At 40.1% G+C, this 72,089-nt stretch overlaps 1 pseudogene across 1 annotated transcript; it reads left to right on the top strand.

Annotated features, from left to right (window-relative positions):
* Window positions 1–26,203: 26,203 nt before the first annotated feature.
* Window positions 26,204–30,621, top strand: LOC147633812 (pentatricopeptide repeat-containing protein At2g33680-like; annotated as a pseudogene). The gene is made up of 2 exons (XR_015266931.1): window positions 26,204–26,505; window positions 26,630–30,621. The product of XR_015266931.1 is annotated as a pentatricopeptide repeat-containing protein At2g33680-like (transcript).
* Window positions 30,622–72,089: the final 41,468 nt, after the last annotated feature.

Here is a 72,089-nt window from a genome sequence, read left to right on the forward strand (position 1 = left end):
AACCCAATCTTGGAAATTCCACTATGTCAAGTGCATGTGTGCACATTACATGCAAGACTGAGGATTTTGGATAAGCTATTGATGCTCCACATAAACTATGTCTGGAACATGGAGCCCGAAGATCGACGAGAAGAGTCAATACGTGCACTAGAGGGTGTACTTTCCTCTATGGGATTACATGCTGGAGCAGTGGTCTTGACAAAGGACAGAAAATCAAACCCTACACAAGACAACCCTAATAAAATTTGCATGGGTGGATCAAAGGCAAGACACTTGCTATCAAACCACTTGGGTTCTCATAGCCACACTGACTTTGAAATTTGGAAGAAGATATGTGATGTCACAACATATCGAGGAAATGATGCCAGGCTTGGCTTAAAACGTGCACATGTATGGGAGGTGTGTAATAAAATGGTCGATCTTCTAGAGCGACCTCACCTGGATGACCATGGTATTGAGGCACTTAAACAAGCCACTTGTAGATTCACAGAAGAAATGGTCGAGGCATGGGGAGAAACACACATTACTCACTACATGGTAATGTTGTATTTATATTGTCCTTGTAGTATGTTCTTCATACTGTTTGTTGACTTTTTGTAATTTTCTATGCAGCATATATTGTACGCACATGGGCCATACTTTCTCGATAGATATGGCTCTTTAGCACTTTGGAGCAATCAAGGCATGGAGAAATCACATTACCAGGCAAAGGCCGTGTATTTTAAGGGCACTCGCCATGGTGGTGGCAAAGTCAAGAGTAATGCACTCCATGAAATGTTCAACTGGTTCTATCGCGTTCTGGTTGGCAAAAAAAGGCAGAAAAGTCGCGGTAATTTGTCTCTTAGGCGTCAAATAATGAAAACTGTTAATGCAAGAAGAACTGAAGGATACAACAAATCAAATGCTAGGGAGAGACTACGGCAGTGGGTAGTAAGCAAGCATCGGTGTGGTTCCTCATGGGCTTAAACTCTCTGATTATAATCTTTTTGTGTTTTTAAATTTTCTAAAAGTTTTAAAAAATTATATTTATAGACATATTTAAGTCATTTTTCATTTATAGCCACCACATTTCAATTTCTTCTTTGTGCTCTACTCTCTCTTGCCCTCCCACTATCTCTTGCACTCGTACATACCTAGGCCATGCCAGAAGAACAGGAGCAAGACTTGCGGTTTTTCGATCAACTCGGCCCACTACTTGCTACAGCAAAAAGGACAAGTCTACCTATCGTAACAGAGCAAGAGGCAAAGGAGATGAGAGAAGAAGAGCGCAGGAAGGAGGCCGAAGAAGCACAACGCAGGAAGGAAGCTGAAGAAGCAGGGCCTAGTAGAGAAGCAGAAGAAGAGCGGCATCAAAAAGAAGCCGAGGAAGGTCAAGGGCAGCCACCGGAGATTGTTATTGAGGCCGACACCCTAGAACAGCTAGAGGTTATCTTACAGAACAGGGAGGTCGAGCTCTTGTCCTACGGCATCACGAAAGATACCATTGACAAAGAGTTTGCTCTTGTGAGGGCAGCTTGGGAGACAGAAATGCAAAAGAGACAGCAGCCCAAAGAGGACGCAAGGAGGGCAAGCCAAGCACAGCCACAGGCAGCCACAACATCCAGGCGGCCAATCAAGAAGTGTGGTAAAAGAATGGAGGGCAAGTTTCGGGACCAACAAGAAGAGGAAGAGCGTGCACAAAAGAAAAAGAAGTTCAGGTCTGAACGACCACCGTGGGAGAATCAAAGACCACCACCGCCTCCACCAGTTACAAAGAAGAAGAGAAAATGGAGGCCAGGGACAGTCGCGCTACGAGAGATTAGGAAATATCAGAAAAGCACAGATCTTCTCATCCCCAAGGCACCATTCTCTTGACTGGTGAGAGAAACAATGGAAAAATATTCTGACAGGGTTGACCGCATACAGAGCACAGCTCTTGAAGCTCTTCAAGAAGCTGCTGAAGATATTGTAGTTTCTGTTTTTGAAGACTCAGTGCTGGCTATGGTACATGCCAAGAGAGTTACTTTGAAGCCTGTAGATATGTCCCTAGCCCTACGTCTACGTTTAGAGCGTAGCCTTCTACCTCAATAGGCTAACCCATTTTGTAATTCTCCCTACAAAATTTTGTAATGTTCCCAAATTCCTTTGTAGCTTTTTCACACATTAATGAAAACTTTGAGTTGTGTTACATTCTTTGTTGAGTCCATTTTTTTTGTATGCTCAGTGCCAATGAACATTTCATTTAAAAATTATAAAAGCACTATACACACAGGAAAAAACACACACAAACACACACACACACACACACACACAGGTCGGCTTGAGTCTTCGCTAGTGGGGCTGACGATGAGGTGTATGGTCTCGTAGGGTTTTGCCTAGCATGTAGAGGCTGGAAGGCCGAATTCTAGATTATCAACAGTATAAAGGAAAAGAATAAGAGAGCCGGTTTGGCTTGTATGGAATTGATTCTTGTATAAACTTTTTTTAATAAATCTTGTCTTTGGCATTATTGTACTGTGGAAAGAGTTTGTTTTAACAAACCTTGTGAAAAAAAGGGCCTTAATTAAGGAACATGTTTATTTATGTCAAACAGGGTGGTAGGATTAATTAGAAACCAAATTGATGCGTGAGTAGGGTGGAAAGTGGGATGATTGAATGCCCCGACGGCACCATCCTACGGATGGGTGGACCCGATTAGTTGGGTAGCTTTCAACAGATTAAGTGAAAGCCCTACGGTAGATAAATAGGTTCTTGGGCAACTCTATTCTAGAAGACTAGGCCAGCAGCTGTGCCTTGCATGGATGAGGGAAAAAGGATTGTCTCTAGGAATCAAGATTAGTAGTTGCCCAAATTATGATCAATTACCCTATGGGTGATTTGATTTTTAGAAGACCACGCTCCCCCTGCGAGATAGGACTAGGTCTTACCTACAAATCGTATCCTTGAATTTTTGCATGGTCAAGGTGTCGACGAGTAGGAAATTTTCTCCAAGTTAAGACTTAGTAGACTATCTTAAGTGTTTCCCCTATTTTGGAAGGGGGGAACCTTACACTTTCTCTCTATTCTCTCTTTGAAGAGGGATTGTCTTTGTTATCCTCCCTTGTGTATGTGAAGTTGGATTGTATATGTTGCACCCACTTATCTATTATAAACTTCTCTAAGAATTACATTGTTTTAAGCTGAGTCTATCTAGAGTAGGGTCACATGTGATAATGGATGTTGAAGGAGAATAAATGTAGTAAGGTAGTATTATGTTGTTGTTGAAGTTAAGAAAAATAGTATTTGTTATTTTGTGTTTCGAAGGAGTTTCGAAGGAGATTGAAGATGGTTAGGAGCTGTGCATACTTGAGTTTGAACCAAGTTTGTCGGCTTTGAATTTTGGATGCAACACGCATGACTTGCCATTAATCGGTCATAGTGGACAAGGGCTTGCATTCGAAAACAAAATGTTGCTAATCTAATGGATTGCTTTAACATAAGTGGAATTGAGACATTTGGAAGGGTTGATAATAAGGAGCATAGAGAACTCTATGGAGAAATCCACTTACATTCAAGTAATAGAGCAATTGCCAATGCTAGGGTTCTTCAAGAACCTATCAACGAACATCAGAATGCTGAGACACATAGAGATATGGCACGAGGCCCTTTTTCATTTGATTTAAATGAGTTTCTTATGGATGACAATTTTCATTCTGTAGAGCCTATGTCGTTGGTGATGTAAAAAATATTAAATCTGAATGCCACTCTATAAGGCGGGTGTTTTCTTTGCCTTGGAATGTTAAGCACCCAGCAACTATGGTGGTATATTATGGAGATTATACTCTTCACTCATTAGGAGCCCTTTCTTATAAGTACAATAATTTGAAAATGTGAGGCATCAAGAAAGCTTGGACAATATGTGGGCAATGTAAGGTTCCCCTCTTCCAAAATAGGGGAAACACATAAGATAGTCTACTAAGTCTTAACTTGGAGAAAATTTCCTACTCGTCGACACCTTGACCATGCAGAGATTCAAGGATACGATTTGTAGGTGTAAGACCTAGTCCTATCTCACAAGGGGAGCGTGGTCTTCTAAAAATCAAATCACCCATAGGGTAATTGATCATAATTTGGGCAACTGCTAATCTTGATTCCTAGAGTCAACGCTTTTTTCCTCATCCATGCAAGGCACAACCGTTGGCCTAGTCTTCTAGAATAGAGTTGCCCGAGAATCTATTTATCTAACGTAGGGCTTTCACTTAATCTGTTGGAAATCTACCCGACTAATTGGGTCCACCCGTCCATAGGATGGTGCCATTGGGGCATTCAATCCTCCCACTTTCCACCCTACTCACGCGTCAATTTATTTTCTAATTAATCTTACCACACTGTTTCACATAAATAAACATGTTTCTTAATTAAGACCCTTTCACAAGGTTCGTTAAAACAGCCTCTTTTCACAATATAATAATGCCAAAGATAAGATTTATAGAAAAAAAAGTTTATACAAGAATCAATTCCATACAAGCCAAACCGGCTCTCTTATTCTTTTCCTTTATACTATCGATAATCTAGAATTCGGCCTTCCAGCCTCTACATGTTGGGCAAAACCCTACGAGACCATACACCTCATCGTCGACCGCTAGAGCGAGGACTCAAGCCGGCCTGTCATCCCCTTAGGCTCCGTCGCTTGATCTTCCCGCCCCTCAGAGGGATGTCTACGCAATAGGGTAGGCTTGTTCACCGCACTAGCATGGGCCCTCAGAACTAGGCATCATCATAATCACATGTCCACCCTCACGGGGTGGAAATCCAATTCCCAGTGACATAGGAGGGGATTACCCAAGGCTCTGACTCCTGGGCTTGCTACTACCTCTGCCTATGACTATGCAAGTCTAGAGCGGAGTTAGCGAAGTAGGGGAGAAGATGTACCTGCAGATTAGCAATAAAACCAGCAAACATACCCATAGCAATGAAACCAGCAAACATATCCATAGAAATCAAGAAAAAAAATATTTTCTTTTCAATAATTAATTATACTATTTTTATAATAATTTTTATCTTAATTAAACTTTAATTAGTAAATCAATTAAATAGATCACTACTAGCAATTAATCGAGAAGCCCGGGCCATACCTCAACCCCCAAGAATATTATATATTTAAAAAATTAAAAATATATATACCTTATAGAAATTATGTAAAAATTTATCGTTTATCGTTGCCTTTGCTCGTTAACAAGAGCTTTAGAACTTGAAATAGGAGAATGGAGAGTCTCCTAATACCTTCTTGTAGAAATGGAATTATTCGACCATCCCTGAGCTTAATGTCCTCTCACTCGTACTCGGACTATTCTCTCTTTGAAGGACTATGGCAAAGTAGCCTTCTCTCTCATAGAGCTACGGCATACTATTCTTCCTTTAAAAGAAAACTATGGAGTTGTGGTCTCTTCCTCCGAAATACCATAGCAATCTAGCCTTCTCTTCTAAGAGATTAGATAAGAATGAAGGGATATATACATCCTTTAAAATAAAACTATGGAGTTGTGGTCTCTTCCTCCGAAATACCATAGCAATCTAGCCGTCTTCTAAGAGATTAGATAAGAATGAAGGGATATATACATCTCAAGGTCTAGGATTACCTTGAGGCTTCTTGCTACCTTCTTACAGTTTTCCTATATAGAGACCCTTACAAAACCAGAAAATTGTTTTGGTCATAGCTCTGTGATAAAAACTCTGAATATGGTTATATAACTAGTCAAAAAAATCGGAAGGCATCTAGTCTACAAGCCATTAGGGGTAGAATAGACGGAAGCATCTGTATATAGCCGCAAATGTGCCATCTTTAGAAATGCGTTGCTTTTTCATATTTTTAGTGTGGATGGACTCTAAATGTGTAAAAGTACTCTAAATATGATCTCCTATCACATAAATTCAAATTTCTATTTTTGGAGATACTTATCTCTTAATAGAACTATTCTTGTCTTCTTATTTCTTTTAGTATTTTTGGAGCTATATATTTTACTCTCTCACTTTCCTAATGTTTCTAGCCTCATTGTCTCACTCTTCTCTAAGTGCACTCTCTTTCCTCCTTGCAATCTATATTAAAAGAGACACATACATGGCTTGGGAGGGACCTTACAGAGGCAAACACTATTATGAAAGTGAGAAGGTCTCTTTACTACCTTTGGAAAATCCACCCCCTACAATGGTTGAGTTGTTACTTGGTAATGATAATGCAAGTAAAGAATACAGAAAGAATATACACTCTTATAATAATGCCTTGGCATTCGTTTCGCTGGGTGCTCACTTGGATGGTCAATTCACTAGGGGGAGAGGAGTATTCAATTTTTGAATCCATGGTATCACCTATCATCGTGTTGGTTCTGTAATACTTGATGAAACACGAGATGTGGCTCCTCGACTTACCCGGCTTTATGTGTATGATACAGAACATGAATTAGAGAATAGACTTCATGGGATGTCCTCTTTAAAAATCATAACATTCTTGAAAGGCTGCAAACAATGATGTATGGACATAATCCGTACGCCCGTGCACTTAGTTCAATGAGAGAAATTATGCTGTCAAGTCCACATTTAGATTTGAGAATGGTTATCACTAAAGCGCGATCAACCTCAAGGCAATACTTGGTTCCTATAGGAAGTGAGGTAGCAGCTATCATGCCGAGTCAAGGAGATGATTTTCATGTGGGGCATAGAGACATTGAAATAATGTCGTTCACATGTGCTATAAAAAAATATCTAACTTGCGTAACTCATATATGCCTCTGTTGTATGTTCTTCTATTTCTTCGAGGAGAGGATGGTTGGCATGTTGGAATTCCACTCAATGGTAGGAATAGAGAAGGTTCAAATGAGGAGACAAAGACCGTAACTCAACAACAATATTATGCATATAGACTACAGTTAAGGAAAGATACAAATGCATGCCTTTTACGCTGTGGTGGTCTTTTGCAATAGTACATTGTTGATGCATATAGTAGCATGGAAGAATCCAGAGTAGTATGGATACGCAATAACCAAAAAGAATTGTGTGCTGAAGTATGCCAAGGTCTTGCAGATATGATAAATTTAAGCGATGGGGTTAATAGAGTCTCTACAGGCATTGCTGGATGCAGGGTAGTATTGCCATCTACATATAACTGGACACAGGGTAGTACTGCCATCTACATATATTGGGGGCCTAGATATATGCATCAATTGTACCAAGATTCAATGGCTATTGTTAGGAAGATGGTTAAACCTGACCTATTTATTATCTTTACTTACAATCCCAAGCGAGATGAAATAACCAATGCTTTATTGCCAAGTCAGGTTTCCCAAGATCGACCCGACTTGACTGCACATGTATTTTATGAGAAGCATAAGGACATGATTCACTTATTGGTTAAAAATCAATATTTGGAAGGATATCAAGATTTATTTATGTTATTGAATTTTAAAAAAGAAGCTTGCCACATGCACATATATTATTGATATTGTAAAGTGGATGTAAACCGATTGAGATCCCTCACTACTATGATATGTTGATATGTGCTGAACTTCCTGACAAGGTGATGTTTCTTGAGTTGCATAGCATAATTAGTCTTGTAATGTCCATGGACCATGTGGTGAACTAAATATGCGCTCTCCTTGCATGGTTTATGGGAGTTGCAAACATCGATACCCTCAATAGAATATGTCATGTAGCTAGTTAAAAGAACCGGAAGGTATCTGGTTTATAAGCCATCACGGCCGGGTAGAATAGGCAAAAACGTATGTATATGGCCGCAAATGTGCCATCTTTAGAAACGAGTTGCTTTTTCATATTTTTAGTGTGCATGGACTCTATATATGTAAAAGTACTTTAAATATGACCTCCTAAATTCAAAATTCTATTTTTGGAGATATTTATCTCTTAATAGATCTATTCGTATCTTCTTATTTCTTTTCAGATTTTTGAAACTAATATTTTTACTCTATCACTTTCTTAATGTTTCTAGCCATATAGTCTCTCTTGAAGTGCACTCTCTTTCTTCTTGAAACCTATATTAAAAGATAATCGTTACATGGCTTGGGAGGGATATTACATGAATGGACATTTGTATCCATGTTTTAAGGCTGTATGTGAAGCCAGAGGGATGTTAAAGAGTGATGAGGAGTGGTACATGTGTCTCCCAGAAGCTGCAATTCAGAATACAGGATTCCAATTGCATCAATTATTTGTCATTATAATGGTTTTTTGTGAGCCTATATACCCCAGACAGCTTTGGGACAAATTCTCCACCGAACTTTCAGAAGATTTTTCCATTCCTTGTAGAGAGGGTATGTCATCATTCTATAGCAAAGAATCAGGCTTTGTTGCACATGCAAGATCTTTTACAACAATATGGAAAATGACTATCTGATTTTGAAGGGTTGTCTATTCCTGATAGATCAAGTGTTGTCACTGTTAACAATGGTTTGGTGATGGAAGAGATGATGGTTGATTCTAATCAGCAGGCTGATTTGTCTATTTCCATGGAAAGGGGTCTTAATAGTTGTCAATCAAGAGCACTTGATACTATCCTTGCAGCTGTTTCTTTGAACCAGGGTTGTGTTTTTTTCCTTGATGGACCAGGTGGATCAGGAAAAACGTATCTTTTCAATGCCTTGCTATCTCGATTGCATGGAGAGAAACAAGTTGCCTTGGCATGTGCATCGTCTGAGTAGTTGCACTCTTACTCTCAAATGGTCGTACAGCTCACTCACGTTTCAAAATCCCATTGGTGCTCAATGCTTCTAGTACATGTGGAATCAAAGCTAATAGCCCATTGTGAGCTGAGGTGTTGAAGCTTACAAGGTTAATCATTTGGGGACGAGGCTCCAATGATACATCGATACGCATATGAAGCACTGGATAGGACATTGAAAGACATTATGCAAAGTGATACAATGTTTGGTGGAAAAGTTATGATCTTTGGTGGTGACTTTAGGCAAATCTTACTGGTTGTGCCAAAGGGATCGCGTGAGGATATTGTTGATGCAACATTTTACCGGTCACATATTTGGAGATATGTGAATGTTTTAAAGCGCACCCAAAACATGCAGGTTAGACAGAGTGCTTATAATTGTATAGAACATGAATTTGTCAAATGGACATTACAAATTGGAGATGGCTCTATAGGCTAGCCAAACAATGAAGGCAGAGTGGTAATTCCACCATAAATGTTGATCCATGGCAACTCTGTTTTGAGTTTGGTAGAATGGGTATACAAAGATCTTCAGAGAGTGGAGGATTATGCATGCTTCTTCAAAGACCGTGCTATTCTTGCACCACGAAATCTAGAGGTTGATGAGATCAATGAACTAGCCTTGAGTGCGTTGCCCGTTCTAGAAAGAGAATACCTCAATGCAAATTCAGTTGTTTCTTCCGAGAATGACGTAATATTGTATCCAATTAAGTACTTGAATAGTTTGAACTTAGGTGGTGGTTACCCTCCTCACCACTTGTTTCAAAGATTAATGCTCCTATCATGCTGCTCCGCAATTCAAACCCTTGACGGGGACTTTGTAATGGTATCAGATTGATATGCAAGCAATTTAACTCAAAGGTAATAGAAGTAGAAATCATTACAGGTACAAACATTGGAGACATGGTCTTTATTCCCAGGATAACATTTATACCTACTATGCTTCAACTACCTTTTGACATGAGAAGGAGACAATTTCTTATCAAGTTAGTTTTTGGTATGCCAATAAATAAGTCCGTCACGTGTTAGATCATCCGATGCAGTGAAAGTGTGTGTAAAGCATATTGTGGAATACGAAAGCAGCACAAAAGATTCAAACAAAGTATTCACAACTAATGTTGTCTACAAGGAGGTTTTGAAAATGACATGCAGAAGAATGTAAATGTAAATGGCAGCCTTCAAATGTTAGAGATTACATTTAAACATAACTCTGTACAATGAAGTAAGCATTTGAATGGAGAATGTTTGCAAAGATGTGACATGTGTAATCTTTGTTTGCTTCTACATTGCTTTTATATACAGTGCCATTATTTTATTCCTTGCTTGGCTCAAGCTACTGATCACACACACACACACACACACACACACACATATACATAGAGAGAGAGAGAGAGAGCTATATTTGATATCAGGGGTATATTGCTTAGGATGGATGTTGCAAGGAGATTGTTTTTGTTTGTTTATGGTGATGGACAAGATATTGAAGGTAATGTTTTTAGACGGTTGCTATAATATAGGTATTATTGTTTTCCAAAACCTGTTTAATATTCATGGCTGAATTGTAGACCACCCTCCATTTTGGGAAGGATAAGAAACATCTCCAATTATCGAGCTATTAGAGAGCACCGATGTTTTACGGTATATATAGAAACTTCCTTTTTATGTAGCTTTTGCGTTTTGGTGGATAAATTTATATTGTTATTGATACATTCTTTTTGCAACAGGGAATATCTTTATTTTTTAGAACCCAGATTATTGTTAGGATTGTATGGTCGAGACACTTACAAACGAAAGCTTTGGGCTCTTTGGAATTTACAATCTAAGATTGCGGAAGATTGCGGATCAACTTCATGTAGGTGTAATGTTTGTGGACTATGAAAAGCCTGATAAGTTAGATTTGCGGTACATAGGCATTGGACAATACATAATTTTTTGATTTGCTGTTTACAAGCCTATTCAAACCCCGTTCGCCTCAAATATTAATCCACCAAATGAGTTTTGTAAGGTTTTATCCTTATCCTTCTTTTTTTCCTTAAGAATTATATCTCAATAGCTAATGTTTTTATCTTGAATATATTTTGCTAGATGGAGGTGAGGAGTATAGGCTTCCAAGGAGAGAGAATCCAGTTGTCCAAAAATTGTTTTGAAGGCATGTTCAGGTGTGTTAAGATTGTCAACATTTTATTGGATTGGAATGCTAGATGTATATTTATATGCCAAGTTTGGCGCTTTAGGAGCTTCTATATGGATATATACGGCAAGCATGATGTGTTTATATAGAAGGTTAGCAAGTTGTGGACCATGAAGTCCAAATATAAGGCTTATCTCTACTCAGCCTCATAGGACATGCATTTTTTTTAAATATATGGAATTGGCTAAAATTAGGAAGTGCGACACAACATACACACCCATGTGTGCCACCGCTTGCGCAATGGGTGCTTGGACCCATGCCCTTGGGACTCTTGGGAAAAAATCTCTCTCCATTTGTACTAATTGGAGGTCGACAAGGACGAGACATCTATTTTATGCATGCAAGATTACTCTTGCTCGTCTCAAGGATGGGTCATGCCATTAATTGTCTATAGTAGAGGAAAGAACTGCCATCGTTCGTCAGAGGGAGAGAGCAATTGTTGCCATCATCTGCCATGTTTTCAAACATTATCTCTTTTTCGTGTGGTTGAAAATCACACAAAAGGTTTTAAAACCTTAGCCATCCCTTAAATAAGACGTTGTCCACATGGGCACCATTGAAGCCATCATCAACAAAGTTTTTTGCATCTGTTCATCATAGCAATCATTGGCAAGATCAGCACTACGCTTATCGAACAAAAATAAAAAAATTTCATAAACTTTACAAAATTAATGAAGCCAAGAACATTGTCCATCCCATCGTCATAAAAGAAAATCTCAAATATGTTGTAAGCAGCCAAATGAGCACGCAATCAAAAACCCTCACTACCCTAACCTAAATCATATGTTGTAAAAGCCACCAAATGAGTAGGTAAATTAATGTAAATCACTCGACCACCAACAAAGAGTAGCCAAAGTAACACCTTGGGGGAGTGAAAATCAACTTGACCACCTCTAAAATAACCTCTGAGCTAGAGAGTAACCAAGCTAAAGAGCCTTTGAGTTACCTAGCCAAGTTAGAAATGAGGAGGGGGGGTGAAAATATGTTGTAAAATCAACATCCAACCACCTTGAGTAGCAAAAATATTTGGCACCAAGGATGGGTGTTAAGACATGTGGTTTGACAAAGAGCACAATGAAAAGATAAGGAGTGAGTTGAGTAAGCCAAACAAGAACAAAGTCAAGCAAGAAGCCACATGAGCAAAGGGGTTTATCCCACATTGATGTACAAGCCCAAGGGTGCACCTCCTTATATAAAAGGGGAGAATTTCAAGCAATGAATCATATCACTTGCACACACCTCAAGCCTCTTTAGGAGTACAAGTCTTAATCTTGTAACCTAATTATGCTTGAGTCTATTACAAATACTTCATCATCATGAGTTCACTTAGGTATCATCCACCTTAGATTAGTTTTGTTAATTGTGTTGTCATTAGAGTAGGATTAGAATATAATTAGGTAGTTGATTGTCATAAGGGGAGCTCAATCCATGATTTTCAACATGTTCAGCCTTTTATAACCTTAGAAAGATCTAGAGAAATCAAGCATGAATGTGCTAGATCATCCACACAAACCTCCTTGGAAACATCTGGAGAATTTGGCGTTCAAAATTTGTTCCTAAAGTATGCCACCCTTGCATTCATTAAGGTTCGCACTCCTCGAAATTTGTTCGCCACCCACATAAACAAATTAATTTATTCGTTATGAAATTGATTCTCAACACGTTCAACCTTTTATAACCTTGGGAAGATCTAGAGAAACCGAGCACGAACGTGCTAGATCGTCCACGCAAACCTCCTTGGAAACATCTAGAGAATTTGGCATTTGAAATTCGTTCCTAAAGTATGCCACCCTTGCATTCATTAAGGTTCACACTCTTCAAAATTTGTTCGCCACCCACACAAACAAATTAATTTATTCATTATGAAATTGGACACCCATATTTGCTAAAGAGACTAGTAATAGTGGTTGAACCATTTTTAACTTTGGATGACCCAGTGTGAAAACTAGTCACTTGTATGTAAGTAATTTTAACACTAAGGAATACACATTTATTTCCTTGCAATACTTGTGAGCTCCTCTCCTCTCTCCTCTCTACTCTTTCTTGCTTGTGTGCTATTGGATTCTTGCATGTGATATGGAATGCTTACATCAATAGGTGTGCTTTTAGGTTGCTCCCCCTCATTAGCTTCTTCTTCAGCCACTTTTGTGAGAGAGAATGATCACACATGCCATTCTCTTTTGGATTCCATGTAGGCATAAAGAGCTCTTCCTTTACCCCTATAGCCAATAAAGCATTTCGGTGTGACAACAGGGATGAGCTAGCGTACCCACATAGAGAAGTTGCATTGCAACTCAAAGAGCAAGACCCAATGACACATGATTTTGTAAGGCTAAGGTAAACACCTTACTTGAATACCTTGCATTATAGTTGCATTACGGCTCAAAGGAACATGATTTTTCAAGGCTAAGGTAAACACTTGACTTGAACATATTGCCTAAAAGTTGCATCTTCTCTTTTTTTGATTATCTTTCCTTAATATAATTTGCAAGAAAGCCCTCTCAATAACAAAAGTTAAGAAAGGGATAAAAAAGGGCTATTATGCATATTAGTAGAAAAGATAAAAAGACATAGTTTGAAATCATGCTTAAGTCTTCAATAGTTGGCCTAAATGGGGATGGTTAGGGATGATCATAAGGATTAATATGTATCATAATATCAGGTCAAGAATAGTCTTAAACTTGCCAAAGCCATCTCGTAACATGCCTTTATTCAACCCAAGTGACATCACTTATTTAAAAGGATACCTCTAGTTTGCTCTTTACAATGTTTTCATTTACATGTAACCAATGTTTCATTTACATGTAACCAAGTTATAATTATTTTCCATTGATTCTCTGATTGAAAATTATAGTCTCTTAAACTTGCCAAAGCAATCTCCTAACATGTCTCTATTCAATTCACGTGACATCACTTGTTGAAAAGGATACCTCTAGTTATGCTCTTTCATTTGCATGTAATCAAAGGTTAACTATTCCCCATTGATTCTGAAATTTTCAAAGATATAATCCTATTGACCAATTAACTCAACAAAATATTCTACTCAATCCCCTTAATCACCTCCAAAAAGTGGCACTTAGAAGTGTTCTATGAGTCATGAAATATGAGCCATTGAAAGTCTCTTCAAAGTTTCCCTTCATTCTCTGTCGAGTTCCATATAAGAATATTCAAAAGCTCACAATTTGACATATGTCAATGAAGATTCAAAACCCTAGCATACTTATCCAATAAAGAAAAACAATATGATTCCCAAAATCTTATATAGGCAAGAATAGGTTCACACTCTACCTTCAACACTAGTGAGAGAGAATGAAGGAGATCTCTCACATGGGCTTTTTGCCTTCTCTTGGTACTTATGTGTTGGTGCCTATTGTCCTTCCCTAGTGGTTTGATCCCCAAGCCCATAGGTTGCCTTGAAACTTAAATGCAGTGGCCAATTCTCCCCCCAAAATTTTGTATAAATTTTAAAGTAGAGTTTCCTCCTCATGAGCCAAAAATTCAACCAATTAATCCCCAATTCCATATTCTTAAAATAGAGCATTAGATCTAGTTACTTTTTCCTTGTATCACCAAGTTCTTGAGGTTATTAACCTTCTCACCATTAAAATTGTGAGGCTAACCACCATGACCTCTTACATGCACCATTAAAATATGAGGTTAACTACCACCTCTGACATGCACCATTAAAATGTGAGGTTATTACCTAAGTTCATGCATACCACTAATAATTAATCACCACCTCTCTTACATGCCCCATTAAAATGTGAGGTTAGCACCTAAGTTCATGCATAACACTAATAATAATACACCACACCTGTTACATGCCCCATTAAAATGTGAGGTTAGCACCTAAGTTCATGAACAACATTAATAATTAAACTTTACATGATTAAATAATTGAAGCTTTATCCACACACAAGAGAAGGTTCACATACTTACATTCTTTTGTCCATATCTTCCCGAGCTTTGTGTTTGATTCCATATGGCATGCTAGAATCCAACCAAGGTTGTGCACACTTAACACTGTAAATTTCCAAATTTCCAAACACTATAAAAATTATATATATGTGTGTAAATCTATTTAAGTGTGTGTGTGTGTGTGAGAGAGAGAGAGAGAGAGAGAGAGAGAGAGAGAGAGAGAGAGAGAGAGAGAGTTTCTATGTGAGAGAGTGTGTGTGAAGAGAGAGAGTGAGAGAGAGAGAGAGAGAGAGAGAGTTTCTATGTGAGAGAGTGTGTGTGAAGAGAGAGAGTGTGAGAGAGAGAGAGAGAGAGTTTCTATGTGAGAGAGTGTGTGTGAAGAGAGAGAGTGTGTGTGTGTGTGTGTGTGTGTGTGTGTGTGTGTGAGAGAGAGAGAGAGAGAGAGAGAGAGAGAGAGAGAGAGAGAGAGAGAGTTTCTATGTGAGAGAGTGTGTGTGAAGAGAGAGAGTGTGTGTGTGTGTGTGTGTGTGTGCATGAGAGAGAGAGAGAGAGAGGCTGAGAATTTCTATGTAGGAGATATTTTGTGTGGGAGGAGATAGTGTGTGTTTTCATTAGTGTATGTGCGGTGTGTACATGTGTGTGTGTGTGTGTGTGTGTGTGTGTGAGAGAGAGAGAGAGAGAGAGAGAGAGAGAGAGAGAGGCGACAGATAATTTCTACGTAGGAGATAGTTTGTGTGGGAGGAGAGAGTGTGCGTTTAGATTAGTGTATGTGCGATGTGTACATGTGTGTGTGTGTGTGTGTGTGTGTGTGAGAGAGAGAGAGAGAGAGAGAGAGAGAGAGAGAGAGAGAGAGAGAGTATATGCATGCATGTGCGTACATCTGCATCTATGTGTAGAATGTTCTTGAGAGAGAGAGAGTGAGATGGGGCAGACCTGGAGAGAGAGAGAGAGAGAGAGAGAGAGAGAGAGAGATGTAATGAGGGAAGGTGAAAAGAGAGAGAGTGAGAGATAGAGAATAAAAAGTATCTTTTATTAAAATATAAATTAAATAGAAAACATATATGTATATTTCTATGTAGGAGATAGTTTGTGTGGGAGGAGATAGTGTGTGTTTTCATTAGTGTATGTGCGGTGTGTACATGTGTGTGTGTGTGTGTGTGTGTGTGTGTGTGTGTGAGAGAGAGAGAGAGAGAGAGGCGACAGATAATTTCTACGTAGGAGATAGTTTGTGTGGGAGGAGAGAGTGTGTTTAGATTAGTGTATGTGCGGTGTGTACGTGTGTGTGTGTGTGAGAGAGAGAGTATATGCATGCATGTGCGTACATCTGCATCTATGTGTAGAATGTGCTTGAGAGAGAGAGAGAGTGAGATGGGGCAGACCTAGAGAGAGAGAGAGAGAGAGAGAGAGAGAGAGAGAGAGAGAGAGAGAGATGTAATGAGGGAAGGTGAAAAGAGAGAGAGTGAGAGATAGAGAATAAAAAGTATCTTTTAATAAAATATAAATTAAATAGAAAACATATATGTATATGTGTGTATACATGTGTGTGTGTGTGTGTGTGTTTTTATTTACATTTATATATACATACATACATATGTATATGTATATATATGTATATGTATATATATATATATATACAGGATTAACCACAACCCCACCCTCCACGTGGGCAAAGGAGGTGGGGCTATTTCAAAATAACCACTCCTCCTGCAAGCGTGAGGAGGAGCCAAATGTCACATCTTCCAATGCAATTTTGAAATTGAATCTAAGAAGATCTCATCTCACATCTTTCAAATTCAAAAAATAAAGGCTATTGCTATTTCAAATTCAAAAAATTCTATTTCAAATTCAAATGCTAGCCGTTTGGGTCGTCCTCTCTTTCTCTCTTTGGAGGGTTGCACGCAACACCATACAGCTCATTGCTTTAGTGTCTACATAGCCTTCTTCTTGCATCTCAAGCCAGAGACGATGGAAGACCTCTTGGCAGTGAACTCCGGGGGAGTGCAGGGACGTCGAGGGGGATGGTGTTCCCATGTAAAGGAGCATTTCGGAGATGTAGAAGAGGGGTGAGAAGGAAGACTTCACTGCAAAGCATAGGCCGGCCTTTTAATAGGTTCTTATTCAGCCTCTTGGACAGTAGCCACCCCGCCTCTCCATCTGCAACATCGCTCCTAACGATGAGCTTTTTCCTCTCCTTACAAGAAAGACATCCTTTTTGCCGTAGCATTCCACTCTGTTGGAAGCATTTTCATTTCTTTCTGCACTTCATATCTAGTCAAATCTGAATCTTGGTTCGCCTTTCCGTCCCGTGTGTGGGTGTGTGCTTTGGGGGTTTGGAGGGTACAGAAATTAGCATTTCCCCCTAGCTTCAGTTGTGCAAGATTGCTCATTAATAAGCGTTTTCTTGCATTTCAACTCTTTTAGCGTCTGGATCGCTCTTCAACCATCCTCTCTGCCTGCTTTTTGGAGACGTCACCGCTTTCAGCAGGATGTCGGGTCCTCAGAAAACCTTCAAGTCAAATTCACAGGTGAAAAAGAAACCAACGGAAGGCAAGGGAGGTTGTGCCATTGTTGCTGTTATTGCTACCTCACCAACGAAAGGCAAGGGCGGTTATGCCGCTTCTGTTGTTGCTGCGTCACCATCAGATTCAAATGAAGATGTGAAGGCTTGGTGGTATGAAGCGGGAGGTGATAGATTCAAAGGCATGGGGGTATGGAGCATGAGGGCTTTGCCTGAGGGGTTAGGCATGGTGATGGTCTAGCCTCAGGCCCGAGAGTGCTCCTACAGCTACTGCTAAGTGGTAAGCTGCACCAAGGTGAAATACTTCCCAGAGGGCCATGTAGAGCATGCAGCCTCACCACCCCAGCTCCTTCGTAGCATTGCCCTTACCAGCACTATACTGTGTGGGGTTGTCTCTATCAATTTTCTTGCCGTCGACACACACAGAGACGAACAAAGTCTACGCCCGCATCCACTGCTCTAGGGATAGATGACTTGCTCTCTACTGCAAGACCATCACCCGACCAGCAGGTGAAGGAGGAGGTACAAAAGAAAGAGCCACTACCGTAGGGAATTTAAAGGCGAGCAACACCACCAGCCACCACAGGACGTAGAAAGCCGTAGGACACCAGGAGCTGGTTGGCGTAGCTTTGACTCATGCATGGTCGTAGAAAGCTTTCATCGCTATTAGTATGAACTTTTGTCCGACATACGTAGCACCACCACTCACCACCTTCTCCTACGCATCAAGAAACATGCGTAGTGGCCTGTGTGTCGGGGTAGCACTATAGCCAAGATGAGGAGAGTGTTCTAGCAGTGGTGGTGGAGTGCAACGTCAGAAGAGGTGGCGATTCTGGCCATCGTCGTGCGGCTCTCAGAAGGCAGTGGTGATGTGGCAGCTCTCAGAAGGCAGTGGTGATGTGGCGATTCTGGCCATCGTGGCAGCTCTTAAAAAGCACTAGTGATGTGGCAAAGCTCAGAAGGCAGTAGTAGTGGAGCGCAACAAGGAAGTAGCACTGTTGTTGGAGAGCTTTCCAGAGCAATAAGGCTGGTTTCATGCGCATTTCTGGGCCCCAATGGCCACACCATCAAATGTTTATGTCCAATGACATTCTGCTACGCACTTAGTGCAAGATCAAAGGTGCTCCATACTTTGTATAATCCCCCATTCAAGGTGACATTGGCAAAGGGCACTAATCAGAATTTTTGGAAATCCAAGGTTTTAAAATATATTGTGGTAGACCTAGGCTTTGGGACAATGAGGCGAAAAGTGTGCCAAGGCAGCTCCACCCACTAGGGTGACAGACTTGAGTTTGTGAACCTTTGGGACTCTAGAGGAATTGTATATATTTATGCTGAGAATGTGCATCCAAAGTTGAGAGTTTCAGGCTGTTATACATCATTAATGAAGCACAAACTTGAGTGGAAATGGCTAGAGGAAAGTTAGAGGGAAAGGTGGGATCAATAAAATGAAGGGAAAAAGGGGGGTAATCAAAGTGGGTAACTACAGGGTAAAGGTGGCAGTAGAGGAGAGAGAGAGAGAGAGAGAGAGAGAGAGATTGTGAGCTAAAGTATACGAGGTCAAAAGCCATGGGTGGTATCCAGGCAGTGCGCATGGAGCGGAGGAGGGGCCAGAGGGTGTGAACATGGGTTGGGTAGTGGCAAAAGATTTGAATAAAAGAGGCGACTAGGCAAGGTGAGGCTGTTAATTTGTGGACTTCCCAGTGGAAGAGACGTCGGGCCATGACAGGAGTTCAGGAGGATCTGACACAGCAAGGGAGGCGTGAGCTAATGGTGGAGAATTTCGGCGAGAGCGGACTCCAATGGGGAGGTCCATGGAAGGTCCTTAGCCAGGACTGCAACTTCGTCTGCAACACAGTTGTGTTGGTAATCCTCTCTTGCTGCTCATCACTGTAAAGAGAAATCTCAGCAAACAGCTCTTAGTGTTAGCAAATTTAAAATAACAAACCCAATTTCTTCTTCCCCAGAAATCTTGGAGGTGCTGTTGTTTCTGCTGCTGTTGCGGGTGGGCTTGGGGTATTCGAGGGAGGATGCTGGGGTTGCCTTGGAAAGAGAGAGAGAGAGAGAGAGAGAGAGAGAGAGAGAGAGAGAGACTCTTAGAGAGACCCATTGTTTTATGTAGATAAAAGTAGGAGCACTTAATTCGGAGGGAGAAGAAATTGAATAGGTATTTTAAGGCAATGGGCTGGCAAGAAATGGAGATCAGTTGATCCCTACTTTAATCAAACGCAATAGACGCTCACTAAAGAGCAAGAATGCGGCATATATATATATATATATATATATATATATATATATAGAGAGAGAGAGAGAGAGAGAGAGAGAGAAGCCCTCTCCTCCTCCAAATTTTCTTTTTTTGCAAGTGCTATACAAATATATATATATATATATATATATATATATATATATATATATATATATATATATGGCTAAGGTTTTATATAGTCTAATATATGCTTTGGGTTTCGTGGGTTCTGCACATGGCAACAAACAATCAACCTGGAGATTCAAAGAAGAGAAGAAAGAGGCTATGGAGGCAGAAGGAGCGGTTATATTGAAGCGAGATCTTAGAGTTCATCTCTTTAGCAAGGGGGAACAAATTCATTATGAGATTGCTAAATAGAAGCTAATGAAGGAATTAATATTTTTGTTGGCAATGTGCTGGTGTTAATGTTTGCCAAATGCATTGTAGTCGCAAGCTTGACAAGTAGTTGAGGAGCTCCTTTCTATGGTGAATAGGGCCAAGGTGAGCAAGCACTAAATCTATGCAAGATTAACCACAACCCCACCTCCCTCCACGTGGGCAAAGGAGGTGGGGCTAATTCAAAATAACCACTCCTCCTACAAGCCAGCCTGAGGAGGAGCCAAATCTCACATCTTCCAATGCAATCTATACAAGATTAACCACAACCCCACCTCCCTCCACGTGGGCAAAGAAGGTGGGGCTAATTCAAAATAACCACTCCTCCTGCAAGCCAGCCTAGAGGAGGAGCCAAATCTCACATCTTCCAATGCAATTTTGAATTTCACATCTTTCATGAAATCTCACATCTCACATGAAATCTTTGTATACATGCTTACATACCTATAGATACACACACTTATATATATTATGTATGTATGTGTATCTATAGGTATGTAAGCATGTATATATAAATAGATTTATATGTATGTCGACGCACACACATGTATGTTCATGCACACACGCACACACAACACACAGACACCAGCACATGATACGTGCACACACACTCGCACGCATGGACACACGTGCAACATATAGAGATATGCACACTTGCACACATACTCAAGCTTGCACATACACACACAAACATATATATTATGTGCATGTGTAAGAGAGAGAATATACATACACACACACTTATATATATTATGTATGTATGTGTATCTATAGGTATGTAAGCATATATATATAAATAGATTTATATGTATATCAACGCACACACATGTATGTTCATGCATACACACACACACACATAACACACAGACACAAGCACATGATACGTGCACACACGCATACAAACACACATACACACACTTGCACACATGGACACACATGCAACATATAGAGATATGCACACTTGCACACATATTCAAGCTTGCACATACACACAAGTGTATACATGCACACAAGCACATAACTACACTCACATACACAAGTACATGTGCACACACATCACTCACACACACACATATACACCTGCACATGCACACATAGATGTACACACGAGTATATTCACATGCTCACACACACGTACATGCAGACACTCGCTATGGATACACATATATAAAAACATACACACCATGTACCCACACACACACAACAAATACACATTAACACATACACACAATCAAGACACTTGCACAACACATGCACGCGTGAAGACATTACACAATCATCCATACGTGTGTATGTGCACACACAATCACATACATATGTGTGCAAAAGAGAAGACAAAAGACATTGTATATAAGATACACTTATTTAAGAGTGAACACATCTCATCATGCATCCCCACGTGTTAAAATTTAATATTAATTAAAAATATATGTGTATATGTGTTTATTTATTTTATAAATGCACATGTATATATAGGTATACGTCTCTGAGTTGGCTATCACTATGACATATGCTTCATACTTTAGTGAGCGTGCTATTCTTGCTCCAATAAACAGTCAAGTGGATATTGTGAATAAGACAGCTTTGGATGAAATGCCTGGTGAGCCTAAGCAATATTTTAGTGCAGATTCAATTCTTGAAAATGATGAAAATTCATTCCTATATTCCACATAATTTTTGAACACAATTGACCTTCGGGGCGGATATCCACCTCAGTGCTTGGTTTTAAAGTTAGAAGCTCCTGTTATTTTGCTTCGTAACTTGGATTCAAGACGTGGACTCTGTAATGGTACACGGATGATATGTAAGGCCTTTCACTCTAAAGTCTTGGAGACTGAAATCATTACTGGTACTAAAGTTGGTGAAAGAGTATTTCTTCCATGGATTACCTTTATATGCAGCGAGGCCCAACTACCATTCACCATGAGATGGAGACAGTTTCCCGTGCGGCTGGCATTTGGCATGTCAATAAACAAATCACAAGGCCAAACCCTAAATGTCTTGGGGTTGTATTTGGTGACTCCAATGTTTACTCTCATGGACAATTGTATGTCGCGTTGTCACGAGCACGGTCTCCTCATGCTGTGAAGGTGTTACTTGAGGATAACGCTAATGTGGAGTGTTCATTTGATAATCTTCAAAGTTATACACCTACAACAAACAATATTGTTTATAAGGAGATCTTGATGACTTCAGAGTGACAAGTCAGGTTTCTTATTTAAGTTTTGCAATTTGATTAATTTTGTTGTGATTTCTTTTTTTATACATATTTGTCCATGGTAAAAGTACCTATTTTTGTTGTTTATGTTTTGATAGACATGTCTAAGATTACCTTTACATTGGACATACCTTTGTCGAGGATAGTAGGTGAGTTATTCTCTATATTTGTATAACTTTTCTTGATTACAAAGTATGGAACATGACATTCTATACTGATGTCTATCTGTACAGAGCCACCGCTATGGTTAGCTCCTATTACTGCAGGTCACGTAGCAGGGATTATGATTGATGCTTATAGGGATGGGTAAGTATAAGTGTAATTGTTAGGAATTGTATAAATATTTTTTGAACCTATATATAAATAATTGTATAACCTATTTGTTATGCTTTGATTTTAGGATATTGCATGACATTGATACGTTTATGGTAAGAGTTGTTGACGAAGGCATGGAGATGTACGGGATCGGTGTTCCTGATGAGGAGTGGGGTGTCTATTTGTTTTGGAGAAAGATGGACAGATGCTTTGCATCATTTGAGGGGTATTCAATACCCGATGAGACTGGTTGTTTCTTACATCCATCATGACCATTGGTATTCGTTATGGGTTTTATACTAGAGCTCCTCATGTACCATCCACTCGCGATGTTCTATTGTACGAGGTGATTTTGATTATGTTTTTCTATTATAAGATTTTATTTATCGATGTGTCGTTATGTGCAGGTCCTTTTGAGATTTTATTTATCGATGTGTCGTTATGTGCAGGTCCTTTTGAGATTTGATTTATCGTTGTTTCATTTGTGCAGGTCCTTTGCATTCATTGATAGTAGAGCATGTGCGGGATGGATCACCGCTTTACAATAGAGAGCGTATTGTGAGGAGACAAATGAATGATCCTTCTCACAAGAGAAGAATTCAATTTGTTGATTCTGACATTATTGACTGAGAATACGTATTTTGTGGTGCATTTTGAGAATATGTAATATTGGTCCTTTTTTGCATCTTCGTATGCTACATTACTATGATATTTTTGTTTTCGCTATAAATCTACGAGACATGGATGTTATTTTGAGATATGTATATATGAAGTCACTTGAAATAATGTATTGTGTTTACTTAAAACATGACCTAAATTGGAGAAACTGAGCCTATTTTTTCTGGAACTCTACCCGCAGCAACGCGCGGGTCCAATACTAGTCTCTGTAATTTACAAACATGCCAGTGGAAGCCATTTGTTATTATAACTTTTTACAAAAATAATTGAGTGTGATTCTTTATATTGATTCATTTACAAGAGTTTTAGTATCTATCATTTATATTGATTCATTTTATATTATTTATATATAATCATTTATTATTATTCTTTAGATCTATTTATTCACAAGATTTTTAGGAATGGAAGATCCTTTGTATTGTGTTTGCACATAGTGTCTAATTTCTTACATGTACAAGCAAAGTACTTAGTGTATAAAGGCACATGTACATTGTAGAACACAAAAAATGGGGGTTTGGTGCAATCTAAAAAGTTACTTTCACTTGTGGAGGACTTTCCTAAAAAATAAAATGTCTCAAAGACCAATGCCAACTCATCATAAAGATCAACTCATCAACCCTCTTAACACTCAAAGTATGATTTTAAACAAATAATTTCTCTCTTATTTGGAGCTAATGGGCTAAGCGAGATTTTAGTTTCGTTAGATCTCTTTCCAACTCATCCACCCTATTAACACTTAAAGTATGTTTCTTAACAAATAATCTCGCTCTTATTTGGAGCTAATGGGCCAAAAGAGATTTTAGCTTCATCAGATCTCTTTCATGTCTTTACACATTTTGTTTTCCTCGTTGGAGAAATATGCTTGTGTCATGTCTCCCATATAAGTTTTTTTGTGTGCATTACAAGATCAAATTACAAGATCAATGTACACTTTTGACATTAAGAAGAAGTGGCCAAAGTAGAAACCCTCAACTTTTGTTATTAAGTTTGTTAACATTGTTGAGCATGTTACCCTGCTTTACTATCTTGGTGCGCATTCATGGAGTAAGTCAAGCAAGCTACAATGAAATTTTTTCATCACAAAATATTATTAACAATTTGTGATGAGAAGGTCTTAGTGATGAACACAACTCACACTTTCTGCACATAAATGTAGCTTCGAGCCCGAATTGGCACAAGGGTATGCATGCTAATGTGCCTAGGCTAATATGTTTAGGTATTAGTAGTTAGAGAATACAATAATGTGGTTAAGTCTAAGGTATAAGTACGCGTGTTAAGAGAAGGACATATGTGAAGTGCCCTTTTATCTTATCTCTTTGTATAAAAGCTAGTTTTTCCACATGTTAATATTGGGAATCTATTATGGAAGGAATTAATCAAAGTCCATTTTCACGAAAAGCTATAATACCCTTATACTAGTATGCTTGGGAGCTTCATTGGGCAAGGTTGAAGATATATTGCTTTAGGTTATGAAGAGAGAGAGAGAGAGAGAGAGAGAGAGAGAGAGAGAGAGAGAGATTAATATCTTCAAAAGACCCAAAGGGTCTACGAGACCAAAAAATTACTACAATGTATCCATGACGAATACTAAACCATGAAAAAGAAAAAAATCTGTAGAAACTAGATACTTAAGTGAAAGTATCCATGTGATGCTACCTGATGACAATGTTTAGTGAATGTTTGTTCATATAATGATATCATCCTACTCTACTCTAGTATACAATGATATCATCCTGCGCTACTTAAGTATACAATGATATCATGCTACTCTAGAACATGAAGTAGCCATATCCTCTCATATTATCTCCCCTTTGCGATGGAAGCTTGCCATGTTGTGTTAAAGAATATCCTAGATCTTGCTAGGTGGAGGGATGAGGCTTGTGAGAGATGTGCAATACTTGGCCCTTAGAAGGGATTGCACACACTAAGTAGTGACACACTATGTACATGGGGTTAGATGACATGTTCGTGTAGGTGGTTGTTGACATGGCTACTTGTGTTGTTACTCTTGAGACATACAATGATAGTTGGTGACTGCTGTGACGACGACCAAAAGAAATTTGTGATGGAGGTTTGGGAGGCGTTGTCTCTCAAAGTGTTTCCTCAACACTCAACATGAGCTCTTTACGATGACGAAGCTCAAGTAAATACTTGTTTAAACATCTTTAGTCCTTATAGTGCCTGACCCATGAGAGGGGGTCGAATCCATTGTAGAAGAGGCAATGAAACCTCCCTCACATCTTATAGTAAGTTGGGTATCGAAACAAATAGTGCTCCTCCTCCACTTCACTGGTGGTGCATACTCTCCATATACGTGCATCTTGTGGGATGCACTTGGCTCTTCTGCTAGACTTAATCCTAAGGCAATGAGAAGACACTATTAGATGACCAATTGTTATCCGCATGGCATGCGATATGTGCATCTATAAGTATCTTAGGCTCTCAATGAACCTATACTCAAAATGTCTCAAAAACTGATCTTTGTAGAAGTGAGGTTTTGTGGTGAACTTTGGTGAGGTTTTGTAGAAGTGAGGTTTTGTGGTGAACTTTGATGACACCCATGTGCCCGGTGCTATGGAGCTCTAGTAGCTCCATCCATCTAAGACGGTTGATATCTTGTCATGAAGGATCCAAAAATTGAGAGTCAAGGCTATATTAGAAGGGAGGATTATAGTCCATGTAGAAGTTGTTCCCATCAAACCAATCAACCACCTCAGAGTACCATGATCTGCAATGTCCATCTCAATGTAATTGCATCGACAACTCAAGGGTCAATCTTGGAAGTACCATGATCTGCCATGTGCATCTCGATTCCATTTCGATGTAATTGCATCGACAACAACTCAAGGGCCAATCTTGGGAGGTACTCAAGAAGTGTGTATACAATCTCAAGAAGTGCTCACTGTTAAGTGTGTATACATATGATAAATATAAGTAATGGTATGAAAGAGGGCATTTATGATCAAAGGGGCAGCTCCAAACTCTACTAGCACAATCTCATGTGCACATATGGCATACTCCTGATCATATGAGAGAGCATTGTCGCATGCATTATTGATCCTGTCTCTCTAATTTGGTACGGATCCTGAGCCGACATTGATCGTAAGGTCTCTCTCGTCACAAAACTGTTCTAGCGCATGCAAATGTTTGTGTAGTCCCCCTGTGGAGGCTGAATGAGATCGGAATACCAAGTTAACAGCGACTCACCACTTGTCCCAACAAGCACAGGCTTAACGAAAATCCAAGGAACACACTGTTCACCCCTTTTATGGAGTAAGAGGGAGGGGAAATCGAACCGAGTGCGGTGTGGAGAAAGTTGCCACGGGCCTTCACCATCTAGGTCGCCACCTGATCACCTCCATCCACATAACAATGTTGCATTACCCACATATCAAAACAGGGAAAATAATGTAGAGCGTTTGCCATGTGGGGTGCTGCTTCTGGCCTCTCACCTCACCATGCAGACATCACGAGCACGGACGGAGCGCTTGTGGAAGGACTGCTCGAGAGACCCCTCCCAATGGTGCGACCACCGAAAGGGCAAAGTAAGTGGTTGTCTTCCCTTTCTTGCGTCAAGTAAGTTATGATTGCTCTCTTGATTAGTTAGATTTAGGCTGGCCCGCGAGCGAGTCTCTGAGTGTTACAGACAAACCCAAGGGTCCTAGATTTCCAACATATACATACCCATGCGTCTCTATGGATGGACGGCTGCTACAATCCAAGTTGGGTTAAAGACAGGCTAAGGCTCGAGGAAGCCGATGATCCTTGTGCGACTGATGGAACACGCTAAACGCAAGAAGAAGAAGTGAAGCACAGTACTGGCAGTGGTTGGAGGATGCCTAGCTTGCCTTCCTTGGAAGAAGGGGTGCTGCTCCAGTCTTCCATTGAGGACTTCGCACGCATCTTGCACACATGCAGGAAGGTGCGAGACCGACCTAGTGCGCTGCGCTTGCATGCCTACATGTGTAAAAGTGGGCTAGAAACTCATATATCACTGGGGAACTACCTCGTCTCAATGTTGGTGGAAGTTGGAAGTATGCATGATGCCCAGCAGGTTTTTGACAGGTTGGTGCATCGAAATGAACAGTCCTGGAATTTGCTTATCACAGGTTATATTGAATGTGGGAAGCCACAGCATGCTCTCACTGTGTACCAGAAAATGCGAAAGGATGATTTTGCACATTCCAGTGGGCATACTTTTGTGGCCTTATTGAAGGCTTGTGCAAAGCTGAAGGATCTGGAAAGAGGCCTCGAAATACATGCCGAGGTTAACAGAATGGGGCTGCTAAAAAAAAACCTTTTTGTTGGCAGCACCTTGATTGATATGTATGCAAAATGTGGCTCGCTTGCCAAAGCACAAGAAGTGTTTGACAAACTGCCAGATCGAAATGTTGTCTCGTGGAATGCATTAATTGCAGGATATGCTGAAAACAGGCATGGTGAGGAAGCACTCAAGTGTTTTGAACAGATGCAGCTCGAGGGCGTCTCCCCAAATGCTGTCACATTTGTTTGCAGCTTGAAAGCTTGCGGCAGCACAGGAGCCACAGACAAGGGCCGAGAAATACATGCTGAGATTGAAAGAAAAGGGTTACTGGAGAGAAACCTTTTTGTTGCCAGCACCTTGGTTGATATGTATGCCAAATGTGGCTTGCTTGCCAAAGCACAACAAGTGTTTGACAAGCTGCCAGTTCGAGATGTTGTCTCGTGGACAGCACTTATCTCAGGGTATACTGAACATGGGCATTGTGAGAAAGCACTCAATTGTTTTGAGCAGATGCATCTCGAAGGTGTCTCGCCAAATGCTGCCACGTTTGTTTGCAGCTTGAAAGCTTGTGCTAGCATAGGAGCTGCAAACAAGGGCAGAGAAATACATGCTGAGATTGAAAGGAAGGGGTTGCTGGATAGAAATGTTGTTGTTGGCAGCACCTTGGTTGACATGTATGCGAAATGTGGCTTGCTTGCGAAAGCACAGGAAGTGTTTGACAAGCTTCCGGCTCGAGGCGTTGTCTCATGGACTGCACTTATTGCAGGATATGCTGAACATGGGCATGGTGAGGAAGCACTCAATTGTTTTGAACAGATGCAACTCCATGGTGTCTCCCCTAATGCTGTAACGCTTGTTTGCAGCTTGAAAGCATGTGGCAGCACAGGAGCCACAGACAAGGGCCAAGAAATACATGCTGTGATTGAAAGAAAGGGGTTGCTAGAAACAAATCTTTTTGTTGGCAGTGCCTTGGTCGATATGTATGCTAAGTGTGGCTTGCTTGCCAAAGCGCAACAAGTGTTTGACAAGCTTCCAGTTCGAGACATAGTTTTGTGGAATGCATTAATTACAGGATATGCCAAACATGGGCACGGTGAGGAAGCACTCAAATGTTTTGAACGGATGAAACTCGAGGGTGTCTCCCCAAATGTTGTCACGTTTATTTGCAGTTTGAGAGCTTGTGGCAGCATAGGATCGATTGACAAGGGCCGAGAAATACATACTGAGATTGAAAGAAAGGGGTTATTAGAAAGAGACATTATTGTTGGCAGCACCTTGGTTGATATGTATGTCAAATGTGGGTCGCTTGCCAAAGCACGTCAAGTGTTTGACAAGCTTCCAGTCCGAGACGTCGTCTCATGGACCGCACTAATTGCAGGATATGTTGAGCATGGACATGGTAAGGAAGCACTTGAGTGTTTCGAAGAGATGCAACTTGAGGGTGTCTTTCCAGATGCTGTTACGTTTGTTTGCAGCTTGAAAGCTTGTGGCAGCATAGGAGCCACAGACAAGGGCCAAGAAATACATGCTGAGATCGAAAGAAAGGGGTTGTTGGAAAGAGACCTTGTTGTTGGCAGCACCTTGGTCGATATGTATGCCAAATGTGGCTTGCTTGCCAAAGCACAGCAAGTGTTTGACAAGCTTCCAGTTCGAGATGTAGTCTCATGGACTGCATTAATTGCAGGATATGCTGAACATGGGCATGGTGAGGAAGCACTCAAGTGTCTTGAGCAAATGCAACTTCGGGGTGTCTCCCCAAATGCTGTCACGTTTGTTTGCAGCTTGAAAGCATGTGGCAGCATAGGAGCCACAGACAAGGGCCAGGAACTACATGCTGAAATTGAAAGAAAGGGGTTACTCGAACAAGATCTTGTTGTTGGCAGCTCCTTGGTTGATATGTATGCCAAATGTGGCTGGCTTGCCATAGCACAGCAAGTATTTGACAAGCTTCCAGTTCGAGACATAGTCTCATGGAATGCATTAATCTCAGGATATGCCCAGCTTGGAGAATGTGATTTGTTTTTCCATCTCTTCGATAGAATGCTAGGAGAAGGTGTGAAGCCAGATCCGGTCACCTTGATTGTTGCTCTCAATGCATGCAGTCGCACAGGTCTATTTAATAAGAGCCAGATGTACTTTGAGGCCATGAGCAAAGACTATGGCATTGTTCCAACTCTTGAGCACCATATTTGCATGGTTGATCTCTTTGGCCGTGCAGGCCAATTAGACAAGGCAGTAGCAATGATCAAGAAGATGCCATCTTGTCCTAATCTTGTGGTGTGGCATGCTGTGTTAGGTGCTTGTAGAAATTGGGGAAATTTGGATCTTGGAAAACAGGCCTTTGAACATGCAGTGCGTTTAAACGAAAATGATTCTGCAGCTTATGTCTTAATGTCTCACATCTATGCAGGTGCTGACATGGAGGAGGAAGCAAACAAGGTCGTGGCAATGAGGGTATAAAAGCAAGCATGGAAGAGGCCAGGACATTGTTGGTGGACTGATGACACTGCCGGGACATTGTTTTTAGGGGATGCTCGATTTTTTAAAGGAAAAATATTGATGCAAACTCAGAAAACCTCTCCCTCCGAATGAGAAGAGGAAGGGTATTTTCAGAGTTTGCATTGGATGTCGCAGGACATATCTGTTGATCCAAAAAAATGTGTGTTCTGTATGCACTGGGTATCGCGTTTGCTCTAATTAGTACACCCAAGGGGACACCCATAAATGTTATCAAAAATTTCCGGGTTTGTAATGATTGCTGTTGGCTATGGCGATTATCATTTCTGGTGAAGAACGCCAATTCAATGACTTGCGTATTCAATGCTATCACGTGAGTGCCAAACTTTTGAGGCAGGACCTGATGCACCCCCATGCTGGTTTTTTAGTGGTTACTGTGATATTACTACCATTTGATCACAAAGGTCTTTGATCATTGTGAGGAATTACTCCGCTGCAGGTTAGCTCTTCAATTTCTTGTGGAAGAGTGCCCACAAATCTCTTAAGATGGGACACATTAAACACATCGTGAATTCTTGTAGAAGGCAAATCAAGTTTGTAGGCCAAATCACCCACCTTCTTGACTACTATGTATGGGCCATAATATCTATGAGCCAATTTTGGATTGGAAGATCCCTTGAGGATATTATGAGGGCTCTCAGGAAGCTTCAATAGCACATAGTCACCTTCTTCAAACTCCATCTTTCGTCTATGCTTATCCGCACTTGCCTTCATGACATCTTGAGCCTTCTTCATATTGTCCTTGCAAAGTTGAAGAAGCTGTCTTATCCTTGCCAACTCTTCCTTGGCCAAAGGATTAACCATTTTGTCCTCATGGCACATGTACTTGAGAGTCTCAAAAGGGGACATGCCTATACTCAAGTGCTAGCTTGAATTGTAAACAAAATTCAACAAGATAAAGCCACTCTTACCAAGCTGTTTGCATATCATGACAATAATGTCTCAAATACACTTCAAGCCATTTGTTTGTGCACTCCGTTTGCCCATCCGTTTGAGGGTGATAGGCTGTGGATGGAGTGATTTGGGTTCCCAAGCTCTCAGATAATGTTCTCCAAAAAGTACCCATGAACTTGGTATCCCTATCACAAACTATGTTAAGTGGCAAGCCATGTATCTTGAATACATGTTCCATGAATTGCTTGGCAATGTGAGAAGTCTCATAAATAATCTTTGACGTACTGAAATGGGCTGATTTTATGAGTCTATCCACCACCACAAATATTTGATCCCATCCATGCTGTCTTTGGTAGATCCATAATGAAGTCTATAGAAATGTAAGTCCATTTCCCATCCGGAATTGGCAAAGAATAAAGTAATCCACTTGGAAGTTGATGGCTGTCCTTATTCTTTTGTCAAGACACATTCCAACACAAACTTCTTGATATATCTCTACATGCCTTTCCAATAGAAGCTCTTGCTCACTTTGTCAAAAGTTTTAAGCACACCAAGATGGCCGAAAGTGGTGAAGAATGCATCTCATATATCACCTTGGGAATGTAAGATGAGGTAGGAACCAAGTACACCTTATCCTTGTACCATATGAGACCATTACGAAGCTTGTAATGAGAGAATTCTCTATCATCTCCTTGTTGTAATTTCCTATAAATATGGACAACACCTTCATTTATAAGATATTCATCTTGAATTTCTTTGATCCATTCACTATATACTTCCATAATTGAAGTCATAGTGCAAGCCCACATTCTTGACAATGCATCCGCAACCACATTGTCCTTCTCGGGGGTGTAGGATATCTCAAAATCATATCTTTGAAGTATTTGGGCTCTTGCAACCTGTCAAAAGCTCTGAGAAATAGAACATACGCAAGCTACGTTTTTGGTACTTTTGGATGTATCACCACTCAAAATGCTTACATGGCTATTTCCACTGGGGTTTAATGGAAACTCATCCTCTTCTTGGATGAAAGAGTGATCCTCCAAAGTAATTATCATGGGCCTCTTCAATGCAATCCTTATATTCCTCTATCTCATTAAATTTCTTTAAATCATCCTCTTCATCCATAAGAATCATAGTGGCCAACATTTTCTTTGACTTGCAAACATGTTCGGGTGACCACTTTTGTTTGCATTTAAAGCACAACCCATTGCTCCTTAACTCTTCAATCTTGGGATCATCCATCCTTGTGTCATCTTGAAAGGTTGAAAACTCTTCTTCACAAAACCATTGCCTTTCTTAACCTTATTTTGAACTCCATCTTTGAGCTGTCCACCTCTAAATGATGATGAAAACCTAGAAGTAAAAGTGGGTGTTGTGGAAGGAAGGATTTTTTCAACATTAGAAGAAGTAATGGATGGTTTTTGAGAGGGTATAATGGGCTGAGATTTTATGTACTTTGGCTCATAGATCTCCGCCAACCTCATAGTCTCTTTAATTTGTGCCGATACATCCGCCTTGATGTAAGAATCTAGACCATGCACAAACTTCTTCATCTTCATGACTTCATTGAGTCCATCCACAAACATAGAGAGCTTCATAAACTTTTTGATGTACTCCATAACCAATCTGCCCTTTTGTGAGAGTTCATACCATTCTTCATGGTATCGGCCAAGAATCACGGGTGAAACAAATGCTAGATTCATCTCTCTCTTCAATTCTTTCCAAGTATAAGGCATATTTCCTTCTTTGACCACGTGTCCATTATTTGTGAGTATAATCTTCCAAGTGTAAGGATGCAAACTACACTTTGTCTCGCTCATTCTTTGGATATAGCTAAAAATATGTCTCCATTTTGCTCATCCATTCCTCCAATTCATATAAGGTTGATCCTTCACCCTTGAACTTGAGGAGTGAGACCTTATCCCTAGTATCCTTGGAAGTGAGGAGTGAGACCTTATCCCTAGTATCCTTGGAAGTGGTAGATGGTGCATTCTCATGATGATTAGAGGACTTGTACCTTTGCATTTGCACAAAAGATCCAAAGAGTTGTACAAAATCCTTGTACTCCCCCTTGATGAAGTTAGGCATTTCTGTCCATCTATCATGAGCTTCTCTTTGTCTTTCAATAAACATTAGGGAGAAAATGGACTATAAAATGGGTCCTTTACTAATCAAAAAATTAGTGCTAATCAAGATATCCACCAATGGGAAGGGGAGGGAAGTGCACATTCTATCCACTAGCTTTAGTTATAAAATATAGGGTAGTTATTACATTTCTTAGCCTTGTTCCCCTATCTTCCACGTCTCTCTAGAGGTCACACCAAAGTTCAAGGCAAGGGTCAAATCTCCTTTTTGAAATGACATGGGCCAACATTTTTAAATAAAAAAGTGCAGCTCGGCCCAAAAAACCCTAAAAAAATTAAAATTTTGGTTTTTCCTCCAGAAAGGTGTTTTTATCTCAAAAAGGCTATCTAATTATATTCTATGGTGGGAAACCCTTTTTTCAAGCTCATTTCAGCTCTCTAAGCTCTTAATCTCTCTCTAATCCTCTTCTACAAGCTTCTTTAATCTTTTATTATTGCATAATCATCTCTAAAGCTACTGTACTCTCCCTAATCTCATCTTGCTTTCTCTTGCTCACCCATACCAAACTTTAATCTTCTATTTCTCCATAATCTTCTATTTCTTTAATCATTGTTTAAGCTGTTGTGCCCTCTCTTTTCCTCACTCTTCTTCACCCATACATCTCATTATGCCTACCTCTAGTAAGAGACCAAGTGATTCCATCTTTGAATACCTTCTTTACAACACTACAGATGATGAAGGTGAGTGGATCGGGCATCCATTTAGGGTGAAAGATTGGGTTTATATGCAACCAAGTGCCACAGGTCTACATCGAGTTCTTAACCATGGTGTTTTGGAACACCATTGGAAGGGGAAGGATTCTTCATTTCAAGAAGGATAAGAATGGAGAAATCAAGGCAATAATACATGTCTACATGGCTATAGACATGTATCTTCCTCCTTCCATGGAGAGGAATAGGCTCCCTTGTACTTATAAGTATGTGGTTATTTTTTTTTGAAAATGGCTTGTTTTGTTTTACTAATTATGGTATGTGGGTTGCAGACATTTTCCCATCAAGCTATATTGAAGAACAACCTTTGAGAAGCCTCACTGGTGTGTTTAGTGCTTTTCATAGTACAATAAGTGAGATTATGTTTCCAGGTGAGAATCATAGAGCCCTCTTCAACAAAAATATATTCTTTTACACACTCTTACAAAGTCCCTTCTCGAGACCTACAGAATATGGTAACCTTGAGGAGATCCCTATGGACTCTTTACATAGTGTAGAGTGGCCAGTTTCGGATAGGTGGAGTGTTAATGCTTTCAAAAACAAGATGTATTCTGACATACACTCCTCCTTAAAATTCTCTAAGGCCTCTAAGTCTGTGGGGATTGGATGGTTTGTCCCAATCCATCTATTTGTATTTATGTTCTCTAAGCTTTCTTCACAACCCACTCTAACAATGTTCATTTGCAAGAAATTGCAAATTGAACAAATTAACAATGTCTTGGGAATTGGATGGAATATTGTGGAGGGGTTTCACAAAGGGGACATCTACTCATGTAAAGTGGTGCCTTCAAGTGTGACCTTTCGATACTTGAAGACTCGTCAGAGCTTATCCATTCGATTTTTCTATAAACGATGGATGAATGGGGAGTGGATGAATGGATGAAGAAGAATGGGGAGTGGGTTCCCTTGCAATCAAGTGGTGAGGGTGTGGATACACCCATAGATTTATCTGTGACTCTTTCCTGATGGTTCAATTGAGGTGGTGAATGCAAGAAATGAATGGAGCTTAGGAGATGTTTGAGAGCATTTGCTCATTTTGGGATTTCAAGATGTCCAAGAAGCAAGTATCAAGATTGGCCAATGAAAGGTGAGCTTTGATATTTGTAAAATTGCGTTGCTTTGTGTTTTTGAATATGTTGTCTTATTTATTATACTTGAATTTCCTTGTTTATATAGAGGTGGGGAAGGGTCCTATAGAGGGTACGCTAGATGGGTACGCTAGATGTACCAAATGTGGGCAAGGGAAAGGAGGCTACACATGAGATGCCAGAGCTTGAGCTTAGTAAGCTCAGCTCTGTGGTGATTGAAGGGGAGGAATTCCTCTTTTTACATAACCTAGAAAAGGTCTACACGCTCAACCAAGCCGAGTGCCTCTCCTTGTTAGCTATGAATGATGAATTTCCCATTGACAACAAGGGCTCGAAGGCTTTGCAACAAGGGCTTGTTCCGGTGCAGGGTGGTGTGCATGAGTTGGTGATGATCCTGAAATCAACAATTACACAGGCTGATCAAAGCCTTGTCCCCATCACTGAGGAGGAGTTTAGAAAAGCTCAAGAACAATTGCTGCTAACCAGAGAGTCTGAGGACGCTACATAGTGTCATTGGAGGAACACAAGTCCTCCATTGACATTTGCAAGCCTGAGGTGGTTAGCTCTGATTTCAAACACATGGTAAGATAAATTATGTATAAATCTAATAAATATAATTGATAATACTACTAGAATTTCACTAATCCTCTTTCTTGTGTGCAACATACAGTCTCTACAGATGCTTGGGCTCCTTAATTTTAAGTACCTAATTTATAATAAGGTCTATATAAATGCTTATACATGACAATTGAAGGCTAAAAAATGCAAATAGAGCCCTAACCTGAATAGGGAGACTTTTGCTTGCCCAGACAGCAAGCATGTCTGGGCAAAAGTCGCCCTGTTCAGGTTGGGGCTATTTTTGTATTTGGTGGCCTCTAATTGTCATGTACAAACATCTATATGTATTCATATTCACATATACATAGGCCTTTCTATCAACTAAAACTAAGTATTGGCTAAATTAGATAAAACTATACTCATGTAAGAACTACACTCATGTAAAAACTCTGTCCTTCCATGTGTAAGAACTCTCTCATCGTGTAAAAGAGTATCTTTTATGATCTTAATATTACTTTATAAGGCACGATATATCTTTAATTTTAAGCACCTAGTTTATAGAAAATCTTATATGAATGCTTATACATGACAACTGAAGGACAACTGAAGGCTAAAAAATACAAAAGGTGCCCCAACCTGAACAGGGCGACTTTTGCCCAGACAGCAAGCCTGTCTGGACAAAAGTCGCCCTGTGCTTATACATGACAACTGAAGGACAACTGAAGGCTAAAAAATACAAAAGGTGCCCCAACCTGAACAGGGCGACTTTTGCCCAGACAGCAAGCCTGTCTGGACAAAAGTCGCCCTGTTTAGGCTGGGGCTATTTTTGTATTTGGTGGCCTCCAATTATCATGTACAAGCATTTACAAGTAGTCACATTCGCATACACATTTACAAGTAGTCACATTCGCATACACATAGGCCTTGCTCTATCAATTAGAGCTGGAAATCAGATAGAACTACACACTCATTGTGGGGTCAAAGAGGATAGGGGGGGAGTTGGCCCAAATTAATCATTACTGATACCACAAACTAAACATGCATGCAATCTAATGTTATCCACATTGGCTCTCTCTCTCTCTCTCTCTCTCTCTCTCTCTCTCTCTCTCTCTCTCTCTCTCTCTCTCATATCATGAAAACTTACATTATTCAAACTTTATGTAGACATTATGTATAAAAAAACCCACTTGTATTAATAAAAAGGATTTACATTGATTGTCAAACACAATATCTACTACGATAAATTTTCAAGCTAACTCATAATGTTCTTGAAATGCCTAGCTATAGTCTTGCACCTCTTCTTGCTAAGTGGAAGGGTCCCCGACAATATGGCATTGACGACACAATCTGGGTCCTTCTCACCAATACTCTTCGCAAATGCAGTGTGTGCAAGCACTTTAGAAGCGTAACCCCCTTGGAAGGCAATGTACGCTGTAACCTTATTGATCTGCACTATCTTGTCAGTGTTTCTTAGAATCGTTGACAAGCATAGGACCTTGCTAAGTACTTTGAGGGCTAACATGTAGAAGCTCATGGGGCTAAATGCATTGTGCACCACAACAAGGTGTTGAGGTGCAATACGACCCATGTAATGGGCCAACGCAGCATCTCTTCCAAAACCCTCGCGTGTGCCACCTTTATATATACTGCCTTACAAAGTAAGATCATAAAAGATGTGCCTTCACATTGGGCCTGATATCACCTAGTTATCATACATTGCAAGTTTTGTTATTACCAAGAAATTTACAACTAAATAATATTAAAACAAAAAAATATTAGTACATATGGTTGAGAGGAAGGTTTACAAAGGCAAAAAGACCTCAACCTGAATAAGGCGACTTTTGCCTAGATAGGTTTCCTGTCTAGGCAAAAGTCGCCTTGTTCAGGTTAGGGTTTTTTTTTAACTTTTTAAGCCTTCAAACTATACATACTAACAAGTGAAATATACAAATCACCCTTGTAAATGAAATATACAAATAAAATACATTTAAATTTGTTTGATACAGATACACATGCAATCAAGGCCTTGATGGTGGACAACTTGAGAAGCACTAAAAAGAGAATATATTAAGTGAAGTTTTTACATTGTCCAATCATGTACATCATAAGGGAAAATATTCAGAGATTATCACGTCGAATGGTGTGTGCTAGCTTCACGTCTTTACACATGATTGTGACCCGCTTTGCATGGATTGCACAGAGGTTAGAATCTTTAAACATGGTGACCAAAAATGCCTCCGCTGCTTCTTGGATTGCAGCCAAGGCAAGGCTTTGCATCCTCTTGTCTCGGCCCCCTAAATCGTATAGTATCTCTTTGACAAGACGTGCAAAAGGAGCTCTTGGGATGAGGAGATTGACACTCTTCTAGAACCGCCGAATCTCCTTTAGAGTTGCTATGCCATTGCATTGTTTCCTCCTGGGGGCACGAGCAGGAGGGTTTCTTGCAGGTGGTTGAGGAGGACGTGCATGAGTACTCCAATCTTGTGCATGTTTACACCGAGAGGATGATGGAGCTCCTTCAGCTGCTACTGCTTCCTTTGTTGCTGCTGCTGCCACCTCTTCTTGTGTTGGCAACGGACCCATGCCTCGATGCAAGCTCTTCCCCCCAGTTGTGGAACATATTGGGGGGATAGGAATATCAGCCCATGGCACTCCATCAAGGTCAACATCACTCCTTATCTCTTGATTAAGGTCAGTGGTGGTGGTTGGGTTAGTGGTGTCTGGATGAGGGGGAGAGGGAGGTGGAGGTGGAGGTGGAGGTGGAGGAAGATGAGGTGATGGTGGATGCTTACGTGCAGTGTTTTTCGTGCGAGCCATGGAAAAAAGTGAAGTCAAAATATAGAAATGAGAATGAATGACACTATTACATCTTTATATAAAATCATTTATAATGTGTTCAGATAGTCTGAAACCAACCAAAAATTACAAAACAACCAAATTAGACACGTTTAACCCAATGTCTGCCATGTTTGCCATTGTGGCATGCCATGTGACATGGCTTGCTCTTGAGCTTCCATTCCACTTCTCTATGTTTGTCTCCTTCCTTTTGAGTCGTGCGGCTTTAGCAATTGTTGACATTCGAGCCTTTTCCCTAGTAACATTTCTTGCAAGATTGTTTGCGATAGAACCAATTAAACATCTCCACAAGATAATTGCTACGTGTCTTCCCTTCACCATGTCGAGTATTCTTGAAGTACACTCCTTTGGCTACATAATGTGATTTTTCCATGCCTTGGGTGCTGAACATATCCAAGGACTCGTATTTTTGTAGAAAATACAGTCCATGTACATATACAATGTGCTATGAAAAAATGTCCAAGTAACAAATTATGAAGACAAATGTTTATGGAATTTTAGTAAGCACTTGAAATGGTAATTAATGAATGATGATAATTAAGATGAGAGTATCTTACCATGTAATATGTAATGGAGGTATCTCCCGAACTCTCACTAACAAGCTTGATGAATTCTGTCACATCTATTTTGAACACACTTTGTTCTTCTTTAGTTGTTATGCTCTTTAACATAGTTGTCACAACCTTGTCAAAGTAAGCACACACCTTCTTTCTCTTGTTTTGTAGAGTTGGATCCTTGTTGAGATCTGTGGTGCACTTGCAAAGATCTTTCCAGTGCTCCCATCGTAGGCTCCTCCCTTGATCGTTCATAGGATGCAAGAATTGACTCGCCTTTGCACCACTCATTGACACTTGTTGAGCAATAATATGATGTGCCCCAGATTTCTTAAGATCTTTCACAATGGCAGGAATGTAAATATTGTGAAAGATCTTAAGAAATCTGGGGCACATCATATTGTTGCTCAACAAGTGTCAATGAGTGGTGCAAAGGCGAGTCAATTCTTGCATCCTATGAACGATCGTTCATAGGATGCAAGAATTGACTCGCCTTTGCACCACTCATTGACACTTGATCGTTCATAGGATGCAAGAATTGACTCGCCTTTGCACCACTCATTGACACTTGATCGTTCATAGGATGCAAGAATTGACTCGCCTTTGCACCACTCATTGACACTTGTTGAGCAACAATATGATGTGCCCCAGATTTCTTAAGATCTTTCACAATATTTACATTCCTGCCATGCACTCCCAAAGAGTTGAGGAGCTCCTCCACTTGCTTTATTACTTGGGCTGAGCGTGAGGTTGGCTACATAGTGAATGCATAGTCAATGTGAAGCTTATAAAAAATCCTCATCATGGCATGCAATGTGCAAAAGTGTATACTTTTCATTGGGAAAGGAATAATTGGTGCCCAATTTGGATCCTTTGTGTCCCTATTGGGTGTTGCATCTAAATCGGAAGACAAGATCCCCTCCACCCATCGGAGCTTATCCTCGCTCTTTGGCTTGAGAATTGGCCGCTTCATGCACAATATGGACACACGGATGGAGGCATTGTGCACTATTGTCACAATTACACATGCATTTTATGGTCTTCAAATCCCCACCTAGATGCCAATCCACACGAAAGGAGCCCACACCATCCACTTCAATCTCCTCCCCATTCATCTGTTGTTTGATGACTTCTAGAATTTGAGGGCATCGTTGAAGCATCCAATTCAACACCTCAGTGTTCTCCTTTGGAACCTTAAAGACTCCAAACCACCAATTATCCTTCTCAAGTTGAACACTAAAAGAAGGGATTTTATCATTGTCCTTTGCATATGCCATTGCTTCATTCATATATGTGACTCCCATTCACTCAATCTTTTCCCTTTTACTAGTTGAGCCTCATTCAACTTCAGTATAAGTGATAGGACTCCCTCCGATTCTACATATCACATAAATCAAGCCAAATAACACATGTAATTCATGTCATTGATAAGGTAAATTTGTAAGTTAAACGATAAATGCTCAAACCCAACCTTGATGTGAAACCTTATAGAATCGGATCATATGTCATTGAAGGTTCTTTAGGTCCACAAAGAGGTTGTTGTATGTATTGTACTATACTTCAAGCCTATCCTTGGACTTAGGATCTAAAACCATTGTTCCTTCTACATGAATATACTCACCAAGGATTGATTTAACATCTGCATTGCTTGCCTTCTTTTCTAATGATACTTTGTAGGAAGGAGGAAGAAAGTGCCCTCGAATCCCTTGGGTACGAAGAGCTCCTTTGATGACTCCATAAATTTTCTCGTAACCCTTGCGACGACTGATGCCGGCTTCATCACATGCATCTTGTACATCTCTTGCACTAATAAGCCCCTTGATGTCTTGCATAATGTCCATTGTAACCACCTCAAAGACTCTCTTGTAATTTAGATCATGGATTATTGATGTTATCTCTTTGTTCTTCATGCAGGCTTTGATTATCTCCCACACCAGATGCATTAGCTAAGAAATTCCTGCGACATAACGAAACCACCATTAAATCTATCAGGAACAACCTTTAAATTAACACATACATAAAAAAATACAATCAAAAAACTCCATGGAAACATACCTTGTTGCCATGATCCTCCGTTTCCTTGCGCCACCTTGCACCGAAAGATTTTGAATATTAGAAAGCTTTCGTTTACGCTCACGTGCACCAATTGGTGTGTGTTTCAACCTCCTTATTTTTCTTTATAACAACCTAGACAATTTATCTCTTTGATTATTTATGAGTGTTTCTTGTTCCTTATTTTTCATGTCTAGGTCATGTGAATGTTTTTTCAAATCTTCAATACTTGATTGAAGACTTGAATTAATTTAGTGTAAGTACTGGTTATGAAGACCACCACTAATAGAAAGTCTTTTACAATAACCTAAGAGTTCATTTTTCCCATCACCTACATATCGAACAAAACTAGTCAAATCACAAAATGGTGGACTGTACAAGGTCAAAGGATCATAGGGGAAGAGATTCCCATCCACCTAAAGATCAACATTCTTCTTCCCGTCATTTCTTAGTGTGGACATGGTTGAATTAGATAATGGTTGCCTAACATATGGACATTTTGCTAGTGCATAATCTTCATCTATACAAATGAGAATGTCTACTTTACACTTTCTACCATTCCTAATATCATCTAAAGACATGTCTAATTCAAGATGACAAAAAAATAAGATTAATAGAAGTTTAGAAAAGAGATTTATATTGGATAATAATATTCTAACATTTGGAATGATCCTAGAGAAATATATATTAAGAATATATCTCTCTAAAAAAGCCATTTTTGATATTCCAAAAATAAATATTTCAGTCATGATTAGGAGAAATGATAAGAATGAAAGGAGTGGGGTGGCATTAAATGACATTAAAAAATTACATTAAATGAGATAAAGATTTAAAAATGATATTAAAAAATAAACTTTTTAATATATATATATATATATATATATTTGGGAGGAAAGTTTTAAATGAAAATACACTAAAATGTGAAAAGTATCAAAAAGTTATTATTTTAGTGGCCTTAAAAAATGCACTTCTATTTTGGGATATAAAATATTAGAATGTATCTTGTAATCATTAGATAGCATAGCAGTTAGGAAGATATGACAAGAGTGAAGATTTTGAGGAAGTTATGAAGATATGATAAGATTGTTATGAGGTAGTTATGGCTAAGAAATGATATAAAAATTTTTCTTTTTGGGTTTATTATATATATAAGGAAAGTTTTTTTGATGGAAAAACTCAAAAAAAAATCTTTAAAAAAATCACATTTTGGGCCTCCCTTATGGGCGTGGTGATGCAACTTGCATTCTGTTTTTGGTATAAAATATTAAAATGCACCTTGCAATCATTAGATATCATAGAAGTTAGAAAGATATGACAAGAGTGTTATGAGGTAGTTATGACTAAGAAATGATATAAAAAATTCACTTTTTGGGTTTATATATGTATAAGGAAAGTTTTTTTGATGGAAAAACTCATTTTTTTTAAAAAAAGTCAAATTTTGGGCCTCCTCTTATGGCCGAAAATTGAAACCTTGGGAATGGTGATGCAACTTGCATCTAAAAGTAATAGGTTAAAATATTCCAAAACTATAGACTATAAAAGTACCAAAATCTAGTGAGAGAGTGGATAAAATGTAGATGGTAGGACCTAAAAAGTCTATAAAAAATATGGGAATCATTTGCTTTGTCTCTTACTATGGGGTCAAAATTAGCATTTTTAATCAAAAGATTACTAAAAATTAGGATTTCTTACAGGGCCCATTTCATAGTCCAATTTTCCCTAATGAGACATGTTCTCCCAACCTTGCTCAACCATATCCTCATCCACATATAAATCTTCTTCAAGCATTGAAGGCCGATTCTCCTTGGAATGCAATGATGCTATTTTGGGTTCTCCAAGGCTCGATTTTAAATGCTTTGACCAAGAAGTATGTTGCTTCTCAAGTGGTTGAGAGGGACTTGCTTGGAAAGATGAAGACTCAATTTCCCTCATAAGAGGTCTTCTAGCTTCAGCCATGAATCCACCCATGGCATTCCTTGTTGTAAGATCTTCATGATACACCTTTATAGAGGCTTCTTACATATGTTGCTTACCCTTGTCTCCTTGGTTACCACCATGAACATTGTCTTACTTAAGTTGACCCATTGGTTGGGTTAACTTCTCTTCCACCATTTTCCACCACCAATACATATCTTAAATTCTAAAAAAATACATATCTTATTTTTATGTATAATACTAAAAGAGGAACTCCTACCATATTGTAGGTTTAGAAATTTTAAGTAAAAAGAATGATTTTGACCATATTCATGAAAGAATACTTTTTGTCTTTATGTATAATTATTTAATTAAGAAAAAGAGAAATTTGTGATAAATTTATTTTATGCATAAGAATTTTTAAATGATAAAAGAGGAATTCCCATGACATTTGGAATTCAATCATTTAAATGCAAAAAGAAGGAATTTTGGCATATTCAAAATAATGGATATTTTTATTTAATTTAAAAAGAGAAATTTTTGATAAATTTATTTTATGCATAAGAATTTTTAAATGATAAAAGAGAAATTTCCATGACATTTGGAATTCAATCATTTAAATGCAAAAAGAGAAATTTTTGGCATATTCAAAATAATGGTTATTTTTATTTAATTTAAAAAGAGAAATTTTTGATAAATTTATTTTATGCATAAGAATTTTTCAATAATAAAAGAGGAATTCCCATGACATTCAAAATTCAATCATTTAAATGCAAAAAGAGAAATTTTTGGCATATTCAAAAATGGATATTCTATTTAATTAAAAAGAGAATTTTTCATGGTATTTTAAGTAGAAAAAGGTTTAAATTAATTTTGATGACAAAAGAGAAATTTTTACCATAATTCCACCTACAAAATTAGGGAATATTAATGTTGATAATTAAATTGGTGGAAAGAATATTATTAGATATTTTTATGTGGATAAATCAACAAATTGTTATGTACCCAAAATTGGATTAGTGGAAGAAGAGTATTTTATAAAATCCTGATATTCTCGTGTAGAACTAATTCTTAATCTCTTGTGGTTAGGAAGGAATGAAATTCTTAAAGTTAGAATTTTCTTTACGGTTAGAAGTTCAGTAGATTTTTATCTGAAGAAAATCCTTAGGAATCAAAGTTGAAAGTAAACCGAATAATTTTGGTTAGACCACAACTGTGAGAATGGCGGCGCCAGTAAATTACTTGCCCATCTCTCGAATCTGAATCAAGCAAAAACCTCGAGACCAATCCCAAATCTTGGCACAAAGAATAGACTGCCATTGTAAGTTTCCTCCCCAGTCTCTCAGGATGTCCAGTATCTTCCCATGTAGTCAAATCCCTCTTTAGAAATATAAAAGATCTTGTTTCTACCAGTTTTGACCTAGAGAGAGAAAATCTTCTAGAGAGTGGTAATTCAATTTTTAAATATTTTTGGATGGAAAAATATCTCTTCTTATTAAAATAAGTTCCCCTAAAACAGAAGTTCAAAAAGATTTTCAGAAGGTGCATTAGAAATCAACTATAATCACTATAATCTGTTCAAGAGGCCTTATCTTGAGGGTCAAGATTTTTTTGAAATTTTAAATTAAGGTTCCTATGGGCCAATAAGATTCATCCAAATGTGTGGAGGAGATAAATGGAAGAAATAAAGAAATCCCCCCCAAAAATGAGTAAATACTCACATAAGATGAAGAGTTGACTAAGGACAAGGTTATTAGTTAAAAAAGAGAGATATTTAGAAGAAATGATGCATTTTTGACACCTCAGTATGGGGGAATTTCCTTCATGAAGGAGGCACCTATTTCACATGTGGGAGAGAGTTTTAAACTCCCAAATAATGAGATATTTTTATCTCTCCTCTCTCCTGTTTCAACTAGATCCAAAAAGTGAGCTAAACTGACCTAAAAATGGTTAAAAATTGACCAAATTGATTTGGAAAATTCTAGAATCAGTTTGCTTGGTTAGAGGCTCACTTTTTTCTATAAATAGAAGCCTCCCCCTTTGTTGAAGCTCAATAGTGTTTTTTGCACTGTTACCCTGCTTCTCCCAAAAGAGCCAAAAACTGTGAATTTACTCATAATTCATTAGTTTTTGACCTTCCCTCTTCTAAAGATTGGTGGCCACTCTTGTTTCAAACAAGAGTAGATCCCTCAAACCATCAAGCCAAAGCAAAGCTCTCAAATTCTCCTTGTAAGTTGGAGATTCTTCTCTTTTCTATTTCATTTTATGGTTTTTATGATTTTTGTCTTCTCTAAAATGATTATGATGTTATGCCTCATTGAAAAAAGCATGGAGGAATCGTCGTGCTTTCTGGGCGAGGGAAGTTTTTTCGGGTTCGATTTTTGAAGAACCGAGGGATAAGTCTCTTGTCCGGATATCCGTGGGCAAGGCCCCGAGTGAGGGATCCTGCGCAAGGAGTGCTACTTCAGCTGCTAGCACCCCCGAATCCGTTGCGTGGAGGGGGCAGGGATTTTTTAATGTCAATGTCTTGTACCACATTTCGGCTTCTAGAGAACATGGTTGATTTCAACTTAGGAATTCCAGCATGCAACTTAAATAACCTGCCTTCTTTCTTGCCTTTGGCAATGACTCTACATCCATTTTTGAAATCTTCAACGAAGCATCCATGCTCGTTGAAACGAACCTGTAAACCTTGTTCCACCATTTGACTAACTGAGGCCAAACTTTTTGTAATAGAAGGCACATACAAGACATCTGCCATAGACTTTGTTTCACCATTGTGCATAACCAATGGTACACTTCCAACATGTGTGGTGATAGCATGTTGGGTATCATCTCATGTCTCCACATAGCCTTTCACATCCATAGGCTTCATATGTTCAAACCATTTGCCATGAAAAGTCATATGGTTTGATGCTCCAGAGTCCATATACCAAGTGTCATCAAATCCTGTACTTCCATGCCTGGAAGTTCTTTCTATCCAACTTCTCACCCACAATATGTATTGGGTTGTCTGACATATTTGCTCAATGCAAATGCACCTTCCGCACACGTCCAAATCTGTAAACGAGCCTTCCTCAGCTCAACCACACTCTTGTAAGTGTTCCAGATACTCCAAAGTACTCAACAAACTTCACTTTTGATGTAGAAAAGCAAACTGATTGCATTCAAATTGAACTGGCATTCAAATTGAACTGATTGCATTCAAATTGAACTGGCATACACAGTCCAAAGTACCCTATTTTGGCGTGCTTTCCAAGGCTTCAAATTTCAATGTAGTGGTTCAATCAAGTGTGGATAACTTGCATTCACACCTAAACAAGCTCAATGTTGCATATCAACACCAACCAAGGTGCGTACATACCAAATTTATCAAATCCCCTTCTCTATTTAGCAAATTTATCAACACCAACCAAGATGCTCCTGTATGTTTGCAAATGTTGCTAGCATGAAGATTGGGAAGTTGTAGCAAACATGTGAGTCGCACCTTTTGGCTTCCTGAAATTCCAGCAGTGTCCATCTTCTCTTAACTAGCATGTATAAAGGATCAACTCGCTGTGTTGGTGGCGCCCCCATATAGACCTGGTTGTATTCCGAAATTGTCGGGTACTCCTTCCACTAGTCTGGTTGTATGCCAAAATCTTCCAATTTGGGTTGCCCTTAATCGGTGAGTATGGTGGCATAGCCACCTCTTGTGTGTATAGGGTGTGCCTTCCTCCACCTACGGAAGCAGTAGTTGATCATGAATGTAACGATCCTTATTTCCAGCAGATCAACTAACTAGGGGTTTACCAACTTTGTGTGCTTTGCCACATTTGCCCATAATGTGCCCTCTCCAGCCAAAGGAATTAATTCTTCTAAATCAGGGTGTGGAGCTTGGAGAGGGTATGGCACATTGTGTTGTTTTGTTGGGGTGATCTTAGAGTAAACTTTTGGCATGATTTGTCTCATTTTGGCTCAAATGGAATGATCTACATGAGGACTTTGAACATTAATTTTGGCTTCAAAAGAGGGTTGCCAGCACAAATGAAACCCTCGTACTCTACACCTGACAAAGATTCCAAAATGGTGTCATCAGTGAATGCCTCAATATTATCCTATGCGGGATGGAATGTCGTACCTCTTGAGAGTGCCCTTCTAGAGACGGGTGAGGTGCCAGTATCTCCTCAGGGGCGAGAGGGTTAGTGGGAAAATCTATCTCTGGAGGATTGAAGGTTGAGAAAATGTAGTCAGCTTGAGATGTGTTAGTAGGTGGCGTGTTAGGATAGGGGTTAAGTAGCATACTAGCAACATTAGAATAGACAAGGTAAGTTGATTTTGAAGATGAGGAAGAGGATTCTTCTTGAACCCGACCTATGCTAGGGGGTGGGTGGCTAGGCTTGTGAGACTTTATAAATTCTTGTAAGTTTGGAATGTCTTCGGAATTGATAGTTGGATATTCAATGTGGGTAGCATCAAAATTGTATTGTACATTTGTTAACATGGCTTCTAAGTGCTTGTAGATATTAGAGTATAGCTTTAGAATGCCAAAAGGATGATATAAAGTGGACTCACATAAATTTAGATGCTGGTGAGTGTTATATACTTCAAGCCACCCATGACTTATAATCCACGGGTAACTATGTGCTACTACCTCATAGTTGGTTGGTGTCTCAAGAATGTCATCTGGGACAAACAGGTCTAATTTTTTGACATTGTTGTCCAAAATTTCTAAATTTTGGAGGACCCAACACACCAACTATGGAGGGTTAGCACTATAGGATGTAAAGGGTAGAAGAATATGTCTTGTGGTGGATTAGTTAATACTAAGTCTCCCTGCAAAACTCCCATTATTACGATAGGGTTAGCATCTCTTTCAGTATTTTGTTTAATTAGGGTTAGCTCTCCTAGGCCTCTATCGTCAGATAGATTTATATCATGCTGAAGTAAAGAGAGTGTTAGCGTAGACAAAAACAAGGTGAGAGTTTGAGGAGGGGCCCGAGGAGTTACTGGCACAACTGACCCAACTCCGAGGCACGTTCAAGGAGGAGGCAGAGATCATCATTAGGCTCCGACGCTTGACTTCTATCTTGGATCACTAGTCGACGCTCTAACTCTTGTAATCGGGAGTCAGTGTTGCTGAGGAGGTTTGAAATTACCGTTTCCCGGACCATCCTTACAATATCTAATTCCTTGAATCTTCTGGTTGCGTCCTCTTGGGCACGCTTAGCTGTTGCTTCTCTTTCTTGAGCTTCGGTGATTTGTTGGAGACTTTGGGTAGCCAACATTTGACTCTCGTGTATTTGTTGTGTAAGATGTGCCATTGCCTCTTGGTGGGGCCAACTCTTTCCTTTGGACTTTGACTTGGCTCTTGCACTTATTGTGTCGTTAAGTGTTCTAATCTTTTCTACATGGGCCTTGTTTGTTTGTTTCCTCTCTTGCTGTAAATGAGTCGCCCTCTCCTCCGTCGTTGCCTTTAGCTGTGAGGTTAGCTATTGGATTTGGCTTTGCAAGGCTTCTTCTTTGGCCCTAGCATTGGTTTGGAGCTCCTGTATTTTGTGGGCATGAAGCGTAGTGAGCTCATTGGTGTGGGTGACCTCTTTCTGAAGTTGCCCCTTAGCTTGTTCTAATTTTACCTTGAGGTCCACATTTTCCTTGATTCTTTGCACAATTGTTTGGCTGAGGACCATGTTATTGCTTTCCAAGGCTTTATACATGTACTCTTGCTCCTCTGTGGACTTCAAGCTCTTCATGATTACATCCTTATAGGTAGCTTCAGCTGCTGCCAAGTGGTCTTTTACTATTTTCACTTGCCTACATGCATCGTTAACCTGCTTCCAGAGGAAGGCGTTACGATCGTGGAGCATGTGCATTGTGAGGAGGTACCTTGTCCAGCTTTGCTTTGACTTCGACCTCCTCCAAAATTTAGAGGCATTCTAGGCTGTGGTAATAGGCCATGAGGACTTCTTTGCTGATGATGGTCCCATGTAGGGCCTGAGCATAAGGGCCCACTTCGGGACCCACACTCGCCTCTTTTTCTGACTTGATGGGGATCCAGTGGTGCTGACTTGAGTTGCAGAAGCTGGGGTCTTGAGAGCTTTTGACTCTGAGGCCGACATTTGTACATGAACAACACATTAGTGTTTTGACTAGTAGGGTTGATACCATCTTTTCTTCTCTTTTTCTTTTTTTTCTTTTTCTTTTTTAATGGGTAATTGGTTAGTTGAATTGAGGAGTATGTTAGTGTAGGAGCAGTCATACGGTGTGTTAATAGACAAGTGAAGGCTGTGGCATGAAGGTGCAGGGTTAGAGTGATTTTGTGAACCTACAGGGCCGTGAAGTTAGGTTTCGTGAAAAAGTGAGGTTTCATGAACCGGTTAGGTTTCGTGAAGCATTGAACCGGTTAGTTTTCGTGAACCGTTGAGGTTCCGTGAAAATATTGAGGTTTTGTGAACCTTTGAGGTTCCATGAAGCATTGAGGTTCTATGAACTAGTTAGTTTTCATGAACCGTTGAGGTTCTGTGAAATATTGAGGTTCTGTGAAGCATTTTGGTTCCGTGAACCTTTGAGGTTTTGTGAACCGGTTAGTTTTCATAAACCGTTGAGGTTCCGTGCACCAGTTAGTTTTCGTGAACCGTTGAGGTTCCGTGAAATATTGAGGTTCCATGAACTGGTTAGGTTTCATGAACCTTTGAGGTTTTGTGAAGCATTGAGGTTCCGTGAACCGGTTAGGTTTCGGGAACCGTTGAGGTTCCGTGAAGCATTGAGGTTTCGTGGACCTTTGAGGTTCCGTGAACCGGTTAGTTTTTGTGAACCGTTGAGGTTCTGTGAACCTTTGAGGTTTCGTGAACCAGTTAGTTTTCGTGAACTGTTGAGGTTCCATGGAATATTGAGGTTCCGTGAACCTGTTAGGTTTTGTGAAGTGGTTAGGTTTCGTGAACCGAGGTTCCGTGAAACCACAAGGTGATAATATCATGAATCTTTAGTGAAGGTGCCATTTGTTATGAGAGTTTTCACTTTTTCTTTTGTTGTTAAAATGCACGTGAGGATACCATGAAGAATTTAAAAAAAAAGAATAATTATGATATATGTTCAATAAGTAGTGCCGAAAATATTTTGATCAATGATGAAGATCAAAAATACAAGAAGAAAAAGAAAACGAAAAGAATAAGGATCAAGCTCCCACCTCGAAAGGAGACAGCCGATTAAGTCCAAAATTCAGGATGGAAGATGCACAACGATCAAGAGCGGAAGCGACGTGCAATCGAAAGTAAAGGCCACACGATGCAAAATGACAGAAGAGAAAAGAAATTGGATTTTATAACACATCTGTCGGACAGAGCGACTGCCTTAATGAAGAAAACCACATGGCGTTGCTTGATTGGCCTGTGAGAAATGAACGTTTCACAGCGTGAATATTTTTGAATTGGTTCATGGCATGAACCTTTGTGAATCAGTTCACGGCGTGAACCTTTTTGAATTTGTTCACGGCGTGAACCTTTGTGTATCAATTCATGGCGTGAACCTTTTTTAATTTGTTCACGGCATGAACCTTTATGAATCATGAATGCATAAGATCTTTATTCATGCTCAAGCAGTCAAACATGCACAAAATGAGTGAATGATACCTTGCTTACCTTGTACCCATTGCGCAACCATTGGACACCCTTTTGTTTTACTGCCACACGAGAACCAAGGGGTCACCTGAGCACTTTTGGGCAATTGTTGATGCAGTCATTTTAGCTCTATGTGGGAGTTTTTAATTGTTCCTTCCACCCAACTGAACAATGTTGTTACTGTGCCTTGTGATGGAGGGCTTCTACCTATGTCCCTTTGCTGAACTTCTTTGTTTCTACCTTTAGGTTCCCTATTCAGTTCTGTAACCGAAGTGGCTACTATCATTGCTTTGGCAATTCCCAACCCATTTTGCTTAGTTGTCTTTTTTCTCCACACAAAGGTTGGCGAGGTTCCTACTTGGGTTGGGAGTTGATGATGTATGCTTTCACTACTCTCTTTTTTATGACTTGAACTGCTTGTGGTGTTGGCCCCCCACTGAGTGGGGTTAGGGTACCCATATTGCCATATTGCCTTGGTAGTATCCTTGTGCTCGTAGCAGTAAGTATTTTTGAACCCATTAACACCATATTAGATAATTTGGAAAAAATCCTATTCCCATTTGAAAAATGGGAGCATGGTGAACTTATCCAAAAGTTTGTCAAAACCCCCTCATGTGACATATCATCGGAAAGATCTTGAAGAGTAGAATCTAAATCTATGATCTCCGACAAATTTGGAGTTAGTATGTTTAAGATATATCCAAAACTATATGGAGTAATTGATTCCCAAAATGTGAGATTTTTCCCAAATTACCTAATATTGACTTCATTGCTTATGGAACCCTTGAGGTCTATTTGGATGCTTGGAGTCCTGCCAATCTGTTTGTGTCAGCAAGGTTTGACTTTTGAATTTTTTGTAGATTCTTCTTGTGGTCTCCATATTATTTATGGTGTCCTTCTTGTGAGGTTGGTTTTTAACTTGAATGTTGGGCACCCACTTTTGTGTACCCTTAGATTTTGGGTATTGTTTTTGCGAGCTTTGTGGGACTAAGGCTTGTTCTATTTTAAGAGGTGTTTCCACTATATTTGGTGTTGTTTGTTCATCATTTATCATATGTTTTCCTCTGTTTGTCAAGCTCCATAAGGGCATGGACATGACCTTGTCACCCGCGCTCAACTGTTGAGATATCGAGCTCGTCTAGTGAGGCGGTGGACACTGATGACCCGCCTGGGGGATAGGCCCCACACTTACACCACTGGCATGGTTGGTGAGATCATGGGTGATATGCGGCCAGTGGGATGACAGGCTGTGTGTGACAGCCATTCTAGAGACTGGCATAGTTATAGCACCAGCTCATTTAGTTGGGTTCACACTATAGAGAACCCGTGTATGTATTTGGTTGAGTACCTTTCATATTGTGTGTACTCTTATCTTGTATATGGTGTGTTGAGTGTTGAGCGAAGAAGAAGAAGATTTTCAGCCTCTCACCTTGTGTGTTCTCTATTAGGGTTTTGTGAGTGTGTGTGCGCTTGCAAGAGCTCAAGCTCTCTTCCCCCCTGCATCTTTTCATGGTATCAGAGCTTGGTTCGTGCTAAGGGCTGAGATGCAAGCAAGAGAACCACAGGAAGTCGTACGAGGGTAAGAGCTTCAACTACTCTTCCCTATTTGTGTTGGTGACTACACCCTTGTCTCAGGAGCTCTACGGGAGGCACCGACAAACGATCTCTGATTGAGGAGCTTTCTTCGCGGGAGTAAAGCTATAGGGCAACTATATTGTCCTATCGGACAGTCTGTTCTATCAGACAAAATTTTCTGGGTCGAAAACGCGTTTCGGGCGCGTCTGGACCTCCGTTTTTCAGAAAGCAGGCGATTTCGAGCACTGCAGGTAAGTCATCGATTCTCTACAAAACTCTGTTTTAAGAACTGCAGGAAGACAGATTGACTGTGTAGACACTGTGTGTGCTGCAAAGAGGTCAACAGTTGCCATTGGGTGTATGTATGCACATTGAAGTCACTGGTTGAGAGTACTATAGTACCGTTGTACAGTAATACAGTAGTTTGTGCAGGACAAACCAGAGTGCTGTTTCTGGTAAAATTGTGTGTTTGGCAAGATGTCAAATGATGGGATAACCCAGATTGTGGCTGAGAAGCTTGATAAGAATAACTTCCATGCTTGGAGGTTCAGGTTGATGAATTTCCTCATGGGAAAGGGCTATTGGGACTACATAGAAGGTGATCATGAAGAGGCACCAGAGATACCGGACATAAATCCGACTGCTGCAGATGTGAAAGAGTTTAAAGACTGGAACCAAGGAGCCGGGAAAGTTATGTATTGGCTCTCCATTAGTATACAGGACACCATGATTGGGCACATTCAGGATGCCAAGTCCCCCAAGGAGGCGTGGGCACCTTGGTAAAGCTCTATAAAACAAATACCAAGGCACGTAACATACAGTTGAAGAATGAACTTCATACTATGGAGAAAAAGAGCATGTCTATGAATGACTATGCGTTGAAGATAAAGGGTATTGTGGAATGCCTTGCATCTATTGGTGTGTCAGTAGATGATGATGATAAGGTGGAGGTCTGTCTACGTGGTCTCGGGCCACAATACAAGGCATTCAAGACGTCTATTCAGACTCGGGAAAACATTCCCAACTTTACAGATTTGGTGTCTATGCTGATTATAGAAGAGAAGAGCTTGGGTGAAGACCAACAGTCTTCACAAAACAAAAACAATTCAGAGCAACAGGCCTTCTACACAATTTTAGGAAGAGGATGAGGTAGAGAAGGCCGTGGACGCGGTCAAGGAGATGGCCGAACAAGTAATCAAAACTATGGCCAGCAGTAGCAACAACAGTCCCAGAATACACAACAACAACAACAACAACAACACGTAGGTGGAAGAGGCAAATTTAGAGGCAGGGGGAGTCAAAGAGGCCGTGGAAATTGGCAAAGGTAGTATAATTATGCACGTGAATGCTATTATTGTGGTAAGCTTGGACATGTGCAGGCAGAATGTTATAAGAAGCAGGCTGACATGCAAAATGGGAAAGTGCAGCAAAACAACTATGCATCCTCAAGCAGAAATAGTGACGATAATGAAAGGTTGTTTGTTATGCAGCATGTCGTGAATGCCATGTCTGAAAATGTTGATGCAGCACAAAAAGATGATGTATGGTATGTGGATTCAGGTGCTTCGAACCACATGGGGAGTGGTTCAAGGAGATGAAAAACCCGAAAAGACCAGGTTTTGTGGAAACAGGGGATGACACTGCTCATCCAATTGCCCATGTTGGAGATGTGCCATTGTCTATGCAGGATGGCAAAGTGAAGTACCTTGCAGATGTACCTCACGTTTCAAACATAACAAAGAATCTGGTTTCAGTTGGCCAGATGATTGAGCAGGGTTTGCAAGTTCGGTTTAACCCTGATGGTTGTTATTGTTGAGAGATGTAATCGTGGTGTTGTGTGTATGTGGGAAAGCACTCTAGAAGTGCAAGATATTGTGGTGAGATATGAATGCCACATGTAATATTGCATGGTGTGTGAGAGTTGACCAAAAAAAGTGGAAAAGGAGTTGCCACATGGATGATGATGTGTAAAGTGGGATAAGGCTAGAGAGCCTATATCATTGTATGGTTCATTGTGATATGCAATACAAGGGAATAGTGTTGAGTGTGCAATCTCTCTCTCTCTAGTCATGGAGTTTTTAGTGTGGTTTAATCCACCTTAATCTTATGCTTAATCTTGTGTCCTTCACCATGACCAATCCCATTTCTAGAATCTTAACATGGTATCAGAGCCAAATGGGCTCTTGGTCATGGGTGATTATTATGTATATTAGCTTGTTTGTGTGTTTGTTTGATTAAGCATTATTTTGAGTTATTATGAGAAAAAAATTATGCACACTCATATTATCATTTGGATTTGCATTTGTGAGGATTTGAGAGAGATTTGGAGCTACCATTCTCAAGTTAGAGAGGAGATTTGCAACAAGGAGGTTGCATAGAAGCTGCCCAAGAGAGTTGCAAATGGAGTTTTGCAACATGGAGAGCTTGCTCATCATCAAGGAAGCTGAAAATGGAGATTTCAGCATTATGAAGGCTATGGAGTCTTCATCATCGTCAAGGAGAAGCTGCCAAGAGAAGATATGCTGCTGATTATGCCTCAAGAAGGTTGGTTTTGTGAAGTTTTGCCTCAAAGTTTTGTATTTGAGCATGGAAGAATGTTCATATTTGAGAAGGGTTGCTATGTGTGGGATTTGTGGATCCCATGGTTCTTTGCATTTGGGCAAAGAGTGTAAGAGGTGCAATGCTTGTCTAAGAAGGGACAAGCGGTTATGGGCTTAGAAGAAGTCCATGGTTGAGCACATTGGAAAGAGTGATGCTCATGGTTTTGCTCATAGAAGATGGGCAATGTTTGGTGGAAGCTTTTGGAGTTTTCACATTGGTTTGCACCTTGGTTTCTTGAGAGAAACCAAAATGAAAAGCACCCTTGAATGGATGCATGCAGTGAAGGAAAAGCATGCTAATTTAGAAACCATGAAGGCCATGCCAATGGTAATGGAACACCTCAACTTGGAGGTCTTGGAGAGGCAAAAGTAGCAACGGGAGATGCTATGGAGTTTTGAAGCTCATATGAGAGCCAACAGCATGAGAAGGTACAACAAGAGGAGTTGCACACACAACTCATTTGGAGCTGAAATGGAAGCTCACAGAGATGATAGTGGAGCAAAGAAATTTGCAGCTCATGGAGGAGTTGCATATCAAGCTTGCATAGTCATTTGAAGACCAAGACTAGTGGTTTCTTGGATGAAAGAAGCCACCTCAAATGGAAATGTCAAGGTATTGGCACAATTAAACAGTTATGGTTGGTGAGAAACTGCAGGCAGCCAGACGCACAACAGTGTGCGCAATGTGGAGCATGCGAACTTCACATAGCAACGATGCACGATGACTCATAGAGATTAAAGAAAAGCCAGCAGCCCCTCGCACACATGCGATACACTCGTCAGTAGAAGGCAGCCGAGAGTAGGCAAAAAACCCTTATGCATAGGTCATGAGGAAGGTTGTAGGAGCTGGCGGGCGTCCCGGCGGCTGGTGAAGTGGCCGTTGAAGCGGACTGAGTTGCGGTCCAGCGAGAAGCGCCCAGCGAAGGTGCCCAAGTCGACCTTGCCCTTGGCAGCAGCCATATTGCGAAGGGTGAGGCTGGACGCTGGGTGCACGAAACGGATAACCAAGGCGCAGCCTGGTTACGGTCATTGGGGAAGAGACAGGCGGATCAGAAGCAGCGTAAAAGAACTGAAAATTTTGCAAAAGAAAAACAGCAGCGTGACTGTAGCAAGCTGACTGGCGCCCAAACAAGGCGGTGGCGGCGGCTGCTGTGGTGACCTCAGTGACAGCAGCGGCATGAAGCTGAAGAATTTGGAAGGTAGTAGAGCCAGCAAAGAGAGAGAGCAGGTGCAGTTTGGTGCCCTGGAAGAAGGCGACTGCGTGTAAGGTCCCCATGGGAGCTGCAACAACAGGTAGCGTAAGAAGCTTGTTGTGAAGAAGAGTGAAGAGCGGGTCCCCTAGCTGCAGCATAGGAGCATTTGAGGCATTTGGCGTGTAGCACAAGAAGCGGTGTGACTAATGCTTGCAGGTGACGTGGGTCACAAAAGCAAGGCGCCAGCGATGCAGAAGACAGTCCGCTACCTGCACTGCATTCAATGCGTGCAGCGGATTTTTTTTTAAAAAAGAAAAAAAAAGAAAAAAGATCTAAGGTTCTTTAACCCTTAGATTTTGATTCACACACACCTTAATGGTTCCCACTAGGTGGTGTTAACATGGTTCTAAAAATGAATTTTATGGAGATCACTCATCCGCATAAGGGTCCGCTGCCCGGCTTTGGCCAAAAAGGCTTTGTAATTTTGTATTTTTCACCCAAACATGATGATGGACAATTCATCCACGAGCATGCGTGCTCAAAAACAATAAAATTTTGTAAATCATCCATGGTATGAGGGTAACCATACCCGAGCTCACCTAGAAGCTCAAAATGGTTGTGATGTGTGCATGAGCGATGCACATGTGAGATGCATGCGCATGGGTTGGATCCCTCCCGAACTTCCATGTTCAAATCGGACTCAGTGGTTCCGCTGTGAGCGATGAGTCGACTCAAAATGGACTAGGTGTCTAAGATGGTAGACACGGGCACACATGTTTGGTTAATGGACACTCCAATGTATCATTGAGGGGGAGTGTTGAGAGATAGCAATTGCGTTTGTGCAATGCTACATTGTATGGATGATGAATGATGGGTGAGTTGTGGAACACCTCGATTAAGAGGGGGTGTTGAGAGATGTAATCGTGGTGTTGTGTGTATGTGGGAAAGCACTCTAGAAGTGCAAGATATTGTGGTGAGATATGAATGCCACATGTAATATTGCATGGTGTGTGAGAGTTGACCAAAAGAAGTGGAAAAGGAGTTGCCACATGGATGATGATGTGTAAAGTGGGATAAGGCTAGAGAGCCTATATCATTGTATGGTTCATTGTGATATGCAATACAAGGGAATAGTGTTGAGTGTGCAATCTCTCTCTCTCTAGTCATGGAGTTTTTAGTGTGGTTTAATCCACCTTAATCTTATGCTTAATCTTGTGTCCTTCACCATGGCCAATCCCATTTCTAGAATCTTAACAGTTATGTTGAAGACTTTAAAGGCAAGTGCAGGTTGGTTGCAAAAGGCAACAGAGTGGGCAGAATGTTTACGTTGAATGTAGACATGCCTGAAATGAGTGCTGCAATGTTTGCAAATGGTTCAAGAATTGTTGCAGACACAGACATTTGGCATAAAAGAATTGGACATGTGAATGTGCAGCGAATGAAGTCTATGCAGACTAAAGGAATTGTGACAGGGCTGCCAAAGTTTAAAGTGGAAGGTATGCAGAGAATATGTGAAGCATGCCAATTCGGAAAGCAAACAAAGCATGTATTTCCACGTAATAGATATTAATATGAGCAGAAATGCACTAGATGTTGTGCATTCAGATGTATGGGGCTGTACTACCTCAAGTGGTACCCCCTTCATCTCCTTGTAATTCCAGGAAAAACAGTCCTTAAATTCCTTAAGGAGAGCGACGAGCTCATCTTCTTCAACCAATGTCAAGTCTTTAGCAATGTATACGGGTCGAGCTTCCTCCCCTGGTCTCCCAATATCCACTTCCTTGACTTCTGTCGAGCCATCGTATGACATGGACAACCCAGCCTCCTTAACCCTTGTTGCCATCAGTCGGACCGCTTTTCGTTTGTCACAACATTGTAGGTTTTGAAGTGGTCGAGTACTGAGAGCAAGTCTGGTTTGTCCTCATTTTCACTTTTGGTTTTAGTCATGATCTTTCTAGCTGCATGTTCTACTTCTGCCAAGGCTTTATTTCATTTTCGACGCCCAGCTTTTGTAAGCTTGGGTGTTTCTAGCTCTTAAAGGGTGACTTTCTCCTTGTGTCTTCCCTCTAGTGATATCTTACTCAACTCCTCACCCCAATCCTTGGAGAACTCATCGTGTACCTTAGTGGCCTCAAGGTATCTTAGCCACTGGGCATCCGTGGAGTTTTTTCGTAATAGGGCATTTCATTGGGTATATATTGCTTTTGTTGTCGCCACCTTCTGAGGCATTGAGCATTGGTGTGTACGGCCTTGTGCTATGGTCCCTTCTGTGCTCAATGTCTCCTCTTCTAATGCTGCATCAATGGTCTACCAATCAACCATACAGATAGAGGTCATGGGGACGGTTCTAGATTCCACATACTAGGTCCCCTTGGGTTGCATCACATCTATGGCGGCCAACACATGCATCCAATTTTCACTGAAGTTCGGAGGAGGAAGTGACACATACATTTCAATTTCCTCTTCTTCCTTGGGATCTCCCACCGAGTGCTAGCATATTTGTACAGAGGTGGTCCGTTCCATTGTGAATGAATCATTACCAAATGATTGCCCTTCCATGGTGTTGAGATTCAAGCTCGATGTCAATGTGAGCTAGGTATGCTATGTGCTAGCATGTTAGGTAGGAACATGTGTGAGACATAAATGACCGCGTCTAGCTGCTGGTCATAGTGTGTGGACATTAGCTAGGGTTAGATGTGTGTGGACACAACTCATAGTGTGTTGTGTGTATTATGGATTATGGTTTCATGCATTGTGTGAGAAGGGAGATGGCTTCCCTCTATGGTTAGAGTTTGCAATATACATTAGGGTTTGCTCCTGTGTGTGTGTCTCCTCCCCCTCTACCGTTCTTTCAACATGGTATCAGAGCCTTGTGCTGTTTATTAGGGTTTATGAGTGAGTGAGAGAAGAGGGAGAAGAAGCTGTGAAGAGAAGCTGTGAAGCTTGCCATTGAAGCTGTAAAGCTTGGAGCACACCGATTACTATCAGATCTGAGAGCTTGGCCTACCAGGTAAGGTCTTCTAAACATCCTTGAGCGGATTGCAAGTGATTCAGGCAAAAACAAAGCAAAGTAGAGCAAATCAAAGCAATGAAAAATTCTGGTTTTTTGGAAGCTTTCCATTAAAGCTTGGAAGCACTGATGTATGGTGGAAATACATGCAAATCTGGCAAAACAAACATGTATCTGACAACGAGGAATGTATTGGCAACTCCTATGCAAGCCCTACTGTGATTTTGGAGCAATTTACATGCATTTGAATGAGTGAAAAATTTTGGTTTTTGAGCTCTCACAAAACAGAGAAAAGCAACTCAAAATTTGATGCATTTGGAGCATGTTTTTGGTTAAAATCAAACCATTGACTGGTTGCACACATACCTAAGTGTGTTGGGCACTTACTTAACTCATCAATTAGCAACTCAAGCACTCCCAAAACCCTCAGGAGCAGGTGGCGCATTCTGGACAGAAAAACAGAGCAGTTTTTTGATATTTTTGGTACGAGGAGATCGATTATCACTTGGTTGCTTGATTACTTTCACAATTGCTTTAGCAATTGGTTGCTACACATACTTGAGAAGAGGGCTACATGGTTGGTTTGATCAATTATGCTTAATTGAGCTAGGAATGAGCTGATTAAAAAGCCTGTCTGGTTGCAGAGAAACAGAGTGATTTTAATTGAGCAATTAATCTTTGGTCTTGAACAATTGGACAAATTCCTTTTACATGGAGTTAGTGGACATCATTGCTAAGCTAATGAATGCCTGGTTGCTCAATTTGGACAAATATTGAAGAATTTAGAGCAAAATTACTACTGGTTTTTCTGGTTTTTTCCAAAACAGAGAAAGGGGTTTTCAAAAATTGATATGTACACATGTCAGATGGTGTTGATACTCTACATTGAGGTTGTTTAGGTGTCAATGCAAGTTACTCATACTTGATTGAACCACTACATTGTGATTTGGAGCCTTGGAAGGCGCATCAAAACAGTGTATCTCGGACTGCGTGAGCCAGTTCATTTTGGATGCATACAGGTTGATTTTCTACATCAAATTTGAAGATTGGTGGTTACTTTGGAATATCTGGAACACGTATTGGAGTGTGGTTGAGCTGAGGAAGGCTCGTTTACAGATTTGGAAGTGTATGCAAGGTGTTTTTGCATTGAGCAAACATGTCGGATAATCTAGTACCGATTGTTGGTGAAAAGCTAGATAGGAAGAACTTCCAGGCATGGAAGTATAGGATCAAAAGTTTCTTGAAAGGAAAAGGTTTTTGGAATCTCATTACAGGTGCTGAGCCAGAGCCTGAGCTACCCCGACAACCTACACAGCAGCAGGTTATTGCTCATAAGCAATGGTCAGAAAGAGCATTCAAAGTGTTGCATTATCTGTCTATATGTATTTCTGATGCTATGCTCATACACATACAGGATGCTGAGAATCCCAAAGATGCATGGGATACTTTGGTAAAGATGTTTGATACAGACACGAGTGCTCGCAAGTCTCAGTTGCGATAGCAAATACATAATGTGAAGCGGAATAAAAGTAGCATCCATGATTATGTGCAAGAAATAAAGAAGTTTGCAGATGCATTGGCAACAATAAATGCCCCCATGCCTGATGATGATTTGGTGGATATTACCTTGCGTGGTCTTGGCAAGGAATATAAATCTTTTGATACATCCATCTCGGTTCGGAGTACAGGTTTACCAGACTTTGATGAGTTGGTTTCACTCTTGCTTGTGGAGGAAATCAAACTCAATGATTCTTTTCTGGATGCATTTACTAGCCACGATGATAATGGCAGAAATCAGGCTTTCTACTCGCGAAGAGGTTTTAGAGGTAGGGGGAGATTCGCATCACGTGGCCGTGGTGGTAATGGTCGTGGATGGCAGGACAGGTCATCACAACAGAATTTTCAGCCCACATATGGTGCTAGAGGTGGTCGTGGATATGCACCTCAGAGAGGCAGAGGTAATCCTCATGGTAGAGGACATTGGCAAAGCCAACAAACATCTATGCAAGATGTAGAATGCCATTACTATGGGAAATATGGTCATATGGCGAGAGATTATTTCCACAAATAGAATGATTTGAGAGGGGGTAGAGCACAACGTGGTGGTCATTATGGTGGAAATTATGCACAACATGGTGGTGGAAATTATGCATCAAGCAGTAATGATGGCACAGCAAATCATTTGTTTGCCATGAAACATGTTGTTGGATCCATGATGACAAATGCTGAGAATGATGACACATGGTATATGGACTCTGGAGCATCAAACCATATGACTTGTCATAGTGAATGGTTTGAGCATATGAAGCCTATGGATGTGAAAGGCTATGTGGAAACAGGAGATGATACTCAGCATGCCATTACACATGTTGGAAGTGTACCATTGGTTATGCACAATGGTCAAACAAAGTCTATGTCAGATGTATTGTATGTGCCTTCGATTACAAAAAGCTTGGCCTCAGTTGGTCAAATGGTGGAACAAGGATTACAGGTTCGTTTCAATGAGCATGGTTGCTTCGTTGAGGATTTCAAACATGGATGTAGAGTCATTGCTAAAGGCAAGAAAGAAGGCAGGTTGTTTAAGCTGGATGCTAGAATTGTTGAGCTAAAATCAGTCATGTTCTCTAAAAGCAGAAATGTGGTACAGGATATTAATATGTGGCATAAGAGGATTGGACATGTCAATATACAGAGATTAAAGAACATGCAAACAAGAGGCATTGTCAATGGGCTGCCTAGATTCAAGTATGATGGGCATATGCATGTTTGTGAAGCCTGTCAGTTTGGAAAGCAGGCAAGGTTGTGGTTTCCTAGAGAAGGAAATATGAGTAGCAGGCCACTTGAGATAGTACATAGTGATGTATGGGGTCCTGCACAAAACCCATCTATCAAAGGCAGTTTATACTATGTGACATTCATAGATGATTTCAGCAGGATGACATGGATATACTTTCTCAGAGAGAAAAGTGAAGTATTGGAAAAGTTCATGGATTTCAAAGCTTTTGCAGAAAAGTAATATGGCTGTTGGATTAAATGTTTGAGGACAGATGGAGGTGGTGAATACACCTCAAAGGCTTTTGAGTATTTCTTAAGAAAGCATGGAATAAGAAGACAATTGACTTGCAGGTATACACCTCAGCAAAATGGTGTGGCTGAGAGAAAGAATAGAGGCATATGTGAAGTGGCAAGGGCAATGCTTAATGAAAAGAGCATGCTAGATTATTATTGGGCAGAAGCTTGTGCTACTGCAGTGTATATACTGAACAAAACACCTACAGCAGCAGCCATTCATGGAAGTACGCCAGAGATGCGACTTACAGGTTATAGGCCAGACATTGGACACCTCAAAGTTTTTGGATGCATAGCTTATGTACATGTGCCTGATGAGAGAAGGAGGAAGTTGGATCCTAAGGCAGAAAAATGTATATTTGTTGGATATGCACAGGATCAAAAGGCATACAAATGTTACAATCCACAAACTAGACAAGTGGTTATCTCACGAGATGTGGTGTTTGATGAGCTTGCTAGTTGGTACAAAGCAAAGGATGAGGATGTCATTGAGTCACTTGAAGCAGATGTGCCTGTGAACTTGCCACAAGCAAGTTCTAGTTCTACTACTATGTCTGGGCCAGCAGCAGAAGCTGAGAATAGTACTGTACGTCCATGGTCAGGACATTTGAGGCATGAGAGTGTGAGCACTGGGAGTAGTGCTATGGATAAAGGAAAGAAGAAGGTTGAAGGCATTGGAATCACAGGTTATGAGTCATCGAGTTCAGAGAGTTTGGATGAGGAGCTTGGCATACCTGTTTTACGCACACCTGGTGCTAGACAGGATAGATATGTGCCACCACATGCTAGAGTGACAGGTGTTCAGAGTGACCCACATGCATTGCGGAGATCCCAAAGGGTCAGATATCCTGTTGACAGGTTGACATATCGAGATTTTGCTATGCACTGCATATATGACATCTATGGTGAAGCATGTGGAACCTACATGCTATACAGAAGCTATTGGAAAGCATGAATGGGAGAAAGCAATGGATGTTGAGATGGACGCATTGGTTCATAAATGACACATGGGATTTGGTTGCATTACCAAAGGACAAGAATGTCATTGGATGTAAATGGGTTTACAAAAAGAAGTGCAAATCTGATGGTTCCATTGAGCGACATAAAGCAAGATTGGTAGCTAAGGGTTATGCACAAACCCAAGGTTTGGACTATGATGAAACGTTTAGTCCAGTGGCAAAGATGGGAACAGTAAGAGCAGTCATTACTATGGCTGCAGCTAATGGTTGGGAAATGCATCAAATGGATGTCAAAAATGCATTTCTAAATGGAGATCTACAAGAGGAAGTGTATATGGCACAGCCAGAAGGGTATGTACACCCAAGATATCCCACTCATGTATGCATATTGAAAAAGGCATTATATGGTTTGAAGCAAGCACCTCGTGCTTGGAGTGATAAGATGAGCAGATACCTTATCTCTCTTGGTTTTCAGATTTCTACAGCAGATTCTTCACTCTATGTGAAGAAGACAGATCATGGGATTGTTTTACTCGTCATCTATGTGGATGATTTGATTATCACAGGTGATCATGGTGCAGATGTGATGCATGTCAAGAAAGCTTTGAGTGGGCAATTTGACATGAAAGACCTTGGTGAGTTGAGATACTTTCTTGGAATTGAAGTGATCAAAGACCATGCAGGTACATGGTTAGTACAGCGCCAATATGCATTGGATATGTTAGCAAAATATGGCATGACAGGGTGTAAGCCTATGAGTACACCTTTGGAGCAGAATGTGAAGTTGCGGGCTGATTATGGTGAGGATTTGGATGATCCATCTATGTACAGAAAGATGGGGTAGTCTCATTTACATGACTATCACACGCCCGGATTTGAGTTATGCTGTGGGGCTAGTAAGCCAGTTTATGCAGAGCCCTAGAAAACCTCATTTGGATGCAGTGAGACGCATTATGTGATATGTAAAGACCACTGCACATTATGGTCTACTTTATGAGAGTGGTAAAAGCTTGGATATACATGGCTACACAGACGCTGATTGGGCAGGTAGCTCATATGACAGAAGGTCTACTAGTGGTTATGCTTTTACACTTGGAAGTGCCGTTGTGAGTTGGAGTAGCAAGAAGCAACCTACAGTTGCTTTATCCAGTACAGAGGCTGAATACAGAGGTGCAGCCATTGCTACTTGTGAGGCAGTATGGTTAAAGAATCTCTTGGCAGATTTGGGTGAGCCTATTGATGGCAAAGTTGTCATTCATTGTGACAACATGAGCAGTATACAGTTGGCAAAGAATCCAGTGTTTCATGCGAGGACCAAACACATAGAGGTCCATTATCACTTTGTCAGAGAGAAGGTGCTGGATGGAACAGTTGATCTACAGTATGTGAAGACTCATGAGCAAGTGGCAGACATCTTTACAAAGCCACTTAGCAGGGAGAAATTTGAGTACTTCCGTACTATGTTGGGAGTACATGGGATGAGCTTGAGGGAGAGTGTTGAGAGCCTTGATATCCCAAGCTCATCTACATCTTCATCGGCAGTACATCATGAGCTTGAGAGGGGCTGTTGAGATTCAAGCTCGATGTCAGTGTGAGCTATCTATGCTATGTGCTGGCATGTGAGGTAGGAACATGTGTGAGACATAAATGACTGCGTCCAGCTGGTCATAGTGTGTGGACATTAGCTAGGGTTAGATGTGCGTGGACAGAACTCAGTGTGTGTTGTGTGTATTATGGATTATGGTTTCATGCATTGTGTGAGAAGGGAGATGGCTTCCCTCTATGGTTAGGGTTTGCAATATACATTAGGGTTTGCTCCTGTATGTGTGTCTCCTCCCCCTCTATTGTTCTTTCAACACATGGGGTGTGCTTTCCATGTTCTCAGATTAATCTTTAAGATTTGCGAATCCCTACGTACATACACGCGATCTAAGGCCCAATCATGCACCAACTTGGATTCCCTCATGAAGGGTCTCCCCAATATTATGTCATATGAATCAGGTTGGCCGCCGCAAGAAGTGCATGACCACAAATGTGTGATGGTAGAGAAACATAAAGAGCTTGAATTTCACATTCTCCAGAAGTCCAATGGGCCTCAAAGATGTTCCGCAGCCTTTTTAATGATTGTATCTACTTTTTTAAGATCATGTTTTTCCAAATTTTCCCAGCAATATTTTGTGATGATGCTAACCCCTGGCCCACCATCCAGGATAGCCAGTGCCTGGTACCCATTATGATGAATCGGGATTGTAGCATTTGTGTCGTCACTTTTGTAATAACACCCCAGTTGATTAACTGGTATCTTAATGACTCGGGTTTTCCTTGTTTGTCTCAAGGTTCTTTCTGCCAGAGGTGGCAGAGCCTCATCTTTAATATCGGCTGGCTTTAGTCCGCCTTCCACCCATTCTTTTATGTCTGTCCATAGGGTTGGTGAATTGTGTAACAATTGCCCTAATGGCATTTGTACAAGCGTGGACAGTACAGCCGCGAGACTTCCTATGTCTCTAGGTTCTTTGGAGATAGAGGGTTCTCCCCACGTGTGTGACTCGCATTCCTCCACATAGGGAAGGAATGGATGGACTCCCCCAATGACATTGTGTTTGCTTGGGACCCCTCTTCTATTTCTTCCGGAATTTCTTCCGGAATCGGGGTAGGTACGTTGAATTCCCTATCCTTGGTTGGCTCGTCTCGTGGATAAATTGTATCCCCAACCCGGTTAGCCCTTAGCTTGGCTTCATGAAGCCGTTGGCATTATTCAACTAAGGCCCTGGCATCTTCGAGCTTTCTTATTTCCTCATTGGCATTGGGGTATTCACCGACTCTTTTAGGAGTTGTTGGTTGCTCCCTTTGCTCTTCTAGGTCCGGCCCCTTGTGATTGATTTTTTGATCCCCCTCTTCTCTCGATTGGGTGGATCGAGTGTCGATTGTATCTTCTTTGGATTCATCTTGGATTGTGATCCTTGTGTCACCCTTATCCACTTTTTTCACTCCTCCTCCAGCTAGTTCTAGAAATAGTCACATCCGCTCGGTTCTTTCCCTTGTCTCCTAATTGAAATTGAGCTCTTGTTAGGACATTGAGTGGTGTGATATTGCCAGGTTGCACACTAATGGTTCGGATGGTGGCCTGATTGGTAGAAGTCAAACCACTTGCGTGGTATGGACAATCCTTGATCAAATGATCAATCCTACATTTAGTACAGGTGAGTATTGGCATGTCATTGGGTGTAGCCACCACTTGTTGGGGTTGGTGCGTATGAACCCTATTCTTGTTTGGGAACTTGGCAACTCGATGCGGCCCTCTGCAGCCAAAACATTTTGTAGCGGTCCTCTTCTCAAGTTTGAGTTCATATCCTTGCCCTTCCATTGCACCATGGTTTGAAACACAGGTACTAGTGTGTTATTCTATAGGACTTAGAATTCAGGCGTGACCTCCGCCGTTTCCTCATGGTACTCTCTGCTAAGTTCTACTTCTCACACCATATCAACATCTTTTGATGGCTCTTCAATCAATACTTGATTGTGGCTGGAAGGCCAAATTCTAGATCATCGGCAGAATAAAGGAAAAGAATAAGAGAGCCGGTTTGGCTTGTATGGAATTGATTCATGTATCAAATTTTTATATATATATCTTGTCTTTGGCATGATTGTATTGCGTAAAAAGGCTGTTTTAACAAATCTTGTGAAAAGGGCCGTAATTAAGGAACATATTTATTTATGTCAAACAGTGTGGTTGGATTAATTAGAAAACAAATTGACGCGTGAGTAGGGTGGAAAGTGGGAGGATGGAATGCCCCGATACAATTCATGATTCCCTTCTCCCACGTCGCAAGCTGGAGTTTCTCTCTCTCTCTCTCTCTCTCTCTCTCCCCCCCCCACACACACACGGATGATTAAATACTCTCTTTCTCTATCCGACTGAATACACAAAAGAGAAACATGGTGGAACTACAAGAGTTGGAAGAGGTTGAAACTTTACAGGTCTGAATACTAATCTCTCTCTCTCTTTCTATGCAATGCAAAAGTGGGGATTTAACATAAGTTTATATGTTACAGGTTAATGCACTCCCATCCCAGGAACGTAAGTTCATTAGGGAATATGAAGCACAATGCAAAAGAAAACAAAGAGCTAGAAACAAAAGAAAAGAAGAGGAAGCAAGACACTGGGACCATGGAGAGACCGTTGATGGCAAAAGAAAAGTATAAATTTCCAAAGAGATTGTGTGGTATTTTCATCAGCAAACAAATGGAATGGGCATGGCCATTAAGAAAGACATCTTTGATCAGTTAATCCTTCATCCGTCTCATTAAAAGATTTGCAAGACATAGGTCCAAGGCACCAGAACGATGTTCAAATAGTGCTCATAGCAAATATTCGCAACACGCTCCAAAGTTTGAAGAAGCCACGGTCTGGGGATGAATTATTCCTCAAAAGGTGTGCCATGATGATGCTTTAAACTCAAAAGAATTAGAGGAGTTAGCTGGCCTCAAACTCACTGATGTCTCTAAGCTACTATCCGCCGTTAATAGAAGGAACTTTTATATGGTGAAATCTCGACTGGAACTTGAAAATGACAACTCCATGTTGTCTTTCTCCACATGTCATAGGAAACAACCAAGAAGCCGCATACCTGATAAGGTAAAGGAGCTGGTGGTCACTTTTTGGACAACTGAGACTCATGTATCCCCTAACAAAAATGACATATGTCGAAAAAGAATTGGCTAAAAGAACTACATCGAGCACCCAATTCATCTACTAGGTGTATCACAAGTATGCCCAATAGTTGTTTAATAACTGTGCATCTAATATTTACCTAATAGATTTCTCATAGTTGTATATATTTGAATGCTATCTAATAGGTAACTAGCTATGCTAGTTAGTAGATAGACAATAGCTACTTAACAATTAGAGTGTGTAGCTAACTAAGACTTAATTAATACATGCTCACCTAACATATACGTAATAGTTGTCTAATAGCTATATATCTTTTAGATATCTACTAATAAATAACTAGCTATTTTAACTAGTAGCTATTTAGTAGATATGAATCTAATAGCAACCTTAGTTCAATTAAGTTGTGCACTTAATTTATACTTGATAGCTATCCAATAGCTAGTAGCTATTTATTAGATGTTGTGTAACTAAAATTAATAGATGTTGTGTAACTAAAATTAATAGATGTGCCTCTAATAGCTAACAGCTCTATATATCTAATAGTTGTGTAATAGCTTACTAATAGCTCTATGTCTCATAGAATAATATCAAATAGTTGTTTATCTTCTAGTTTTAATAGCTATTGATAGCTACCTAATAGCTCTATGTCTCATAGAATAATATCAAATAGTTGTTTATCTTCTAGTTTTAATAGCTATTGATAGCTACTAATAGCTCTATGTCTCATAGAATAATATCAAATAGTTGTTTATCTTCTAGTTTTAATAGCTATTGATAGCTACCTAATAGCTATTGATAGCTACCTAATTGCTATTGATAGTTATCTAATAGTAGTTATCGATACCTAATAGATTATATCTAATAGCTATCTATCTTATATATGACTACTAGTTGGTTATTGCTAATAGCTATAGACAACTATTAGGAACCTAAAAGCTAGTAGACACAGCCTCCTGAATAGCTTACTTATAGTTGTCTACTGACTGTTTAATATAGCCACCCAATAGCTGTCTGCTAGCTCATTGATAGCTAACTATTAAAAAAACAATTTAATAGTTGTCTTAATAGCTATGTAATAGCTACCTTATAGTTGTTTATTAGATATTTGATAGCTACCTAATAGTAGATGTTGATAGCTACCTGATAGTAGATGTTGATAGCTACCTTATAGTTGTTTATTAGATATTTGATAGCTAATAGTAGATGTTGATAGCTACCTAATAGAATTATATCTAATAGCTATCTATCTTATATCTGACTACTAGTTGGTCACTGCTAATAGCTATAGACAGCTATTAGCTACCTAATAGAATTATATCTAATAGCTATCTATCTTATATCTGACTACTACTAGTTGGTCACTGCTAATAGCTATAGACAGCTATTAGCTACCTAAAAGCTAGTAGAGATAGCCTCCTAATAGCTTACTGATAGTTTTCTAATGATTTTCTGCCACCCAATAGCTGTCTGCTAGCTTATTGATAGCTAAATATTAGATAAGATTCTAGTAGCAATTTAATAGCTATCTAATAACTTTGTAATAGTCTGCTTATAACTGTTAATAGCGGTGTATAAGTGGCTTAATAGTTATTAATATGTTTATAGGTAGCTTATAACTGTTAATAGTGGTGTATAAGTGGCTTAATAGTTATTAATATGTTTATAGGTAGCTTACATGCTTTCTATGTTCTGGATTACAGACTGAGCTCTTCCAAAAGGATGCTTTTCCCAATGTCACAATCCAGCTTCATGCTTTTGAACCAGCGAAGCCATACTTTGTCCGAAAACTCAAGGACGGGTTATCATGTTGTTGTATCTACCATGTGCAAATTTCATTTTTGAAGGATGCTGTCAATCATATGCATAGCCAGGCCTTCGGAATGCATGGTGGGTTGTGCAAACGTACATGCACGGTGTGCATGAATTCATCACTACCATGTGAATGTTCTGCATCTAAACACACTGTGAAGAGCATTTCAAAGGTTATAGATTCTATCTTGTGCCCTAGGCAAGATGGGTCTACTTACCATGCAGTAAAATGTCTCATGGGTGAATGTACGAAGTGTGGAGCAGAGCAACTAAAATGTTGCCTACGCGAGCTATTTGAAGATGCAAAAACCATTGCAGCAGTGAGAGTATTTGAGGATGTGGAAATAGGCACATCTGAAGGTGGAAAGGAGAAAAAAAGGAAGGACCTTGTATGCAAGGAGATGAGTTGCACTGATCTATTGAAATTGTTTAAGAGCTACCTTCAAAAGTTCATTAAACATGACTTTATGTATTGATGGCAGGCTGAACAGTTCAAGGAGTACATTATGCATTTTCAGTTATTTCAGTTATGGACTTTGCTAAAAATTACTCTTTCAAGGAACAAAATGAAATCCAATCCATGCATTGGTAATCCAATCAAGTCACCATTTTTGTGCACATTACTTACTATCATGTTGGAGGTGAGGTGAGAAAGACTATACACTTCTTCATTTCTGACGATAAAAGCATGACACTCTGTTTGTGTAACATTGCTTCATGCTTCATTGGCAATGGTTGAAGGACAAAGACTTGGATGTCAACCAACATTGGGTTTGGTCTGATGGGGCTACATCTCAATTCAAGGCAAAGATGCCCTTCTATTTTGTTGGGAGATATGCTAGGTTAACATGAAAAATAATGGTATGGAACTTTTTTAGTAGTGGTCATGGTAAGGGAAAACATGATGGGGCAGGTGCAGTTATGAGAGGGCTTTAACACACACGAGCAATTGAAGGACGATGGAGTTGAGTTGAAATGTGCAGCAAATGTCATGAAATTCCTTCATCAACACTTATCAATGGATCCATTGCACACTAATCTTCCAAGAATAGGCATGTAGAACGTATATTTTGGGAGGTCAAGGTGGGAGATGTGAATCGAGAGATTCGATGGGATTGTCAAGCTTTCCCTAAGGCATGCTCATTTCATTGTATTCATGGTTACTCAAAACAAGATGGCTCTGCACTTTCATATAGACAATTGTCTTGTTATTATAGTACATGCATGCATGATCAATGGAGAAGATGCAGTCACAAAACACATGTGACGAGCCGGAGCCACCATAAGATAACTCCAACTGACAATGGAAATAGTGGTGACCTACATATGAAGGGCATTATGAAGCACTAAGCGAAGCACTCCAAGTAGGAGATAACTTTTCTGTCAATGCTGAGGAGGGCAATGAAGAAGGCGTGGAGTTCTACTTGATCAAGTGCACAAGTACAAAAAGGAGCAACTCAAAGTAGATGAGGAGGACAATTGGGGTAATGAAATTGAAGCAAGGTCCTACATTTTGAAGGGGCTCTTTTATAAGAAGCTAGATGAATCCTGTTACAAGCTGTTGAGTAGAAAGCCTGTGGTCTACATATACCCATCTTGTTAGATGTATTAAAATCCCTATGACACATGTTCAAAGGTGCCAGGGGATTGTATATAATCTCGCCCAAGGTCTTTGAATCTGTATACAATAGCATGCCATGGGAGCTGTAAACTCATCTTTGGTTATTAAATATATTTTACATTCAAAAGTGTCAATCAATTGGTGAACAAATATTGTCAATAAAAATAACTTATCAACCCACCTATACATAGCTATTAGTAGTTATTAACAATTTTGAACAAGTCATAACATAGCCAGTACACAGCTATTAACACAAAAAAAACTTTGCATTATATATCTTTGCACATGTCCATTACAGTATACTCTCTACATGTCCATTACAAAGGAGATGTCCATTACAGTATACTCTCTACATGTCCATTACAGTATACTCTCTACATGTCCATTACAAAGGAGATGAGAATATGTTACACCACAGTATAATCGCCCCAGCAAAACACAACCCCATAGAAGCCCTAATTTCTTCACGAGATCCTTGGCCGTTTGTAGAAAGGTGTTTTCCAGACCACCTTGGTTGCCTCTTTCTCTTCTTGAGTGTCCCTATAGGTGAAATCGTGTGCCATTCGCATGTCATCCTTGGGCTTGGGAGCTACATGGCCTACCACAACACCCCCACAACAGTTTAACTTTCTCTTGGCATGTTCTTCAATAAGTGTGATAACCTGCAAATCTTCTGCATTGCCACATTCACCAGACATCACCTCTCCCAACAAAAGATCTTCTATCTAGTGCTTTTAGGTACGTCCACAACCATGGGACCAGCTTGTAAGTAAGAAATGGTGCACACCATGAATCACAAAGGAGCCAAACTTTGGTACAATACAGAAGGTGCCAAGCACATTATAGAGGCACTTGTAAAGGCTATCATTTGATCCAATTTTTTGATTTTTTTAAATTTTTTACATTTTCTTGATTTTTTTAAATTTCTTGATCAATAAATGGGGCATGGGGATTGTGGGATGCTAGAAATTCCCTTGATTTTTGAATTGATCTAAGTTTTGGAGGGCTATGGATCACTGTGGACCAAAATTTAGGGTAGACGCTCCAAATATTGAAGTGCATGACCAAAACTGGGAGAAATTTACTATTGATCATGATTAGTTATCTTAATCAAAATGTTTATGATTTTCTCTCTCTTATAATAAAAGGGGCTTGGGTTTAAACATAAGGGGGAGCCCATGAGCATGGATATTTTTGGGCAAGTATGGGGGCCCAACATTAATGAGTGTGAAATGGTGGGCAAGTATATAAGTGAGTATTGTAATC

The sequence above is a fragment of the Cibotium barometz genome, chromosome 11 (genome assembly GCF_041138505.1).
Source record: "Cibotium barometz isolate CiBa-2024 chromosome 11, ASM4113850v1, whole genome shotgun sequence".
NCBI lineage: Eukaryota > Viridiplantae > Streptophyta > Polypodiopsida > Cyatheales > Cibotiaceae > Cibotium > Cibotium barometz.